Source organism: Pipra filicauda, unplaced genomic scaffold, assembly GCF_003945595.2.
Source record: "Pipra filicauda isolate LSUMZ 115617 unplaced genomic scaffold, ASM394559v2 scaffold369_size710782_pilon, whole genome shotgun sequence".
NCBI classification, from domain to species: Eukaryota; Metazoa; Chordata; class Aves; order Passeriformes; family Pipridae; genus Pipra; species Pipra filicauda.
In genome coordinates, this window is record NW_024104497.1 from 476,512 (window position 1) to 548,600 (window position 72,089).

Genomic DNA, 72,089 nt, shown 5'->3' on the forward strand with positions numbered 1-72,089 from the left:
ATAATGAAATAGAAACACCCTGCTTCTCACCCTGTTTTGAAACTTAGTTGGTCTAGGAAAAACTTCATGTTTGATCTGAAGGCTTGTGGATGTTGTCTCTTAGATAAGTTGATTGAACTGAAAGCTCATATACATGTGTGTGTCTGTACATGTACTTTATATATATGTGTATATGTATATATATACATATACATACATGTACATATACAGAATCAACCGTAATCAGCATGTCCATTTGCATTTCTTCTAGTATTTGTTCCTAAGTATAAATGCTCATTGCTAAGAAGAACAATGAATTTAGTTACAAGTTAGCCAATATGATGCCCATCTACAAGAAGGGACAGCAGAAGAATCTAGGAGCTGTAGGCCTGTCAATCTGATCTCAGTACTAGGGAAGGTCATGGAGCAGATAAATTTGAGTGCCATCACGTGGCATGTACAGGACAACCAGGTGATCAGGCCCAGCTGGCATTAGTCTGTGAAAGGCAGGTCCTGTTTGACCAACCAGATCTCCTTCTTTGACAAGGTGATCTGCTGAGTGATGAGGGAAAGGCTGTGGATGTTGTCTGTCTGAATTTTATTAAACCTTTGACACTATTTCCCACAGCATTCTCCTGGAGAGAAGAATGGCTTGCACTGTTCACTGGATAAAAAACTGGCTGGATTGCTGGGCCCAGAGAGTGGTGGTGAATGGAGTTACACCTAGCTAGTGGCTGTTTATTAGTGGTGTTCCCCAGGGCTCAGTATTGGGGCCAACCCTGTTTAATATCTTTATCAATGATCTGGACAAGGGGATCAATGCACTCTCAGTCAGTTGCAGATGACACTGTGTTGCCAGGAGTATTGATGTGCTGGAGGGCAGGAAGGCTCTGCAGAGGGATCTGGTCAGGCTGGATAGATGGGTTGAGGCCAGTGGTAGGAGGTTCAACAATGTGAAGTGCTGGGTCCTGCACTTGGATTAAAACAACCCCATGCAGTGTTACAGGTTGGAGGAAAAATGGCTGGAAACCTGCCCAGAGGAAAAGGACTTGGGGGTGCTGGCTGACAGCCACTGAACAACAGCCAGCAGTGTGCCCAGGTGTCCAAGAAGGCCAATGGCATCCTGGTGATGCCTAAAGAAAATTCAGGGAGAAAAAAACTCCGAGGCAAATTAGTTTTGGAGGTGAGATAAGGAAAGGATTTTAATTTGTGCCTCTGAGGCATAAGATTACAGGACGCGTGCTTCCCCCTCTGTACAGATGTTACAATTTATAATATTGCCTGTCCAATCTTAGATGTTTCCACTCTCTGACTTTTGCCCTGATCCATCCCCATCCCACTCCCTGGGAATTGGGGCTGGGAGTTTTTTGGGACCACTTCTTCATCATCTTCATCTTCTTCAGGGCATATATTCACCCGGTTCTTGACTGTACTTTTGCGGTTCAGGCTAAGATACAAGTGTTCTCTAAACAAAATGGGCCTACTTTGACAAGAGACTAAACATTTTCTAATGGAATTTAGGGGATATTGATATGGGGTAATAGGGGTTGAGGAATGTGTAAACTGTGCTACAGGGTGAGGGATACAGCTACTTCTAAAATCTACTTCTACTATATAACTACTTATAAAGCTTATAAAAATTAGAAAAATCAAAAAAATCAGATGGACTTTAAGGCATCACTGGCCTGTATCAAAAATAGTGTAGCCAGCAGAATAAGCACAGTGATTGTACCTCTGTACTCAACACTCGTGACACTGTACCTGGAATCCTGTGTTTGGTTTTGGGCCCATCAAGAAAGACGTTGAGGTGCTGGAGCATGTCCAGAGAAGGGTAACAAATTTGGTAAAGGGTCTGGAACACAAGTCTGATGAGGAGCAGCTGAGGGAGCTGGAGTTGTTTAGCCTGGAGAAATTGAGGCTGAGAGAGCACCTACAACTCTACAACTACCTAACGGGATGCTGTGGCAAGGTGGTGTTGGTCTCTTCTCCTAAAATAACAGGCAATGAGATGAGAGGAAATGGCCTCAAGTTATACCAGGAGAGGTCTAGATATTAGTAAAAAATTCTCCACTGAAAGGGTTGTCATGCATTGGAACAGGCTGCCCAGAGAAGTCGTTGAGTAACCCATCCCTGGAGTTATTTAAAAGATGTGTGGATGTGGTGCTTAGGGACATGGCATACTGGTTGACTTGGCAGTGCTGCATTAGTGGTTGAACTCAGACAATTTAGAGGTCTTTTCCAACCTAAAAAGTTCTATGATTTCGTTTTAAAAAAAGAGCTCCTATAACTGATGATGTGCTGGATTATCTTTTAATATTAAAATGTGGCATACCGCTCATTCACAGAAATAGATAATTGGATTTATTAAGATGGTTTTATTTTCTTAAATACACATTAAAAAATAATAGTCCTTTCACTGAACTGAGGGATGTTTATGGTAAAGTGTACCTTGCTGTCACTCTTTTTTTGTGTACTCTTTGATTGCAAACTTTCCATTTTTCCTCAAAAATTATGAAAATAAAAGTAACAAAGAGCTTTACTGAACCTGGCAAATAAGAAGAAAGAGTACAGTATTACTTCTTTGATCTCAGCCATAGTTTGCCAGTTTAACCATGTAAATGATATGCTCTACACATGGGATTCAGGACTAGAAATTAGGCAGGAGTTATTATCAAAATAACTAGCACTGATAGTCATTATAGTGGTATATTTCTGGAAAAAACAAGTCAATGTGCAATGTTCACTTCTTTCCTGTAACAACCAAGGGGTGCTTTCTTCTACTTCATCATTCTTGTTCTTTTCCTTAAGTGAGCTCTAGTATTTGTGTGGTCAGCCAGAAAAGTCAACTGATCCAGCTGAAAATTATCCCTACGAAACATATCTGTCCACCTATGTGTGGTGTGAAATTTGTCATTGGATCAGATCCCTGTTCAGCTAACAGTGTAGGTTAGCAGCAGTGGAAGAAATGAAGTGCGAAGGCATAGCCAAGGGCAGGAAGGTGAGACTACTTGCTCTTAAGCTGACTTAAATCAACTGTGAAATTGCATCCCCCTTATAGACCTGCACTGACTGAATGAAGTTTAGCGTGAGACATGAAATTAGATTTCATAAATGTACCCAAAACTCAGGTACTACTTACAAACGAGACATATTTATATTTTCATCCTCATTCATACATATTTTGAGGAAATTTTTTGAGAAAAACTCATTTCACTATCAAGAATATAAATATGGAACAGTTACTTTCAATAACTACTTACCTCAAAGTGACATTAGACAGGAAGTCAATTTAATTTCTTGCAATCTGTACTTGACAATTCATAACGATAGTGAAAATTAACTGACCTATGTTAAAATTATATTCACATAATACCCACAGGTATAGTGCAGATGGGGAATTATTTGCATTTTTAAAAGTATGTCATAGTTTATTCTAGAGAGCACGTCACAGAGACCTGGAAATCTTTCTTCCATAAAAAAGCAACCAGGGAAATCACTGCATTTTTGTTAGTTGAAGCTGTAGTCAAGATCACTGGAAAATCATGTACAGTATAAAATAGTGGATTCTGCGCATTTCACATAATTTCTCAATTTTCTGCTACCTGACAATAATACTACCCATTTGGCAGCTTCTATGGAGGTCACCAGTTTGTAAAAGACTTGAGTCAGATGAAAACTGAAAGCATAGGAGAAAGAAGTATAAAGGATGATCCGTACAAAGAGCAAAGAAAGGAAGGTGGTGAAATTGGAAGGACGTTGCTTTAAGAAATGCAAAGGAAGAAGGAAGAGAGATGAAAAGTGGAAGTGATACAAGTACTTAAAATTGGAAGATTAAGATGGGAATATCCCTCATGATATATAATAGCTGTATCTGAAGTTCCATATTCACACGTGCCTGTAAAACCCTTTGTGCAATGTATATGAATATGAAATATTTTGTGAACATTCTTTTCTCCAACAACATCCATGTGACCTGTATGTGACAAAGGTAGGAAAGAAGCTTTAGCACACACTGAAACTGTACCTCCATGTGTACTGCAAAGCACATCAGTCCCTTTTCCTATTTCCTGAGCAGAAAAGATGACTTTTAAAAAAGCCTTCACGTTGATGACCCTCTCCACATTCAGAAATTACATTCAAGAACTATGCAAAGTGCTCATGTGAAAAGCTTATGGCTTGACACATCTATAAAACAGAAATACAAATACCACAAGAACTGAATTCTAAATAGATTGTGAAAATGCTCTTTGTCATAGTTAGACTGAAAATTCAATGTATATTTTCATTGTGCCTATATTTCTGGATTTAAACTTTTGCTTTAAATTAGATGTTCACAGACTGGAATGAGCTCAGCCTGCAAGAAATCCTTAAAACCAAAAAATGATGAGATGGTGAGTGTTTTCTTGTTTTTATAAATTTTATGTACTTAATAAAATTTACTATTAAAATGTAAATTTTACTGGCTCAGGGCCAATCCAAAGAATTTAATTTTCTTGGGCATGTCTCATCTCTCTGGATTCTAGTATTCCAAGAGCAAGGCTTCCAAGCTGAGATGTACTGGCTTTCTCTCTAGCTAGTGCAGGGAAATTCCAGAAAACAATTAATACTGCTTTATTTAGAATCAAATTATTGTGTTCTTGGAGTGGCTTCCCTACTTTTCACAGCTGACTGTGGAAACTAAAAATGTCAACAATTTAGCCAGCCAGTGTTAGTTGCAGTGAATTTAAGCTTTAAACTCTGACTCAGTCAAAGAACTAACACATCAAAATCCAGACTGGAGATCCTGCAAAATCTATCTCAGCCTCTGACTAATTTACATTAAAATACTTAAGGCAGCTATATGACACTATCTACATGTCTGCATTTTTAACTCCTGCCTAAAACAGGAATTAAGAAACAAGATACCGTTCTGTCTGAGTGCCCTGTGAGGCTTTTCTTGGAAAGACTGCTGTACAGCCTATGAGATCGAGTTCTACACAGAATCTGTTTGTAGTTGCCACAGCTTTTTAAAACATCACCAGAAAAGGTTGATTTATCCTCAGTTTAAGTACCAAGAGGTTACAGTAGTCCCGTGGGAATAGGGAAAGAGATGGTCTCAAGCCTGACGCCTTCATGCTTCAGGAAACTGCCTCTGCAGTCAGGCTGCAGGCTAATGCAGGCAGAGGGAGGAGGAAACATCCACACACTAAGAAAGATGTGTGTCTACATAGCAAGAAAAGCAAGATGGTATTTGGTTTGTTTGTTTTTTTTTTTCTTACCTCCTCCCTAATCTTTCCTGATTCCGCGTTAGCTATACAAAGAATTCATTCATTAACAGTAGCTAGAATATTTTGTAGATGGTGACAAAGTGATGATCTGAAAAATTTCCCTTGAACATATTAATCTTATTTTTAGAAATAATTCCAAAATCAGATGTGAGACAATTGGTGTACAGCTTGTTGTTTAATAGACAACTGCACACTGCAGAGTAAATATGTGTGTCTAGGATCTCTTGATACCAAACAAACAAGTCTGTTTGGTCTCTTATTATATAGGAATGATGAAGTATTCTCTAGTCTTTTTTATTCCCCACTTACCAAAATATTGACATATTGAGTCAATCAATTCTTATTCAAACAACATTTCCTGTACAAAAGCTCTGTTATACGCTTCCTCTTTCTGTATGGTAGTCAACACACTCTGTTTTATTTTATGATAAAAACAGAGAAACCAAAGAACCCCAAAAGGTACACTTCACAAAGATAAATTGAAATAGAAGTAAAACAAGCCCCCTGCTTTTAGTCTACTAAAAAGAAACTACAATCCAACTCATCAAATGTAAATGCAAAAGTTGCTAGCAATAGAGGACAACTGAGTCCAGTCCAATCTAGCAATCTAAAGACCACCAATCCTGCTGCCTTCAAGTCTTAGCAACCTGAACTTGTAAAAACATTCCTATTCCAAATCATTAGCAGTGGAGATAATTGTAGGGACATGAGTCTGAATTCCTTGTGGCGTTGAATGGCAGTCAGAATTGCTGGTCTGTTTACTTTCTTGGCTGCAGAGTTAATGATATGGACAGCTGAACAATTGGAAAGGAATTGAACTGTATATTGCAAGGTACTTCTCAAGTGCCAGAAGGATAGATGACCCTGCTGTGCTTTCATTTTCTACCCACCCAAAATTATTTTTTCTGAAAACCTCCTACCAATCTTATACATGCAATAACTTAAAACTGTACAGTTTCCTTTCCTTCTGGGGGTGTCCTTTGAGGTGCCATTTCCCATCCAATTTATGATACAGAACTAACTTGCTGTTGTGAAGTCTGGTGTTCCAACCTCTCTCAAAATATTGAAAAAATTTATAACACAGAAAGACATTTGAAATTTAGGAGAAGACAAAAATAATTTAAGCTTATTGTCATGTAAGGTATTTTTTTCTTTTTCTCTCTTAATACCAAAACAGACCCAAAATATAAGAAGTCTGGGCTGAAAAGCAGAAAACCTGAGAACACACCTAAGGGTACACAGAAACCCTCCTCCTGAACAGTCTTCCTAATTCTCTGTTACATTTCATGGATCAAAGAACATGATATGCCAAAAAAGAAGCAAAATGCACTTTGCACAGCCATTCCAAGGCAGAAATTTTGTGCATATGGGTCCCTTCAGGGAAAAAATATGTACAGTGAGATTTTTCCTTTATTTCTTATTTGTGTACTATTAGATCAGAAGCTTCTCAGACTGTTGAAAAAATCCTCCATAGTCCTCTAAAAGGATATGAAAACTCTCAGATATAAATTTAAAAGCTTTTATCCAGTTCTTGTAAGAGTCAGGGATTAAATACCTCTCTCTGACCCTGAATCTATGAGTCTATCAGGCAGACTATACAAGTTGCTTGGCAACCTAACCCAAACAAGGGTCAAAGATAAATAAGAGCAGATAATAAATGTCTGGGAGACCAGGAATGTGTATTTCTATATTGTAATAATAATAAAAAAGTAATGACCACTAACTTTTTTCATGGAAGCCAGTATGAGATCTCACATGATTACAACTTGAACTAATTTAAATTTAAAAATGCATATTATTTAACTTGAATTTATGTTGGAGAGAGTGTAAAATAGGAGAGACATTGATTTACACCTTTTGGTTGTGCCTTACAGTTACACTTTCAGAAAAGTAAGCTGTCACTATAGAGATAAAACATTCAACTTTCAGATTTTGTCACCAGTACTAGAATCCTGCTGCACAAAATATGCACAATTTTAAATTTTCTACTTTTTTCTCATTCCACTTTCAGTTACGAGACAAGCTGCAGTCAAAGAAATATATTGGCTGTAACAACCTAAAGACTGGAGTAAAGACATCTTGTTGAACATGTAATTCTAACATTTCAGAGTAAATATGTGTTTTTCAAGAAAGTACATTCTCTTCCAGTGCAGAATTAAATTTTTTAATCATAGCTTATGACAATTAACTTTTTTTTCCTAGGAGTGAATTTTCCCTAACCAGCCAACCATAATGAGGCAGAAATTTCATTTGAATGAGGAGATTGAGAGGATAATCATTAAATAATATGGTATTAACTATTGTTAGACATCATTGAAGCTCTCAATATTTTAGATTTAATTTTAAGGACGCAAGATTGATTACACTAACTGGGACCTGAGACTGGGAAGCCCAGCATCTTGTCTCCAGCGATGGCCAGTAGTAGATATTTGGGGAAAATTTGCAAGAAAACAGGAAATATTTTACCTTTGTGTATTTTTATACTTTCCAGATAAAACAAGAGACTAAGTCAGAAATTCAGTTTTGATCACTGTTTTGGCTCCTCCCCCAGTGTACTCAATCTTATTTGGTAAGCTCTTACAGAACTTCCACTACCTTCCCCAGCTTAATTGTCCCCTCTCTGAAAGGTTGTTTCTCCTTTTTGATATCTGCATGATATCAATATGTGCTCTTCAGTTCTGTGTGATAAGGAACAGTGAATAGTCATTTCTTAGTAGCTTTTCCTTGCTGTGCATGATTTAACCTTAAGACTGTATTGATTTTTTTCTAAGCAGAAGACACCTATTCTTCCTAAACTCTGCCAATGTCCTGTCTCCATTATCTACATATTTTCTAATTTCTCCCTAAGTTTCTTCCTAAGAGAGAGCAACAAGAATTTCATGCACTGCTCATAGATGGGGACTTATAATAGATTTATACAATAATATAATGACAGTAAAACTTCTACTTTGTTTCCAATTCCTTCCTTCGTAATTCTTTATGTTCTGTCATTTTGCCTCACTTCTCCTGACTACCAAGTTGATATTTTTGGGAATGATATACTGTGACAATGCTATGCTTTTCTGAGTAAGTAATATCAAATTTAGAGCTTGCCATTACACAGATGTTTTTATAGCTACACTTTTCCACATGAGGCACTTTCTGCTCCCTGATGCTGAGTTTCGGGTATTATTTTGCTACCTGCTTCACCATATATTATGAAATGTTCTTGGACTTCTCACTTCAAATTTTATAACCAAGTTTTAAGATTATTCTTTGTCATCTGCAACTCTTACATTCAGTTATTTTTTTCCCTAGTATATTTAAGATTACTTCAGGTTGTAGAAATGCTAGGCCAGTTTTGGAGTAACGCTGCTTATACATGCCATTGTTCTGGATATTGAACGTACATTCCTCTCCTTTGTATCCTATTTATAGATGACTTGCCAGTCTGTAAGAGCACTTCTTATCATAGAAGAAAAAAATTAGGATTTTTCTAAGAGCCTTTGATGAAGATTCCTCTAGAAAGTTAACAACAATATAGTAGACCATTTATGATGCTTGCCTGTTGAGTGTTTTTTTTTTTAACCTTATTAGTTGTATGTAATCTTTTATTATTGTGACCATGCTCACTTCTTTTGTATTACAAAAGTTATTTAAGCAATTGATATTTAACTCCAAACCTGTGTTTTCTGACAGTTTTCAATTAGAAGGCCAAGATTTAAAAAATCCAGCTGATGACTTTGGAAGTTTAACTGCATGATTGCAAATATAGGACAATTTAGGAAGGTAACTGTTCAACAAATAGTTGCAACTTATCCCATCCTAAGGTACAAGTCTTGAACAAGTCAGATGAGTTAATAATTAAAAATGCCTGTTTTTTTCCCCCCCACTAACTAAAAAAAGAGCTTAGATGATGACCTCAGATATAAAAGTCTACAAATATAAGGGGATACAAATATATCCCACCTTACTTGTCTAGACACGGTTTGCATGAGGAGATAACATGTTTAGGACATATCTTATGTCAAAGGTATCAGCTCTCTTTTTCTTGCTTAGAATGAATAAACAGATAGGAAAATTTAAAAGCACATGAAATTTGTATGGGGTCAACTAAAGTAATCTGGAAGTTTACAGTCCTCTTGGTTTTGTGGGAGGGAGAAAACAGTGGGAGAACAAAAATTGAGGCACATCTGAAAATAGTCTGCTTGTAAACCTGTCAGGAATCCATGTATGACATTAAAGTATACTAAAAGGTGTGGGGGAGCTGTTTTTATCAGGTTTTTGTTTGTTTGTTTGGGGGGGTGTATATTTGACTAAAAAAACAGGTACTTTTTTAAGTTTCTAAAGGCTATCATGAGTATGGAAGAGCAGATACATCATCTCACATGGACTGCTTAATGCAGGCAATATTGTAAACAGCACTCTAGGGAAAGGTTTCAGAAGTGCATTTAATTGCATTTTCCACTCCTTGTAGCAGCAAGGGATTAAACTGGGACAAAATGTAATGGAACCAACTCTTTCCTATCTGCTTAAAGAAAGTCAGGAAGCTAACTGCAAACTGTGTTTATTAACTTGCTAGGGAAAAAAAAAGCCTATCCAAAATTAATGAATTTATAAGCCTTTTACTTCTCATGAATAACAGAGAATTCTTCATCTGGAATCTAAATAAGTTTTATGAGGGGTTAAGAAATGAGTATTGGAATCTACTGCATTTATTTACAAGTGCTTAATTCTCACAACCTGATGAATTTAAGGACATTCCAGCATGCATGTGAAATGAGAAATAATGTTCAATTAGATGTTATACATTATTAAAGGATGTAACAGGTAGTATGCGTTAGTCAATATCTGTAACTGTTGACAAGAAATACTTATCTTCTGTTGTTCTAATGCTTGCCCATTATTTTTATACTTTCCAGAAAGCAAATTCCAGAGGTTCTTTCTGGAAGTTTTCTTCTACAAAATATAATACTGTAAAATTTGTATTTTACATCTTTCTTTTTCTGGAAGAATTGGTGTTGTCAGCAAGCTGGCTGAGGGTGCACTCAATCCCTCTCTCCGTACCAACAGCAAAGTTGTTAAAATGTGCTGGTCCCAATACTCAACCACACTCATCACTGCTTTCCACTTGGACATTGAGACATTAGCTGCAACTCTTTGAACATAACCATCCAGCCAATTTTTTGTCTAGCAACTGGTCCATCCATCAAATCCATTTCTTTCCTGATTAGAGACAAGGATGTTGTATGGTACAATATCCAATACTTTGCACAAGTGCAGGTAGAGGCCCCTTCCCTCGTACACCATTGTTGTAAACCCATTGTAGAAGGGTACCAATTTTTTCAGGCATGATTTTCCCTTAATGAAGTCATAGTGCTTACCACCAATCACTTCACTATTTTCCATGTGCTTTAGCATAATTTCCAGGAGGATTTGCTCAATAATCTTGTCAGGCACTGAGGTAAGACTGACTGGCCTGTAGTTCCCTGGGTCTTCCTTATTTCCCTATTTAAATATGGGAGTTATGTTTCATGTTTCCCATTTTCCAGAAGTCATGGAATACCTCATCCTTCTCCGCGTCCTGGGAACAGAGGTTTTCCATATCCTTCCAGAGAGGACACACATTTTCCCTATTCTTTCTTTTATTCATTGTGTACCTAAACAAGCATTTTATTTGCCTTGATGTCCTTGGCCAGTTTTACTTCTATCAGTGATTTAGCTTTCCTAACCAAATCCCTGACTGTTTGGACAATTTCTCTGTATTCCTCCCAGGAATTATCTTTCTAGTTTTCCAGGAATACTGTTTTTAAATTCTGTATTCCCATGCACAATATCTCTAGAGTTGGAACACTTGACTGCTTCATTCAACCAGAGTAATTAAGAAGCACAATATTAAGACAGTAGTACAGACACCTCTGAAGTTATTGGAAATATTCCAAGGCTTAAAATGTCATATTATCTTGAGACTTGAGCTATCATATAAATATACAAGGATAGACATCTTGAATCAGACCAAAATTTCACCATGGTCAGAACTGAGTCTCTGGCTGTTGCCAACAGCAGAAAAGAACAAGGTAATTACGAGGTGATGTTCCCTTCGTATGTCTTGTCCATTTCCAGTAATTTGTTGCTAAAGGCATTTTCAAGACAGATGGAGAATTGGACCTGACATCTCTTCCAGAAATCAATGTCACTGCCTTGCTTTTTGAGCTCATTTTGTAGCATGGGTCAAAGTCACTTGCAGCTGCTTGATCTCAGAAAAGTAGACACAGCACTAGAGGAAGTTAGGATGTAATGAGAACTTTCCTTGTGTAACAGCAGTGAAAATGTTAGGTGCATGGTAAGTTAGCAAAAGAAAAACATCCCTTCCTAAACATTTGTGGTTCCAGTAATTTACCACATCATTTCCTTCTTGTCATCCTATTCCATCCAAGAAATCTTTGTGCCCTAGGGTTTGGCTTAAGGAGCCTTTGTTACAACATTGACTAACACGTACCTTTGCTTGCTTCATACCTCTGTTATGTGACCAAGTACATTTCTATTAGGCATTACACTTCCATAAGGAGTTCACCAGTCCCAGTTTTAAACTGTCAGGCTCCTTATATGTGCAGAGGCTTCAATCCCTCTTCCTGAAAGCCTCTTGGCTCAGAGCTTGGAAGATAGGTTTGGCTGATTTAACAGTTTAAGAAGGAGGCTAAGTTTGATGGTCAGGCAGCTGGTCTTCACTACTCTTCGTGCTCTGATATCATCTACTTTCATTTATCTGGTCATGAAGACCTGTCTATGAATCAGGCACCAAAACAAACATATGGTGAGTACTGGCTGGTGTCTTTACACAGGTCTGCTATCTCTGCCTATACATTGGTGCTTGAATGGGCATGGTCTTATCCTTATTATGTTAGATTGTCCATTTTCTTTGCCTGCTAGTTGAAAAAATGATATTTGGAGAGTTGCATTTGACCTTTGAACTTTTTTTGTTATTGTAGGGTCCATAAAAACCTGTGGTTCAAATCCTGAAATCAATCGCTACAAACATTAAAAAAGATTTTGAAGAATCTTTTACTCTGATTTTTAATGTTGAAAGAGTTTTGTTAGACACTAACTTGCTCAGTCCAATACATTTGCAAGGTGTCTTTTGTTTTCTTTTTATAGGGAAGAAGTCCCTTCTTGTTTTACCATCACGTTTTTTCCGTTCTGAATTCTCTTTCTGATGGGTCTGTCTTCTTCACATACGTAAAGCCTTATTTCTCTCACCCTGCCATCTTGTCAGTTTTATTTTACCTTGACAAATACAAATGAGAGCTACTTAATGTCTGAAGTGGAAGAATGAAAAAAATAAAGGCAGCTTTTAAACTTCTACATTCTGCCTGCCCTATACTCTCTCCCACAGCTCTTTAGCGGTTTTTTTTCATTTTGCATTGAAAAATACAATCAAATAAACAAAAGCAGCACCCAACTGGATTTTTTTTTCTTCACTGCTAAATTAAATTACCCAGCTGATCAGATGAAGGGAGGAAGGCTCTGGAGATTCAAGGGACTCATAAAAAAAAAAAAAAAAAAAAAAGATACAAACTCTTTTTGTTTAAAACATAAGAGCACTAAAGCAAGCTTTTCTCCTAACTCCATCTCCAATTACTGTGTTATTCTGGTTATATTGTTTACTGCAATACGCCTCATTACATTGTTTAATACAAATGCACTAGGCAGTAGAAAAGAGGGTTTCTTGAGAGGTCTTGCAGCAGTAGAGGTAATCTGGACCAAAGAAGCTGATCAACTGGAACAGCTATGGGTAAATTAGAAACTGAGAGGAGTGGAAGACTCTTGAGTTAAAAGAGAATCTTTGAAACAAGGAGAGACAGCAGCTTTATCAGAAGTGTTTAGCATATTCATCTTGCTCTTGTTCACAGTTTTGACAGGATGTACTCGCAGAGGAGTTTTAAACTGTGGAGTAGCCTGCTAATTAAACAAATGCACACATGAACTCTTGAATTGCCTAATCACAACTAATCTCCAAAGAAATTTGAAATCTTGAGTAAATTTCTGTTTGGCTTTCTTGGTGAGGTGATCCGTAAGACTTGTTTTAGTCATCTTTAAGACGTAAGACTAGATCCACTAGGAAAACTTAGTAGTTGCATTATTCTCAGTTGGAACACCTGACTTTTACTTGCCTGACTAGTAAAAATGCCTGACTGGTAAAAACACCTGACTAGCAGAATTTTGTCACTCATGTTTGGTATCCAAATTACTTGTTCAATACTAGAGCTAGGTCACAGTGGCCTGACTGAAGGAGCTGATGAACGCAAGATGTATCATTTGTAGGAGAACAGAGGGTTTTTTCAGTGTGTTTTCCATTGGATAATCCCTGTGATGTTTGGATCTTTAGTCTGGATGAGTGAGAAAGTAGGACCAAGGCATCCTAGACCACCTCTAGTTGATCTGTATCCTTATATGCATTGCAATGGGATTCACTTATGGCTTCTTTAGTAGGACCCTGTATAAGCCTCCCAGATGTGATCTCTAGTGTATCTTAAAATCTTACCCTCTCTGAATTTATGCTCTTATTTTGACAGAGTGAAATATCTCTCTGCAATAGATTTACAGTAGCCTTACAGGGGAGTAACTAGGGCACAAAGTAAAGTGAGGAATTACTGAGAAGATTTTGAATAACAAAAACAAAAAAATGCATTTTTCTGCTTTATTATTCTGCCTTTCTAATGTGAATTACTAAATGAAAAAAATCATTAAAAGCTATATTTTCCCATATAAAAATGATAGATGAATAGCATAAAACAAAAACATTGGGTAAGGAAAAGCATAAATGACAAATATCTCATAATCACTCCAAATTCAGCTTTCCAGTTTCAAGATCTTTGATGGCCTTGCATCTACTTACCGTACATCTTTGTATGGAATCCTTCTTTTTCTGTTGGATTATGTAAGAAAGACCATTTGACCTAGATACAGACCTGATCTAACCAGACGCCTCCCTTTTTTTTTTTTTTGTTTGCAGTGTGCTTGCATGTGGCTTTCTGTACTGTGAGTCCTTGGAGTGATGAATGTCCATTATTTTACATTTTCTATGTTGTTATTTTCTTAAAAACAGAATTATAATAATGCATACTTGAGCTCTTGCTACCTCTTTCTTTGTATCTTTTTCTCTCTCCATCCTAGCTCACAAGATTGTTGTAGACATATCATTAATTATAGTCTCTATGGTCCCTTTACAACTTAAGAGAGGTATAGGTTATTTTAAAAGTCTTTCTGTGTGAAAAGAAATTAAAATTTTGGATGTCTATTTTTCAGTGTATTAGCTTACTGAGAATAAACAAAATGTGAGATCAGTGTGTGTACTGAAATGAATTACATCTAGCTATATCTACTTGCCTTAACTTTCAAATATAGATTTGTGGTATATGCGTACAGAACACAGAGAGTTAGAAAACTCCATAAGAAACTTCAGATGACTATGTCAGCCCACAACCTTAAAGATACTGGAGTAAGATCCTCCATAATGATCAGTCATAAATCTGCCATTGTCACTTCCATTTCATAATTTGCTTTCTTCAGAGTTGCATGTGTAAAGATCTCCATGTATATCCTTCTGAGATATAGAAAGGATGTGTGAGCTGTCTCTGAATTATATAGCAATGTCAACATTCATCTAATAATTACTTAAGAGTAATTGCTAATGTGGAGAATAGATATTATCTGTCTGGATGTTACAGATGAATGAAGGTATATATTCATGCAGAATCGCTATCACTTCTTCTGGAAGATGTTTTCTATCTGAAGACTGGCAAAATGTCAGCAGAATTGTGTCTGAGTTCAGATAAAGTGAATACACTCAAAGGATTTTATTTCAAATGATTTTCTGAGGCATTAATGCAAAGAAGAGAAAAGAATGGTTATGGTATCTTCAGTTTGTTTGCTTTTCTCTTTTGGCCTGAATTTATGACAGCTGTCAGAGAACCTTCTACTGGGAAATGAACATTTAATAACATTTCAAATGTTCCACCAAAACATGTCAAATTATTCTAATTTCCCAACTGGATCCAGGAAGGTTTCTTAGGAAAAATCTGTTTCATTAGCAGCTGGCTTTCTGCTTCCCTGACACTCCCCATGGCAAGCTCCTGCAGTGCTGGTAACCTGGGAAGGCCAAGGAACACTCCCTCCAGTAAAGTCTTTGAGGTTCCCAGCTGTGCACCCAGTCACCATCAGCCCTGAGTACTTCAGCTGGCCTTGCAGCTCCTGGAGCTTCCAGACTACTGGCCAGATAGCAGAAATCCTGGCAGCAGTCCAGCTTAGATTTGAGGAAGATCGGAAAGTTGTACTAGGAAAAAAAAAGAAATCTTTATCCTTCTTAAAAGAAAGACACCCAGGCATTGCCTTTCAAGAAGAAATATCTATATGGTGCTCAGAGGGCCTTCTGCAATGCAGAAGTTGGAGCAGTCAACTATTTAGCAGTATGATTCAGGACAGTAAACTGCTTTTTGAACAACCTTCTGTTGGTTACAGTGAGGAAAAGCTGAGTCCTGGCACCTGCATTTTGCACTTTTGTGAGATAGCTCTTTTCAAGTTTATGATCCCAGTCTGATTAGGGAAAAGTCGCATGCTTAATGGTTTATTTGGTTCAAACTGATGAGCAATTCATTGCAGATTTGGCTCATTTTGAATGGAACATTTTAGAATTGAAGAAGCTGACTTTCAGATGGAGCAGAGAGGTAGACAGGTAGAGATGTTTGCTAAGACCTGAGTAAGGATCTGCTGTAGGCAGTATCAATTACTCAGCCTTGCTGCAGCTGGAAAAAGATGTACATCTACAATTAGCAGGAGATCTTCTACAGTGGTAGAATTGTATCAACAATGCAGAGGGTGGTATTGCAGTCATTTAGTCAAACTGGTATAGTTAAAGTGGTACAAGCGAATGTGTTTGTGGGTACTCGAAGTGATACATTCCTGTTCTTAATTTCAGGCAAGTCCTGGGAAGACTCAGAAATTTGAAAAAAGTAACACACCTGCAGAGTCAGTGCAGCAGTCAGGATTGAGTATAGCTGAAGAATCTCAGGGAGATGCACCAGACAGATTGTGGAAGATCAACTAAATAAAATGCTAAGCTAAAGATGACATGTCTTTTCTGGAAAGGTCAGGAAGCTAAGAATAAACTAGGGTTTTTGTGAAGAGGAAAACAGAGCTTGGAAAATTGATGTGAAGACAAGAGGATGAAGAGCTAAGAAAATACACACTATTCCTCAGCTTCTTCTGAGACGGGATTTTGTACTGTACATGTATTATAGCTCTACTTGAAATAGTTCCCTGGAGGCTGGGTTGAAAATGAAGATATATGTTTCAAGGCGAAATGAATATGAAATATTATTGCTTTGTAAATGTAAGCAAACATCTTAATTAGATTGCAAACAATCTAAAAAAAAGAAGATTAATTAAACAGCCTCTTTTTCGGTGACATATGTGTAAAATATGGGCACAGAATAATCTAGTTACAAGCACTTTCAAATTATTTGTTTGAGCTGTTAGTGAAAAAGGATGCATAATTTTCATACTATAAAGGAGTGTTGTCACTATGGTCTTCATCCTTTTATTTTAATATCTCCTGTGTAATGATAAACAAAGATCCAAAGATGATACCAGCACTGCTGAAACGTACAATATGGGTGTCTAATATAATTGTAATTAACAGTTTCCATTCATTTGCAAGATATACCCTGATGGCATTGCTCAAGAGAGGGGGAGCATTAGTGGTAATTATGCTTTGACTTTGTAATGTTGGATTGAAGTGATGGTTTCTGACTAAACCAGAAATGAGTGGTTGTTCTGAATGGTGTAACAACACTGCCATCTAACTGCTCCTACAGAGAATCACAAGTTATCAAGAGTGAAAAATACCTCAAATTCACGAATCTAAAGCATCCTGGTATTTTTTATGGTGACTGCATAAAGACAATTGCTCTCTCTCTCTCTCTTTTTAAAATAATTAATTACCTGATCTTGCTTTTTTAAGTAGTGATATTAAACCTTTGTACTTCTTCTGAATTTGTCTGTAAGAAGGGAAATTTAGCTTATCTTTGGATGACAGAGGAGAATTTAAACCTGTAATGTAAATGTATTTGACTTTGGAAATTTGGCTTTGTCCAGGGACAAGACACAAAACAGTGTGTGTGTTGGGAGGCAGTAAAAAGCCCAAGAAAACAACAGACTTCATGGTCACAGGAATTTCTACACCAAATCACACAGCTGGACTACCAGTTTCTTACCTTGTACCTAACAAAACTTCAAAAGGATATTGAAGAACACTTAATATAAAAAAATGGTAAATATCTAACTCAAAGTGTCATTCTATAAGGTTCTGTCTTATCTTTATGTTACCTCATGTTGATTGAGATGATCTCATTATTACTGTTTTTTCACATCCTGTTAACACCGCTGTTTCTGAAAGTGACTTTCATCAGCAAACAGGGCTCTGAGTACAAAAGTCTCTTATTTCTGTTCTCTGAATCTAATGTCCTTCAAGCCTATTGGAGGGTGGATTATTTTTGCTGTAACTGATATCAGGGCTTCCAACAGTTCTTAGTCTACTCTCTCTCTTTTTTTTTTCCATGTGACTTTTCTTATTATTTCTAATTATTTAACTTTTGTTTTGGAGAGATTCTTATTATGTCTTTAGTTATTTTCATAATATTTTTTATATTTTTTTTTACTTTTGCCATTTTCTTTTTTTAAGACAAAAAAAGTGTAACATAATCAGAACACGATTCCCTTCAAATTATGTAAAATAAATGTATTCTTTACATCTCTGTTTTGTTGTCTTGTTCTCCAGTTAGCTGTAACACAACTAAGTATAAGACAGTTTCACGTGAATACAAAGGGATGGGAACTAAGACTGAAAGATCTACAGGTAAAGATTGAGATGTAATAGACCTGGAAGAAAAACAAAATTAAATATAAATTAGGGAAGTTTTTCTTTTGGTCCAAGCAACTTCTCCTTCTAAAAGTCAGTGCGGTTTAAGATCTTAAAACACTTTTGAAAAAAAAAGTGCTGATGTCTAGTGACACCTCAATAGAAACATTCAAAATGAAACAAACATACAGACCAGAGCTTTCCATCTTTATTTTTCAGTGTGATGATGAAGTTGAAAGTCAAGCTGCTGTTATGGGGCTCTTAGCTCTTTAAAATCCAAATGACATAAGAGGGAAGGGGTGGAATCTCTTTCTCTGCTTGCCATAGCTTTGCAATATCTTCCTCAAAGCCCTGAGAAAAAAGAGAGAAAAACAAGTACCTTAGGTTGAATTTTTATTAAATCAGATATTTTACTTGAGTAGGAAAGGCAATTTAAAAATCCATACACATTTTTTGCAGGAATGTTGACTATGGTCACTGTCTATAAGGCTGAAAATACCACATGAATAATAAGCTATCTACAGGCTCTTTGAGAGACAAAGTACATCTATCAGTAGAACACATTTTTTTCAAGGTTAGCTGCTCAGGACCTAATGAGATGAAATATGTATTTAGAAGCATGAAATGGTTTCATCTGTTTTCAGCCATGGCAAACAACGTAGTATAATAGTCACCACAGAGATACCTTTTTCTGCTTTCTGCTTGTAGCACATTTTCTGTCTGCAGCAGCTGCTTCTGGAGAGTTGATGGAGCAGGCTAAGTTTATGAAAGTTTATGATTGCCACCTGGTGGTTAGTAAAGAAAATCAATTAGTTTTTGGAAGCTCCAGGATTATTAAGAAATAGTGTTGAAACCACTTGAAGCAAGTAATACCTTGAGGAAAAGACAGCTGAAATTATGCAGAGAAATGTATAAAAAATTTTCATTCATTCTTTTCCTCACATTTTATTGTTTTAAAGAATATTTAGATGTGAAAAGAGAAACCAATATATTGAACACAGGAACTTAGATTCAGTCAGTATGTTACTCATGAGATGCTCCCTGAACTACCTTCCATCAACATACATGGACAGATTTTTCTTAAAAGCTGGAGTTTGCATGTAGTGAAATTTATAAACAGTAACACTGTTTACAAACAATCAAAACCAACAATAAGCCTTGGTAAAGTTCTTTTCCTGCATTTATTGTGCATTTACATTCACAATTTGATTCTATAGGAATTTCTGTTACGGAAATAACAATCAGAGCAAGAAAAGAGCATATGTGGTAAAGTTTTAAAATGCTGGATTACAAATCTCCCTTCTAGTTTTTGATGAACTTGGTATAATTCAGGCTTACTGTAGTGAAAAAGTAAAGGAAATTGCATTATTAAGTCACCAGCAAACACCCAACTTTTTGAAATAACAAGCTAATGGTACTTTAACTAAAAGAAAATTAAATTTATGACTCTGAGATCACTAAGCCATTTGAAAGTAGATAGAACTGTCTAGAATTTTTTTTTCCAGTGATTAAAAAAATAAAAACCATTCAGGTTTAAAGAAAAGTTTTGAATGCAAAGTAAAATGTTGAGATTTGGAAATCCTGTGCTTCATGGTAGATGGAATATCTGACTCTACCTTCCTTTTCTCTGGGTTATGAGCAGGCACATCCCTGGAGGGTCACCTCTTGGAAAAATGAGGTAATGAGTCATGAAGTCCCTGGATGTGATGAATAATGTGAAATATGTTACAGAAAGATCCTGAGACTTGGAGAAGAAAAAGGATATGAAGGAAGCAAATTTATCTGCCCTCTTGACTATTTAATTCCTGTTCCCAGTCTCTTCTTTTCTGTCCCCATTAATTTGGGACTGCGGACATGTCACACACAGTTCCAAAAGAAGGAAAACGTCAGGAGGACGGTGTCCACTAGCCTGAAAACGAGGGCACTTGCATGAAGGATGCACATCTCAGCCACAGGAAAAAAATTAAACCACCATCACCTATGTGCTGCATGCCTTTAAACAACTTTATTCAAAAAAATTATGAGAGTGTGCAGTAATACAAGGAGGACAAGAAGAAAGAAGATGAGACAGAGAATTAACTCACCACCGCTACCCCCAGTATCAGAGAGATGGTTAAATCTCCTCTCCCTCATTTCAGTTCAATACTTGGGCATCCTCATATAAAAAGAGGAATTATGTTTGATATTTTCGCATATATTTTCCCTTCAGTGTTGAATATAGTATCCAAATCCTGGGGATTGAATTATTGCAAAAATATGGAATTATTATGCATATTGAGAAGAGGGAATATTTGTGTTTCTTCTGAGTAGTTTAAACAGTTTTCTGAGTATATTTATATTGAATGAAGAACTTTATTTTCCCATATGTTATAGATCCTGTTTATCTGACTCAGAGCAGTAGTTTTGCTGTAGAGCTGGTAGTAGATGTCAGCTAGGAACTGCAAGCCTCAATTTGCATTATAGATCTATTTATTTAATTTATTATGCTTATAATGGATAGATTAATGCATTTTACTTAGAGTAGAAATTTATTTATTCTGTTTTAAAATTTGGCACTTCAGGGACATCTCTTAAGAAGTGAAATGAGATCTGAATTATAAATGAGACAACACCAACCCTAAGTGAGAACTTCAATTTCTGGAAGATAAGAGAAGAGGTTGTTCAGCTCTAGATCTTTGATTCAATTGCATATAAAACGGGACCTGGCAGAGAAACTCATTTTCAAGTTTCTAAATGTTAAGCTTTACTAGGAAAGAGACTGTGCATACCATATAGAACATTTGTTTCCTATCCATCTTTGCTTTAACAAAATATTGTGTCAGTTCAAAGGCAGGATAGATTGGTGGTATGCTGAACTTAGTGCTCTAGCTGAAAATGAAGTAAAAAATTCTTAATTGCTTTCCTATGGGTATTTTTTCCCCAAAATTCTGTGCTTCTGGAAGGTATCAGCATCCATGACAACTCATGTAATAGTGATACAGAAAAAAACCATCCCAAACCCCCATGAAACTAATACTATCTAGAGAGCCTCCATAGAGCACCACTTCCTGACTGCAGTAGGATTCCTCCTACTCATGAAACCAGCCCCTTGAATAACCAAAAATTGCCTACACCTGCAAGTAGACATTCCCAATAATAATGAAGCCAAGAACCACATACTGGTACTATAAGGACAAAAAGTTTCAGAATTACTTATTTCAGACAAATCAGAGTCACTTTGATCCTATTGTGTTCCATCCAATGGGGTGGGAATAAGTTTGTGACTAGATTTAGGACCTAGAGGATTTGAGCTCTATGGATGACTCAGTACCAAACAAGCCATCATGCCAGTTTCCTTCTATTCCCCTAAAACCTCCAGGTTTTTTTAATTCACATTAGTCTAAACCGACTTTGACACGCTTTCCATGTATCCTTTGATATTTCAAAACACTCGGATTTTGGATTCAACTCCTAATACACATTCTGGTTTTGTTGCAAGGTTGATTTTTACAGCTCTGTGTGGAAGACCTGGATTTTTATAATGCTGTCATAACCCCAAGACACTAAGAAGTAAATATATAATTATATATCACTTTGACAAAGTAGTAATACATTGTGTTCCTACCATATATTCAGTAACTGATAGAAAAAAAAAATGATTTGATTTGAAGCTGATACTGATTTTTCCCTATGTGAATATAATGGTATGCATAATAAAGTTAATATTGACAAAAGAGGTGTACTTTTTATACCATACAATTTGGATCATTTAAAGTAAGTTTACTGAGTTCTTATTGTAGCACTAAAATAGTTTTGCTGTATCCTTCAATCTTTAATTAAAGGTTGTTTATTTTCTACCAAATGGGAAATTCTTATTGCCTCAGAAAAAAGGGTTAGTAGACTCATTTGTGAATTATATTTTTAAAGTTAATAAGTGTCTTTTTAATTTTTTTTTCTTTTTTTAAATTGGGAGCTTAATCTCAGAGCAGTGTGTTATCAAGGAGAAGAGGACTGGTCAACTTATAAAGCAAAGCAATTTTCCAGAGCAGCCTGAAAAATTAGTTTCAGTAGTAGTAGAGGAGGCCTTTAAAGTGACGAAAACCCCCTTGAAAACAACTCTGAAAAAACAAACCCCTCAAAATTACAAATAATTTTTATAATTACAAAAAAATACTAAATTTGTATTTGTTTGGGATTTGTTTGGGAAATTTGGCTGTCATTTTAAATTTTGTTCTTACATTCTAGATTTTCATTTGCTAATATGCTAAACACAGGCTTCCACTTATCTTTTTTTGTTACCTACTCTGTATTATTAAATTTTATACAGGATTGTATGCCTATGTATAGTAGTTCTCTTAGTTTCATACTACTTATCCCTTTACTATTTTCAGCTGTATCCTCAGTTTTAGGTGTTTCTGAAACTTGTATGCTATTCTGAATTTAAGTTTTCTTTAATTCAAACTTCTATCCTGGTAGCTTTCTAAAATATTCCATGGAAGCCATGGCTTCTCTGAAGTACCTGAGGAGTAGCATAAGTAGAGTAAAATGCTTAATTGTCCTTGTGAAAAAAAATTTAGCTGATAATCTTTACTAAATCCCTGTTAGATGAAAAAAATGTTAAGGTGAAGAAGTTAATGCATTTGACAAGGAGATGTATTCCTGTTCTGGAACGAAAAAGATTTCTAGGAGTGCAAATCTGTCAAACTACTGAACCTCAAGGCAGGGACTGGAGGAGCAAAGCCCCACCCATCACAAGTGAAGATCAGATTCAAGACCACGTGAGGAACGTGAACATGTATAGGTCCATGGGACCAACCAGATGCATCCCAGGCCTCTGAGGGAATTGACTGATGTAGTTACCACTCTCCATGATATTTGAAAAGTCATGGCAGTCAGGTAAGGTCCCAGTATCTGGAAAAAGGGAAATGTCACACCCATTTTTAAAAAGGGTAAAAGAACCCTAGGAACCACTAACCAGTCAGCTTCACCTCTGTGCCTCGTAAAATGATGGAAAAGATCCTCTTGGAAGTTATGTCAAAACATATGGAAGACAGGGAGGTGATTTGAGACAGCCAATATGTCTTCACTAAGGGCAAATCATGCCTGATTAATCTAGTGGCTTTTTGTGGTAGAGTGACTACATCGGTGGACAAAGCAAGAGCTACAAATATCATTTACTTGGACTTTGTAAGGCCTTTGAAATGGTCCCACACAACATCCTTGCTGTTACATAGGAGAGATGCGTGTTTGAAGAATGTACTGTTAAATGGATAAGGAATTAGCTGGATGGCCATGTACAAGGTCTTGCAGTCAGTAACCAAGTATCCAAGTGGAAAACAGTAACAAATGGTGTCCCTCTGTGGTCTGTACTGGGACCTAATCTATTTAGACACAGAGGGATTGAGTCCAACCTCAGCAAGTTTGTGTCTGACACCAAGTTGAGGGGTAAAATACGCTTGAGGGAAGAGATTAAATCGAGGGGCCTGATGGCCTTGAGTGGTGGGCCCCTGTGAATAGTTAAACAGGGCCAAGTGCAAGATCCTACACCTGGGTTGAGGCATTCCCCAATATCAACACAGACTGGCAGATATATGAATTGAGAGCAGTCATATAGAGAAATGCTTAGGGACATCAGTGCATGAAAAATTATACATGAACCAGCAATGTGCTCTTGCAGCCCCAAAAGCCAATTCTTTCCTGGGCTGCATCGAAAGAAGCATGATGAGCATGATGAGCATGCTTCTACTATCATGAGATGCCACATGCATCTGGGGTCCCCAGTACTAGATGGAGTGTATCCAAAGGAGGACTACAAAAATGATCAGAGGGCTGGAACACCTCTCCTACGAAGTTAGGATGAGAGCATCAGGGCTGTTCAACCTAAACGAGAGATGACTCCTTAGAGACCTTATTGTAGCCTTACAAAATATAAACAGGGCTCAGCAAGACCGAGAGACTGTGTACCATGCCTGCAGTAACATCACAAAAGGGGAATGGTTTTAAAGTGAAGGAAGGTAGGTATAGATTAGAAACAAGAAAGTTTTTTTTTTTTTACAATAAGAGTGGTAAGAATCTGGAACAGATTGCCCAACGAAGTTGTGGATACTCCATCCCTGGAAGTACTCAAGGCTGGATGGAACTCTTAGCAACTTGGTCTAGTGGAAGGTGTCTCTGCCCATGTCAGGAGAGGTTGGAACTAGATGATCTTTGAAGGTCTCTTCCAACCCAAACTATTCTACAGAATATTAAACAGGAGGCTATAGTAAGAAAGTGGGCATGGCCGAGGACTGGATAAGCTAAATGGGCAGAATTGACGAACACATGCTTGAAAAAAATTTTGCTTGCTTGGTCTGGTAAATGCATTTACTTTTGAAGAACATGGTCCATTACTTTCAGTTTAGAACATAGACTAGTATAATCCTGTGAAGTTTTATTCAGAAAAGTGGAATAATCCAACCTTAAGCTAAAAAAAGATGGAAAATATGTTATAAAGGAAAAAAAAAGAACTACAGGGTTCTAGAAATAACCTTAAATATATACCAAAACCTTAGTGAGTTTTACTTTGGTTTACACGTGCTCTGTTTCCTTTTTCTCATCCCCGTGTAAAAAAGTCCAGCCAGAAAAAATATTTTATCATGTACTCCAAATGGTTTTCTTAGAATAGGAATCACATTTAACTGGTATTCGCTTCATACCTGATGGGGTTGTATACATAAATTGAAACCTTGATTTCAAAGCAGTGGGGGAGACCTTGACCATAGGTTTGAAACAAAGTGGATTCCTCACATCTCCTCCTAAGAAGCCAGCGACCTAATGAATAACTGGCATCACTGGTCATCAGATTTTAATTTACCGAGTCAGTGAAATTGGTCTCATTCGCAGTGTTGGATGTTATTCATGGCAAGGAAAAATCTGGATTCAAGACAGACATTATGACATGAAAAAGGAGTTTGTAATAAACCTGTATGTTTAAATAGAGCAGTTTATTTACCCATTGCATATACCTACCTGTGTCAGAAGCTGGGTAGGTCAAAAAAGCAGGTGTCTGTGAAGGTGTGAGGAGCAATCTCAGGTTACACATCTGTGAGTAAACTGTGAGGCTTCTGGTTTATTTTCTCACCATATTTACAGCTTAGATTGTTACAAAATACTTTTTATTTTCATCTGTTATTTGCTGCAGTACGTTATGCCATCTTCACTGTATTTTGATTCATGTTATCAAAGGGGTCAGGATTGACTTCCACAGATGCACTGCTATCATTTACTGTCACCCAAAATAGTTCCTAAAGCATTTGAAACCTGACTTGCAAACGTCTCTGGACTCACCTCTTTGAACTGTTGTTTTGTTGTATATCCCTTTTGAGAAAAACCAATCCTTGTGCGACTAGACAGAGAAGTATCTAATACCATTTATACATTCAGATCCTCACTGTAAACTGCTGAATATCCCATAGCTAATAAATGAACATGTATTTTTGTAGATGTTGCACCATCGAACTTTGACATACACATGTTCTAAAAATTAAATGTTTTTCTTTCATGGGTATTATTTTTCATTTCTCCTAATTGTATTCCCTTCATAAGAGATCTGAGTTGAACATCTATAAAGTACTGATGCTGTGTTATACAGCACAGTCTGGAAAAAACAGTTGAATATGAGGAAATTACTTCAATTTTTATATTTTTGTTAAGGACATTTTATGAAATAGGTAATTGCAGTCCAGGCTGGAACATAAGAGTTTGGAATTTTTTTCCATTTTCTTTTTCCTTTGAGAAGAAATTTTTTTTACATTTAAGCATTATTTAAAATCATTATTCCCCCCAACACCTTGGATTTAATTTCATTCACAAATCCCTGACCCAAAAAGTCAGACTCACTGTTTGCATCTTTAAATTTATTCTTAATATAGCATTATTTTTAGTATTTTTTTCACAATCTTCAACAGTTTCTCCTGTCATTTTGAAAACAAGTTTTTCTGTGAGTCATTGTAATAAATTATTTCATCAAAGTTCTCAGTAAAAAATTAAAGATAGTTTTAGTTGCTTAACTAAAGTAGCTATAATAATACAATATTTAATATATTATTACAATTTACAGCTTTTTTTTTTTTTTCTGACAGGACCATATAGCCCTCTTTTCAATGCTAAGAATCATAGGACATTCCATATAGTTAAAAAACACGGATGCCAGTTTAGCTCATTTCAAATAAAATCCAGTCCTTAACTCTGAAGAAAGAAAAAAAAAACAAATAACAAGGGAAAAGGAAACGAGATTAAACACAGTTAAATAAATATGCTTTTAACATGAGTTTTCTGTCATACAATTTGGGAATAACAGAAGAGTGGAATAATTTTAATTGCAAATCTCTTAACATAAACACGTAATTTGTAGCTGCATAGTTCAATCTGAATCTTTAAAAGGCCAAAAATCTGGTTTTGAACAAAACAAAAGAAAACAAATGAAACCAAGCAGCTTCTGAAGAACTACATAAATAAATTGTCATTAAGGGTTAATAATAAAAAATGGAGTTATGAGAATTTTTTAATTTAATTTTCACTTGTAGGAGTGAAAATATTGTAAATTTTTTCAGTCTTTTTTCTTATATTTATAATCCTGTGTAAGTTTTTGCATATTCAAACCCTGAATGAAACTTCTTAGAGTTCAGAAAAATAAAGGTCTATCAAATCAAAGCTCAAGGCTTTGGCTCAACATGACTTTTGCATAGAGCTGCAGCTAATTATTTGACCAAACCCTTGGACAAACCTTAGGAACATTTCAGTCTTTCAGCTGATCACATGTTTATTTATCTTATCAATGTGAGTTTATCTTTGCTCATAGGGATCTTGGGCTTTCCAAATCCTCCCTGAAGTCAGTGAAAGGACTTGCTCTGAAACTGGTAGGTTTTGACCCATAGCATTAATCCTAGTTCCATCTAAATGAAAAGCATGAATCCCATTGAATTCAGTGGACCTGTGGAGTAATGATGAATAGGAAATAATGTGAGAACATCTCTCTGTGGATGAAAAAATAAATACTTTTGATTTATTAGTTGTTTTGGGGTTTTTAAAAATTATTTGGTTTGTTTTGGTTTTTTTATCCTGCAAGTGTAGGAAATAGGAAATAGGAAAACTCTACATTTTGTCAAATGTATTTAATTACTAGAGAGCTACTAAGACAAAAATATGTTCTTATTCAGACTGGTGATTCTGTTACAGAAAGGGAAAGGTGGACGGAGGGAAGGAACGGAAGAAAGGCAGACAATTTTTTTTATTCTGCCTTTGTTTTTACTGATCTTCTCCAAAACCAACAAAATATAGTGACTATTTTTCTCATTGATCACAGGCCTGATATCTTTCAACTGATGTAGCTGCTCTGCTTTCTTTTCAGAGTTTTCCTAGAAAACCAATTAGTAGCTGATGATTGTCAAGTACCACTACTACACAGAAACTTGGTCTTGTAAAGTGCCAGGTGCTCTTCATCATCAGATGAAATAACTAGAACTGAGCACACTTGATTGAAATCCTGTATTCCCTTTGGAATTTGCAATAAAGGCTGTCAAAATTAGGTAATGCTACCAGGTTATTGACTCCTTGATATATAATTTATTGACATTCCTCGGAGGAGGAAAAGAGTGTCTGTCTCTTGTATGTGTGTAGTAACCAGACCTTGTATATTTTTACTAGACCAATTATTAGTTCATTTATTTCTGTCTACTGGAGCAACACCATAAAAGAAACTAATAAAAATAGTTTTTCCTTCACATTCGATAAGAGTAGACGGCTAATAGAGAGGACTGCTATGCATTTAAAGGAAACTCTTTAACTGCATTTTAGCTGGTATCATGTTACCACTTCATCCTACATCTGCAATTTATGCAAAAAAGCTGGTGGAGGAGCCTCAGTCTAATAAAAAGCCTTTAGAAACATGAATCCTAGGTAGACATAGGAACTTACTGGGTGCTTAGAGAATGACCCCAAGATAGAAGGACTAAAATAAGACTATCCCATTCAGTGTATAACATTGGCTTAGGTGGTACATTCCTCAGTATATTCTTGGTTTGTATCACTGATTCCTATCATGATCATGCTTCATCCAGCTTAATCCAGAGCTGTATATTCACCACTTATAAGATACATAAAAGTTTGGTGCTGCAATGCTCAGTGTTGTCCTAACTAAAGACACATTCTTTAGTAGTCTGTGAAGATATATCCCTCTGCTGCCTGTTTATCCCTTTAGTGGAAAGTACTCTTCTTCTTTCTTCAATTTCCCTCACTGCCAAAGACTTGATGGAAAGATTTGTATGTTTGTGTTAACGATGTCCTAGCTGGCAATCTAGTCTTCACCCAGATGTCCTTCAGTTTCCACTGGAGTAGAACATCACATCTTTTCTGCTTATCCTACCCTGAACAATAAATCCTGGCAAAATCATAGAGGAGGGCAGCTGGGAGCAGTAGTGTCAGAAGGTCTGTAAAGAGATTTCATGAAGACTCATTGATAAACCTCTTGCCCCTTCTGCTGAGATAGTTCTCGGTGTGAGAATAGCAAAAGGGTTTAGATGCATACACAGTTGGCAAAATCTTCACTCTTCCTCAGAGGGTTGGTTCCAAAACATGTTAATCCTGTTTCAGCTGTTTGGAGTGTCCACTGCACATATCGCATCTAAAGCACACTCGTGTTTCCTCTGATCTGTGTAATGGAGCCTGACTGAGACTGAAGGTGTAAACAGGGCAAACACATGCCCCTCTGAAGAAGAAACTGAGTCACTTCATGTGTGTCCAAGAGACAAACACGGTGTTAGGAGAATGAGAAGCCTAGAGATTGGACTGAAGTGCTGAAGCAGAGTCAGCACTTTGAAAATAGGCTCTCCCCTAGGACCCATGACTGAGACCTCCTGTACCACTGACACCCGCTGGAACTGCTGGGATGAGGTCTGTGTTGGGATCTTCCTGCATAAATCAACGATTTCAAGGAAAAGTTCAGAAGACTAATAATTAAAATCATAGGAGACAGTATGGTGGAAAGAATAACAAAATATGCCCCTTTCTCCCAAATTGTTTACTTTTTTATAATATCTATTTCTACTGCTGAAATTCTGCTTGGAAATTTACACTCCATAGTAAGTAATACAAATACAGTAATTTTGCCCTATTTATTTTCTCCTTTGGCTTTTTTTCCCTACAGTACACTGTATTTTAAGAATTGTAGAGAACATACATTTATGTCTCTCTCTTTTAAAATAGTACTATTTCTATATAGATATAAACCTACACATGCCTTTTTTTTTTTCATCCCTGTTGTATTTTGAAGAATTATAGCTGGTTTCTCAGATGGGTTTTCCAAGTTGGCCAAAACATTTTTCCCCCAAAATCACTCACAGTAAATCTTTCTTCTTTCTTCTCCCTTCAGGGAAAGATCAAGCTTGTTAATGTGTGAAAAAATGTTGGAAAATACTGGACACCTAGAGGTCTTCAGTAAACGTACTTGCTCAGAGTTACTGTAGAAGATGTCGACAAATTAAATCCCTCAGTTGAGATGATATGTGCTCCAGTCCTAACTCCCATCTAAAAATCTAGCTTTACTGAGAACTATCATATTCAGAACTGGACATATTATTTTCCCAAACTTTTCTAAAATACTACTGTTTCCTGACAGCTACTAACAGATGACAAACCCTCTTTTTACCCCAGAAAGGCTATTTAATTTCATCTCCACAATGACAAAGTTTCTGGTAGTTAGTCCTCTGTGCTCCTAGTTCAATTTTGAAACCACTCCGCCAAATTAATATGAGTAGACAATAATAAAAAAACCAGAACCATTCAGCAGTAATATGCTTTTGCCAGTCTCTTATTAAGACTCAGTTGGCTAGGGCTGAACCCAGTGATCCTCTGTTTATGCACTATGTCCATGAGCAATTCCTGAGTAAATATTATGGGACAAAAAATGGAGACCTACGTGCTACCATGAATTTTTTGTAGGAGTGTGCCTTTACCTGTATCAAGGCCCACTGAAGTCACCATGACTCTGAGCCCAGCTTGAAGCCTGTCTGTGCTGGTCTTATCACTGACAGGATATACAGTGAAAGCTGCAGTAAGGATCAGGCACCTTCACAGATCAGGCACCTTCACAGATTCCTTATTTTGTTGATTCTTTACATGTATCTTGAAATTTCCTAACACGAACTTTTTTTCACTTTCCTTAAAGCTAGCTCTATTCTGCAAATGAGTTTTGCTTGTGCTTTGGATAGTCACCTAATACAGATTTCACTGTGTAAATTTGTGTGCATGTACATAAGCTGTCTTCAGCTCTCACATAAGCATGTATCTTCTGTGCAGAGAGGCAATGCTTACCAAAAGGGCATTCATTATCATAACAAATACAGAGAGAGCAAAAGACAATGTCCTTGTCCCTCACTTTTTAATAGAAGAATATAACTACATAAACTGAGAGCCACAATATGTACCAAATGAAACCTACCATCTCTGCTGTTTGAAATACAGCTCTCATTCTTTCTTCTTTAATCATGTAGAATAGCATTAAACTCTCAAGAAGAAATTTCTTTGTTTGGTTTGTAACTATTGTTCCACAAATTCTTTGGCAGCTGATGACTTGGTTTCATCATTTATAGAGCTAAAACTTCATTCTAGAATTTTGTTGGTTTTTGTCTTTGAATTATGGTGTGCAGAAGGACAGCCTTCACCTGCTATATTAAAATAAATAAAAAAAAAGAAAAAAGATACTGTCTCTTTAATGAAAGGAATGCATTAATATACTGTATTACTGAATGCAAATGCAATAAAGAATAACATATAGCTCTGGTTATGTTGTATGACATTTGGCTTAGCAGTATTAACGTATTGTACAAAATCTGGATTTTCCCTATTGCAGAAAATAAGATGATAAAAGACATGGGAAATATCTTTCTTCCATATGATCATAAAATAAATATTATTTTTTTCTTTTTCTTCTCATCAGTCATTTGCAGAAATATTTTAGTATTACTTCTTTGTTAAGCCAGCTCTTTATCATGTATGTGTTAGGCATACAGTACAAGGAGAAATGGAACAAGATGGCAGTTATAGCAGTGGCAAGATGCAAATTTATTCTGGAAAAAAGTAATATGTGCACAATATCAAGCATGCTTAAGTTTGTGCCAGGAAAACTATTACGAATGAAGAATGGATGGAATGGAATTTTGCATCATACATGATTACATGTTGCTTAACTTCATAGAAGAGTCTTTGTCTACTCCTGATGTCCCCAGGTGCCACCAAGAGAAGCTGCTTACCACACTGCTAGGGTGAAAATGGCAACAGATACCCCAGCAGTAGTCACCCCTGCAACATGACTCTTTGTTTCAGAAATTAAAGAAGTAGACCTCAAAAAGATGACAGAAAATTCACAGACCATTGAACTGCAGGCACTAACTCCAGGTGGGAAGAGTGGGACAAATTTATTACATGTTGTACTTGAGTAATAATTGAAAGTCTGTAGTTGTTTTCTACTTCATTTTCCCCAAGTTTAATTAGGCTACTTTATGCATGTGACGTCATTGTCACTGTTTTTCCTCCTGTCTCTCTCATATTGTATGACACATGACAGAGTGTAACCAAGCAGTGGAGGAGTCGTATTTTTCACTGACACCACTTAAAAACCATTTTATAGAAAAATAAGGGATGAAAGATGAAGAAGAGCATGACAGAAGAAATAAAATATCTTAAAGATAGATCTCTACATTAACTCACCATGAGGCAAAAGAGAAATAATAACTTTTCTTCATGTGCCAATTCAATCGGGATGAACCAGACTTGCTACTGTATTGTTACAGTGTAAAAATAGATGACAGTGAGTAATGGTGTGAACAAAAAAAACCATGAGGAACATCACAGAAATGTATGTTGGATGGCCTTTGCACAGCAGAGGTAGATAAAGGTTATAACAAACTGTTTACTGACCATGTACACTTACTAGAATTAAGAGGTCAGTTGAACAAGAGCTCACCTAGTAAGAGCTTTCTCAGTAGTGTGACTCATCAGCTGTAGTACAGTACCAGAGCACTGCCCAGTTATTGCTCCATCACTTTTCAGTAACATCTCTGTCCTTTCAAAAGTCTACATTCTACCATTAGTTAAGGCTTTTTCTTTTGCATTTCTACATTTTTCCCCAGTTTTTCATCAGTTCACTACAATTAATACATGTGCCTCTAAAAGAAAAGAAAATAAATAAAAAGCACCATGTTTTATTGAACAAAATATAGCATGTGCAAGAAAGGGAAGGGAAGAATTATAGAAACAAACCAGTGCTGAAGAGTTTTGCATTAGCTGGTGCTTTTTGTTGTTGTCATATTTGCACAGATCATTTTAGGCTCCTCAGTCCGGGTTGTAGCAAAAGACTATCAAAACAAATGCTCTTGCAAAGTATTTGAGCTTTCGCAGCTTAACATGTGCATCTTGAACCGCTTAAGCAGCATGGTTTTCTTCTTGTTTTTCTCCAGAATTTAACAGACCATAAAGTGTATACAAAAATGCATTATGCACCAGTGATTAAATGTTCTTACAACATTAATATTTATGAAGGGGTATTTCATAGCTAGAAAGTAGGTAACTATATTTTATTTCCTAAGAGAACATTTTCTATAGGTTTCCTTCATTTCCCAGCTACACAGCAAATATCTCTAAAGTGCACTTCCCAAGTGTAGTTAGAGAATAGGAAGGAATGTAAAGTTTTTAAAAACAGCCCTTATTAACTTTTCCTTCCATTGATTCTACTGTAAACTCTAAAAAGCCTTTTAAGAAAGCAAATTCTCATACACTCAGCAGGTGAAATGTTCCCACAAAAATAAAAGTAAACAAATTAAAAGCCACCCCAAAAAATGAAAAATCAGCAATCGTATTACAATCTTTTCTCTTGACTACTCGTATCCTAGTATATCTTTACTGGTTTTATTGCACATTTATGAAAATGGTTGTCCTATATATTAAAAAAAAATAGTTTCTTTATCTGTGCTAACACGTTCTTGTGCATCCTTAATAAACTAGAGTAACTTTCAATAACATGTAGATATTAGAAAAACAATGGAATCAAAACCAAAGAGATACTTTGTATTGCAGATGCTCAAAGACTTCTAGTGTAGTTTTGTTGAGACAAAAAAGAGTTGGATTTTGGAAGTTCTTAGCTCCCGTTCCATATGGAAAGCTGCTGGTTATGTGACAGCAGGAGAACTCAAAACATGATTCACAATGAATGTCAATCCTTCACCTCCAATATGAAGGTTTCCCAACTACTCAACTTGCTGAGCATAACTGGTTTTACGTAGCATATCTATTAAAGGCTGCTCCTGTTCAACTGACCAGTGAGAAAGGACTGGACTTCTTCAAACGGGTATTGGAGCAACAGTTTGTTATATATTTCTTTACGTTTTTTAACTGTCCGATCCCACCTTTTAAGGAGAGCACTTGTTTGTTCAGCTAAAAGGAACCACCTTCATGCTCCTTTTGGGTTTGCTCAGTCAACTGTTTTGTGCAACAGTGGCAGAGGCACACTAGAATTGTGTACCCATTCATTGTGATTACACAGACAGAAGCAAATGTGTGTTGTCTGTGACAGGAGATGGGAAAGGGAAAGGAGATGAATGGTTCCCATGGGTAAGAGGACAGTAAGGTTTATTTGGGGTTTTTTTTGTGGTTGCCTTTTTTATTTTTTATTTATTTTCTATTTTTTGGTTAAATTTGTTTTGTTCTTTTTGTGGTTTTTTGTTGAGGTTTTTTTTGTGGGTTTTTTGTTGATTTTTCTTTTTTTTTTTTTTTTTTTTTTTTTTTTTTCTTTCCTTTTTTTTTTTTTTTTTTCTGCTATGTCACGGAATCATAGCAGTCATTCCTCTAATAGAAACTGACAGGACATAAAAGACAGAACTATCAGATGAACACACACAATGACTAGAAAGATATTGACAGGGAAAAGACTTAATTTAGCTTTGATAAACCGTCCCAAAAATAAAATCCTGTATTAACAAGTGCAAAAAAACAAACAAAAAAAGAAACTCCAAACATTAAAACACAGTGTATAAAATGGTGTGAGAAATTTAAGTCACCAAACAGCCTTTTAGTCAATAAAAAGCTGTGTTCATGTGTCCTTGTTTGGGTAGTGGCCCATCCTTTTCATTTTATCCAAAAGGTCATTCAAGAAGAGATCTGAGGGTAAAGCACTCAGTCTTTGCTGTTTTTGACTGTAGTCATTTGGGCCTGTTGTGTTTCTCTCATGTAAAATGAATCCTTTCTTTTATTCCTCATTGGTTGAATTATCTTCCAAAGTTGTTATGCCTCCAAAGCCCAGTCCTGTTGAGTTCTGTGCTGCTGAGACTGTAAGTACTGTATGTAAGAGAATTAATACAAGAACACACAGTTTAAGTCTGCTGTTACACAGTCTTGATGCTGATGAAACTGTGAGCGATGTCCTGTGACACATTGTTGAGCCACTTGTTTTTATAGTCCCTTTGGATTGATGATCTGATAATAGTCCCCATCTGACATCACAGCATTCTGGTTCTGCATTGGTTGGATAGTTTTCATAGAGCCCTGTAGGGTAAACATAAAAGAAAAATAAACACTAGGCACAAAGATTGGCTGAAGTGGTAGCTTGAAGGAACAGTTGATGGTTTAGTCTAAACTATTGAATCCACATCTTTGGGTGAGACTGAGGCCCTCAAAAGATCTGCCATTTTGTATAACTAGAGATGTTGAAGGAACATGCATCATCTAACAAGAAGCAGCATTAAAAGATAATTCAGAAGGAGTATGATGATGAGCATGGTTTGTAAAGTAACAGCATTAAAAAGTAATTCTTTATATTTGAATGATAAGAGTATTTGAATTCTTCCTTTTTGGGAAGTAGCAATGAGTGATGAAGTAAGAAATAATCAATCAGGACGTTTCCATGAAATTTGAAAGGACCTTGAAATTCTTCTTTCAGTATATATATAAGCACATACCAGTAATATTTTGATTCATGAAAAGACAGGCATTAAATAACAAATTGACGTACTGATGATATTGATAATATTGATTGTTTAACCAATGTAAATCAAACTGTATCACAGGAACAGCTTCCAAACAGAGCTGTTTTGGGTCTACTTTTTTGCCTTGGATGTTGTCTTCAACACACCCCAGAGCTGAGAACAGTCTTTTCTTGCCATACAATAATTGGATTGCCTGGTATTTCTGACTATACATCTAGACCATTTTTGCCTATGGAACTCTACTGAGTTACTCAGCCTGATCTGATTATGACTTTTTGAACACTAAGAGGAATTCTGTCTTATTGCAAATTGTCAATGCTGTCTGCATTACTATATAGGAGATCAACCAGAGTGTTCTATTTGCTTCTCACATACCTTTTTTTCTTACAAATAAAAATAACCTAATTAGGATACTTAACTAATGTTCAAATGCAAGAATGCCTAACATAATGGACAAACAACTTTTCTGCATTTAAACTGATCTTGGACTAAATTGTTCAGTAAATAATATACTCTGTTGTAGAACTAGGTTTTACTAGGAAAAAGATCTATCTGTTCTGAAATATTAGGATAAAAATTTTGAAAGCAGCTTTACTTCAAACAAGAATTCATTTTCTCTGAAGACTACAGCAACAATATTATTTTCAAAAAGCAATTTAGTTATAACATTCTTAGGTCCAAGCACCAGACTGCTTACATTCTGTAAATAATCTGTAAAGAAAAACAGCACAGCTTAAAATATGATAAAATGGAATTCTTTGGTTCCTACTTCCATAATATTGATCTACAACTAAACAAAAAGCTAGTTAGGTATGCTGAGCATGTTAAGATGCAAATTAAACCTAGACTAGCACATTTTTACATAGCTGACACAACAGTCTCCTATGCTATATATGAATCCAAGTGAAGTTGCATTTAGTTTTGTATTCAACAACATTTTTAAAGATACAGGAGCGAGAGGAACTTGTTTCATGTTCTGTAAATTCAGAGTTCACTCTATGGCAAACCTGACCATTTTTGCACCTTTGAAGTCAGAATCTTAATGCAGCATTCCAGTGCTTGAAAATTATTTATTCTCTCTCAGATCATAGCTGAAAGCATTGCATGTTTTTTAAGAAATTCGGCTGCATTTTGGAACTTGTGGATAGCTGTTTATTGCAAGAATAATAAAGCAGTCTTATTGCTAACATCATATTTTCTGAGATGTATCTTTTGGCATTTGTGTGCATAAGTCTGTTTTTAAACATTGCAACATACAGGCAGTGCCTCCCAAAGCAGGGAATTATACAACTTGTTCTGTGACTGCAGTAGCTCAAATGATTAGTAGTAATTAAAGAAACATAGAGAATGGTTAATGCTTTGATCTCACTGAGACTTGTTTGGTATTCAAACTATATTTTCTGCCTTTCTTGTTACAGGAAAATCCTGACTTTCTTTGAAATCAAAGCTATGTATGAAAGTTGGCAATCAAAATGTATTTAAATAGTTCATATGCACTTACTGAATTAAAAATAAATTGACAGCAGCTCCACATTCAAAGCTGAATTGAATTTGTTCCTTAATGCAAAATTCCATTTCCTCTTTGTTTCAATTCAGTAATTGAATTTAAGTTTTCAATTTGTATTTACATATTTAATAAACAATTAACTACAGAACTACTATTCATGTGACAGTGTAGAACATTTGGATAAATTCAGTTAGACCTTTTGCAGTGAAATAATAGTTCACAACACACGTTCTTCACCACAAACTTGTTTGTAGCCACAAATATAAGTTTTTTCCCCTTGGATCTAATTAAGCAGTTTATTCAGTCAGAGGGTTACAAACCAGTTATTTACCAGAAACCCAGGGAAGCTGTCTACATCAGTCATGGAAAACAAAGGAGAAAAAAACCTAAAATTTGCCAAGTTCCTTATTCTACCTTAATGTTCTAAAGTTTGCGAGTTAAAGTTTGTTAGTGAACTTCCTGAGAATTTTGTTTTTTCTCCTGTGCACCACCCAGTCAAACAACCTTCATCTAAACCTGCTAAGTGAACTGGGGTGTAAACACTGGCCAAGCTGCTTTTGATGCAGTCCAGGGCACAACTGGCTTTCTGGGCTGCAAGTGCACGTTGTTGGCTCATGCCCAGCCTCTCATCCACCAGCACCCCCAAGTCCTTCTTGGCAGGGTTGATCTCAATCTATTCATCCCTCAGCCTGTATTCATCCAGGGGTTGCCCTGACCTAGGTGCAAGACCCTGTACTTGGTTTTGTTTAATCCACATGAAATTCCTATGAGCCAACTTCTTGAGTTTGTCCAAGTTTCTTTGGATAGCATCTCGTCCTTCAGATGTGTCAACCACACTGCTCAGCTTGGTGTCATCTGCAAATTTGCTAAAGGAAACACTTAATCCCTTTGTCTATGTCATTAATGGAGATATTTAGTAACATTGTTGCAGAAGGCCACTAGGCTGGTTAGGCAGGACTTGCCCTTGGTGAAACTACGTTGGCTGTCTCAAATCAGCTCCTTGTTCTCCATGTGCCTTAGCATAGCTTCTAGAAGGATCTCATGATGGGTTGGTAGTTCCCAGCATCCTCCTTTTTAAAGATGGGTTAAATGTCCCCCTTTTTCCAGCCACCTGGGACTTGAACAGACTGCCATGACTTCTCAAATATCATGGAGTAGATTGGCAACTACATTAGCAAATTCCCTCAGGACTGTGGGATGCATCTCATTGGGTACCACACACTTATATACATTCAGGTTCCTTGGGTGGTCATGAACCTGATCTTTACTTACAGTGGGACGGACTTTGCTCCCCTGGTCCCCATCCTGCTGCACATCCACTTGAGAGGTGTGGGAAGAGAGGCTGCCATTGAAGACTGAGGCAAAAAGTTGTTGAGTACCTCAGCCTTCTCCTCATCTCTTGTTACCGGTTTTCCGGCACTGATTATCATGGAGGTACACCTTCTTTGGCCTTCCTTTTCTGGTCGACATACCTGTAGAAGCCCTTCTTGTTATTCTTTGCATCTCTTGCCAAGTTCAGTTCCAGCTTTGACTTGGCCTTCCTCAGCCCATACTTAGACTACCCAGTTTCATGCTCTTCCAAGGTTACCTGTCCTTGTTTCCATTGCTTTTGCTTCTTTCGCCTTAGTTGGACTTTTATTTTGTTTGAGTATTATATATAGGGATACAAAGTCTGGGATAAGAAATAGAAAGGATATCTGTATCCACCAAACCACCAAGGTTTCCCTATTCCGCTTCTGTCTTCATAGTTCAATTTGTAGACATCATTACTTTGTATTACTTGGATATTTGATAATTACATTTCTGAGACTGACTTACCAGCTGTTACCGGCTCAAAATGTACTTTGCTTTTCACTTTTTACTTACAATTCTCAGTTCTATGTCTTCATTTCCCAACTCTTCCCAGCACTCAGCTATATTTCATCAGCAGAAATCTTACACCATATGGAGGTTCTTGGACCTTTAGTATAATTGAGGATCTAGAATTTGCCAGGAGACTGGTTTCAAACCATTCTCTGTACAGATATACTATGACTTACAAAGATCATATAAAAGCTAACTCTTTGTTTTGTTACAGGATAGGTTTTTTTCCACATACAGTTAACTTTTTGATGATCAGCACAGAAGTTATATCTGTAGGGACTGTGTGTTACTAATGCTGGGGTAAGAATTAAGGCTACTCATTTGACTGAGATTATGTTAATAGAGACATGAAGAGAGAAATCCTGTGTGTCCCAGTCAGCTGAATTATACTGAAAGAAAAAGGAGCAACATAACGAATATAGTATTCACTTTGTGCAGGAACAGCTTTGGGGGAAAAGCAGCAAACCGCAAGTAAGTTCTTACACAAGAATTGAAATCACAAAGGTTGCCTATGCATGCATGGTCTGCTGATCAGCTAGATCATCAGCTAACTCAGAGAATGATGTGGTTTCTGCCTGAGTTCTTGCAGGAACCAGCCTGCAAAGGTGGTGGTTGAATTTCCACATCTCTCAGCACTGTCAGGATGTGTCACACATGTAGCTGGATTTGTATCTGAAGCAGTTGGTCTGACTTGGCCCACTTCTTGGTTTTTTTGCTACAGAAAGAGTTATGGAGACAGTATTCTGCATCATGGGGAACTGGTCTGGTTGATGTAGATATTGTCATTGCTGAATAAGAATTTTGTGAAGCCACAGAAATAAAACAGATTTTACGATACGTAATGTTTTTTCCCCATTTTCTTTCTGTGGAACTCTAAACTGTGTTCATTTTTAACATAGATTTCTGATTATTTTTGAGAGGTGTATGAAGCTTCCTGTGCTTGAAGAAAAGCATGAACTAGAAGAAACCTGATAAGTGGATGTAGTATACCAGAATTTTTGAATACTCCATTTTATTATGAAGCCCAAAGTAAATGAAGTCTGCCAAGAGTGATCCATCCAGCAGGGACAACATTGTATCAGTTAATGCCAGAACTCTCCATGACATTTCTGTTTCTGAGGAATTATTTCTGAGATTTCAATATTAACATTTTCCAAGTAGAGGAAAATGAGTCCTCTGCTCAAGAGGAAGAGAACAGAGTAGATATATGACTAGATTTCACTGCTTGCTTACTTCTGATGTGGAAGCCAGCACTCTGCAATCTTACCCAGATAGTCTTCTCTATTTCTAAATTGCTGTGTCTATGACACATTATGATGCTTAGAAATATATTTTATACCTTTCATATTATAAAAAGTAATAAAATGAAATGTAGAAGAACATTGGAGATAAATAAATTACTCTTTAGTTAAACAGATTATTCTTAAACTGGTGAATAAAACTTCAACTCTTTTGAAAAGATTACTTTCCACTATAGACTCCATTCCAATTATTGGAGGAGATCTGGGTTACTGTGTTGCCGTGTTTTAAGGGTTTTTTATCACTATAGGTTGGTTAGTACTTCTTGAACTTTTTCCTGTGTATTTGTGTCCACATTCAAGAAAAATTTGTTGTGTTTCTTCACCATGCATGTATTTTTCCCTAATATATGCATAGGGCCAATTTCCTCCTCCAATTTTACCCCTGTAAAACTGACTGAGCTGCTGTAAGTCAGAAAAATAAGTAAACAGCTGACTCTAAAAGCTATACAATGAAGCTTTTTATCTCTGTTTTTTTTGAGATACAGAGTAACATGCTTCTAGAAAGCTTTTGGCTTTTCCCACTCTCTCTGTAGTTTTGCTTCTATATGTACAATCCTTAATCAAAAGGATGTAGTATTGTGATATGATAGGAAAGGGTCATATCTAAGTACTGTGTCACCATAGAAAGTTCAGAATATCAATAGGTTAATTGCCTGGGTCATTTTTACAGGAGAACAATTGCAGCTAATAAACCTATTATTATATGGGACTTCATTTATGTGAAAGCTCCAATATTCAAGACTAGAAGAACACTAGATTCAAAAAGATGAGCTATTTAGTTACAGACTTTGCTGCAAAACCATGTCAAATTTTCCTTGTAAGCAGATCCATAGCTAGTAATAATTTAAACCATGCTTGTCAAACATAAAGGGATTATTCCTGCTGCCTGTGTTAGAGGTGCAGACAGGAGGCAAATGATACATTATTTTGAGGTATTTTTGGAGGAACAATTTGGATCAAATACATGGGGTTTTTTGAGTTTGCCAAGAACAACATAAAGCAGATTGAATTCAGAGATTTTTCTCTACTTGAGTTGTTCTACAAAGGAAAGAAAGACTGTAATGCATTCTATATATCATATTTTCTCAAGGGAATTGCTTTTCAAATTGCACGGAAATCAGGGCATCTGTTTTGAAACAGACACACTATAGCCAAACCTGCTGGTAAAACCCAGACACACATCTACCCCTTCAGAAGAAGCTGTCGTTTAAAGAATTTCTCCTAATATCTGTGCTGAGTTTTGTTAGTCATCAAACTCTTTCTACAGATTGATGAGAATTCTCAGTAATTATTCTCACTATGTCCTTAGAAACATTAGTATGTAGCATGACTGACAGTTTCATTTCCAGTGAAATTTTATTCTAAAGGAGAAGGAGTTTCTGAGGAAATGTTACTCTGCATTGATCACGTAAGTATTTGTTACTGCTATTTGACAAACACTGATTCTCACACTGTGTTCCAAGCAACTGAGAGGTTAGTCAGAATACATGAAATTAGGGATCTAAATTAATGTGAACTGAAAGGAAAGATACCGGTGATTTAAAACACCTGAATGACCTGTTCACTCACATTTTCTCTCCCTTTATTTTCTCCTTCTAATTGAAAAATATCAGATGTCTGTTCAGCACAGGAAAGCAGACAAATTTGATTCTCTTCCTGATGTCAGAAGACACATTCTGACAACAGAAATTTAATCACAGAATATTCTGAGTTGGAAAGGATGTACAAGGATCATCAAGTCCGTCTCTTAAGTGTATAGCCCATACAGGGATTGAACACACAACCGTGGTGTTAATAGCACCATGCTCTAACTGACTGAACTAATCTCAGTGTTACACTGCTCTTAGGAAGAACCAGTGGGTGACATGCTGGTTTTGGAAGAAGTTAATGCAACATAACTTTGCCTTGTTGCTGCTCAGTACATTGTCTTCCTTTCCTTCAAAGAGGAACTTTCCTTCTCCATTGAATTCCATGACATCTATTGTACAGGTAAAGAGTGTGAGCAAGTTATTTGGATTTCCTACCTGATACTTGATACTGGGTAATGGCCCTGCTATGCCACAGGGCACAAAGACACCATAGGTCATGGTCAGTACAAAGAAAGCCATTAGAAACACAATTAGCCCTAAATCTGCACTCTAGGGTGGTCCAGACTTGGCACACAGACAGCAGCCATAATAGGCTATGTCTGTATTAACAAGTAATTTTGGTAAGAGAAGAAGGTCTGTCCAGTGAAAGAGCTGGTACTGAGTATTTATCTTGTGTCAACCCTAAATGTCTCTGAAGGGATTTTACCTCACTCTAGCTCTAATCTAATTCTGTAGACCAAATGTGCATTGGTGGTCGGGGCATGCTAGTGTTGGTGCTGTAGCCCATCTCCTTATTTAGTTTAATCCAAAGGAGCTCAGTTCAAATCCTCCAAGACCTTTCTCCAGTGTAAGTCAAACAGCAAGAAGTATAAGCAAGGGATTTGCTTCAAATGTATGCTCCTGAACTGGATTGCTAACGCAGATGCAACTGGACCCTCAGTATTGGTGGCATATCCTAGCTGCTTGGAGAAGGGCCATGTGTGCAGATAAGAAGTAATGTTCTCTCCTCTCTCTTTGGGCATCTCTGTTGCTCATTTGGTTACTATATTTTCTCATGTTTTCTGGGTTGAGCAAACTGCAGGCCTGAAGGGATAGTTTTGGCTGTGAAGAAAGCATTTATGACCTCTGCCTCCTCCTTCAATCTCCATTGGGAGATGGTAGCAAGGCAAACAAAAAGAGTTCATGGGCTGGACCAGTCCCAAGGCCACATTACTTTGGAAGGCACAGGAAAAGCAGGAGTTGTGAATTATTATCAGTCTTTTCCCAGTGCTTTGTACTTAGAATCTGTATTGGGTTTGCATGGCCTGGTTTTGGTGGGGAGCGGGGCAGGGGGGACAGGTACAGTGGTGGCTTCTGTGAGAAGCTGCTAGAAGCAGGGGGGTTGGAACTAGATGATTTTTTATGGTCCCTTCCAACCCAGGCCACTCTATGATTCTATGATGACTTTATGTCCAATAGAGCCAATTGCAGCCAGCTCTAAGATGGACCCCCCACTGGCTGAGGCCAAGTCAATCAGTGATAGCAGTAACACTTCTGGGATAACACAGTTAAGAAGAAAAAAGGTTATTATACAGAAATAATTGTGTCCAGAGGAAAGAGGAGAGAGAATATGTGAGAGCAATGGCTCTACAGACACCAAGGTCAATGAAGAAGAAGGAGAAGGAGGTGGTCCAGGCGCCAGAGCAGAGATTCCCCTGCAGTCTGTGGTGAAGACCACGGTGAGGCAGCTGTGCCTCTGCAGCCCACGGAGATCCACAGGGGAACAGAGACCTTCAGCCTGTGGAGTAGCCCCACACCAGAGCAGGTGGATGCCTGAAAGAAGCTGTGACCCCACAGGAAAGCCTGTGCTGGAGTAGGCTCCTGGCAGGGACCTGCAGACACATGGAGAAAGGTCGCCAAACTAGGGCAGGTTTACTGGTAAGACCTACGATCCTGTGATGGAGGAGGTAGAAAATCAGCCATAAAATTAAACCTAGGAAGGAGAGAGGAGTGGGGGGAAGGTATTTTTAATGTATGCTTTACTTCTCTTCCTCCTATTCTGATTTTGATTAGTAATAAATTCAACTAATTTCACTAAGTCAAGCCTGTTTTGCTCATAATGGTCACTGGTGAGTGATCTCTCCCCATCCTTATCTCAACCCATAAGCCTTTCTTTTTTCCTCTCCCCTATCCAGTTGTAGAGGGGAGTGAAAGAGTGGCTTTGGTGGGTATTGAAGAATATATCTGGTGCAGGTAGTTCGGTTTGCAAGGTGCAGTTCGGGATGCAGACTGAGATCTGGGTGGGAACTCAGAGAGAAAAGAGGCTGTGAACTGCCAGCCCTTTGGTCAACAAAAGGCACAAACTGGTGGTGCTAGCCAGGGTGGACACTGAGAGACACAGCAGGAATGGAAGACTCATGAGGAAGAGCCAGCCTTGTGCATGGGTAGACTGTGAGGGTATAAAAGCCCAGGGGTTCCTTTGCTGGGGGTCCTCCTCAGAGGCAACAGCTTGGGCTGTTTCTGTGTTACTGCACTTTATGGAGCTAGACATCTGAGACTCTACAATGGGAAGCCTGGGGTCAAATCAATAAGGAAACCTGGTCTGACTGCATGTGAGTGGGGTGTGTGGGGAGTCAAGTAAAACACCTATCAGCTCACTGGAGCTGCCTGCTGAGAAGGGGCTTCGAACACAGCAGTTAAAGTCTCTGGCCTTGGGAGTTTGACTGCCAGAGAGTCTCGTGAATGGTCAGACTGGAAAGTTTCCTTAACAGTGGGCACCTGATGTCCAGCCAGAGTCAGCCCACCACAGCCTTTCAACTCTCTTTTCTCACTGAAAGACCATGTGTTAAAGAAATCTGCCACATCTTCCATTGAAGCTGGGAAAAAAAATAAAGGAAGAGATGACTACATCTACGACTGAAAAGAATCCCACTGGTATGCACATTTTTCTCTTAGAAGTTACAATCAAAAACCCTGACCTGGAACTTTGCATGGGGCTAATTCATTGTAATCTGCCATATGTGTTTGTGTGTTTCTCTGTGTGTGTGTGTGTGTATGTGTGTGTGTGTGTGTGTGTACGTGTGCCTAAACTCTAGTTATTTCCATTAAATAACACTCTGGTTTGCATGGGCAATTCTAGACAGCTGAGATGTAGAAAGAGACATCTTTCAGTTTCATCTAAACCACTGTAAACTTTAATCATATGGATATGAACGCCAAAGGTCTAAACTGAAAGCAATCACTCAATTCTAATGAATATGAAAACCAGTAGGTTCCAGAATAGTGCTTGATGGAAGGATCAATTTCTTTCCTTCCTTCTCCTGGAAGCAAGGGTGCAAGAGTGGAACACAAAATTCTTTCTAATGAATTGCATATTTCCATAATCAGAACCACACTGTGATTCTGTTTGTTTTCATTAATCTCCCAAATACTTTCTTTTGCACTGCAGTTATTCCACACCCTCACATGCATTTCTACAAAAGACAAGTTCTGGTGATATGTAACTAGTGCAGCACACTTTCTTCCTTTCCCACTATTTGCTTTCATTGGAGATGATCAACTAAGACATTCTCAGGCTAGAATACTTGCCACTTATTATATGAGTTCTTCAGGAATTTCCAAGTATTCAATATTAATCCATATTATAAACTAAATTTTTTTCTTTTTAATTTAATGGTGACGAAGATAACAATGACTGCAATATTTCTTGTGGGAAAATAGACAGTCCTATGATGTTTTGTCATCATGTGGATCTTCCAAGGAAAGATAAAACCTTTGTTATTATTTCTTTTTACAACCTCCAATACTTTTTTTTTTTCAGACTCCAACTTCACAGAAATCCTGCCCTGAAAGAAAAAAAAAATAATACATGTGTTCCTCGTCCACCAGTGCTGCCATACGCTCACCTCCAGCGGGTCTCTGTGCTCTGGCACACTGCTGCAGCAGGACAGGCATGGCAAGGGGAGGTGGCAGCTCGGTGCAGCCAGGGCACCTCCCAGCATTGCTGCTGATGCCAGCCTCTATCTAACTGCAACTGGAAAATGGCATGTAATATTTATATGTATGTCCCACCCTCTGTGCTGTAGTCAATATCAAAAAAAACCAGATATCCTTTGAATACCTTTTCCTGTTACTTGACACCTAAATATTAGATAGAAATACTTTTTGACCTTACTCTTTTGGGTTTTGCTAATGAAAAGCCAGATCAGTAACTAAAAATCCCAGAATATGTCAGCCAGTCGGGAGCTCACAGAAAGTGCAGCAGGAGAATAGGTCCCCCAAGACATAGGTGACCTGCTTCCAGCTGCTTTTCGGCAGAAGGATTTCAAGTTATCTGTCAAACCACAAGCTATGCTGAGGTAGACTATTTTATCTGCTGTTGAACTCACTGTACTTTGCATGAAATAAATCTGTTTTCACTAAGCTGCAGAGAAGTGTAATTCCTTAGTCCCACAGCAGATAATAGTTTCATTTATCATTGTTTAGTGGCAAGAAGTACTCATACAGTGAGCTACTGCTTAGTAAGAGGGTGAAAATGGGCCTGTGTTCCAGACAAAGTTTGAACTGTAGCCTTGTACCTGTCCTCAGCATCTTCTCTTGTACACAACTGCCTAGGGTCAGCATACTAACTCCCACGGGTCTGCGAATACAAGCTCTGCTCTGCTGCTGCAGAATCTGAATTTGAGAGGACAAAAAGCTCAACCAAATATTAGTTAGTGGACTGCTAAGCTGAGCTTCAGGTCATCCTGGTTTTAAATGTCTGCAAAAAACCCCTGGTGACTGACAGCAAATACAGCAAATAGAGAGCAGCCAGCACTGTGAATGAGTCCTCTCATCAGGTGCAGGTGCCTACTTCGGCTGATTTAAATACCTCTCAGCCCTACTGACTACACCAGATCTTTAGTGACTCTAGTGAGAGCTTAGCAACAGAGTTTATGTGTAGATACTCATGTTACTACTACCTGCAATAAAGTGAGTTTAATCCCCTCCCAAAATTGCTTTTTCATTTCAGACTGAGATGTCAGTAATCTTTTCAAAATCATATATTTTTTGTGTTTTAGGAAGGAATTTGGATTTTGAGTTATAGTAGGAAAATGGATATGTATTTCCTAAGAGATTTTCTGAAATATATGCCAAGATGATTTTGTTGATTCTTTGATTTTTTGCTATTGTGTATGTATGTAAGTGGGTACACATGAATATACATGAAAACACACACACCTATATATTGTATACTTGTGGTAAATAACATATAAATAAGTCTCTTACTTCAGCTTTTACTATACTATCTTAAACTGGAAAATAATAGTAATTTGTTTACTGCCTATGCATATCGGAAGGTTATTAATATTTATGAAATGCATTAAAGTGCTAAGCACCATTGCCTTATTTGATGACTCGAAATTGTAACTGAGCTCACATTTTATTATATTGTCTTTTGCATATGGATGGATATTATTCAACTGTGTGCAAAAGGCTTAAGCTTCAAAAAGAAATACGGGAAATACAGTAAATACCTTGCTACCAGAATCACCCTAAATCCAAATACAGAGTATAAGATGAAGTGAGTTGCCACAATCATTATACTTGCATTTGATATGGTACATAGCCTCTATGGGATTTTATAACTGCCTCTGTTTTTAAGTAGCTTACCTTGGGCAACTCATTTAGTATCAAGATTTCCAGTGCAGCCCTAATTTAGAGGTGAAGGCTGTCTAACTTCCGATGTTTGGACCAGGGATGTCAAATGATCTAAGTGTTGAAATGCCTTTTTACTTATTTAGTAGGAATAAGTTGCCTGAATATCTTCAAGGTTCTCAGATGATACTCCAGGCACCAGAAATCTGAAGATAACATTGATATAAGCTGCAATTTTGTTTAGATGACTCCCAACCAGTCCTGAAAAAAGTTTTTGTGATATCTGAGATATATATTAGCAATACCTTTTAAAACTGAAATACAGAGGAGACAAAAAAGATCAGTTCTTCACAGTTGAAAAATTGATTCTTAAATTTCTTCACTAGTGAAAGATCTTTCCTTAGACATGCATGTTCTGAGAGCTGCTGCAGTTTTGAACTATATACTTCAGATTCTCCATTTATCTGACATAAGAATGCAGGTGTACGAAGGTGAATATACTAGAAACTGCACCTGCCTTTCTCTATCTTCTGAATATTGCATGACATGAAGCCTCTTTACTCTGAGTACTGCATGACATAGAGTAACAGAAATCCTTTCACCAAATTATTAAGTGTACAAAGTAACCAGAGCAAATTTTTTCTAGCAATTTTGTTTTGTAAGCCTGGTGATGGGCAAGGTGTAGTGTAAATGTGCATTTCTAAAGCTGGGCTCAAATCCTAGCACCTCTGACAAATCTTTCTAATGAGGAACACCTTCGGGCTCTCGTAGTTATAGCTAAGTCCATCAAATTTAGACTTATGAAAACAAGTGAAATTACTTTTTTTATACTGTACCTGTACAGATGAAACTTGATAGTCCTCCGTAGATGACATCATCGTTGTCTGGTAATATAAAGGGACACCTCGTTTGAACCTCCAAACAGTATTGCTTGCAAGGAATTCTGTTGTTGCAGTGAAACTGTGTGACTTCAAAATACTGGGAACACAGCCAGGCTTTGTAGACAATCTGGAAAAAAGAGAAGAATGAGAAGTATAGATGGATAACAATAGCACTGTCATTATTAGAAGAACATACTGTACTGCACACCTACATTAATGCTGCTTCTGAAAGAAAATTTTGAGAGAATATCACCTGGCTAAAATAAACTCTTAACTTTTGACTGTCCTCCCATTTCAGAAATAAAAACTCCAGTCAAGCTATTTAAAAGCAGCAGTTAGTCAGGACTAGGCTTATGCTATTATATTATCTTAGTTCATAAACAGGTATCTCTTAGATGTGACTTTTTATTGAACATATGCATACATGGAACACAGCCCTGTCCCTGCACCTTATCATAAACAAACTGAGATAATAACCTCATTTGAAGCCAGTCAAAGACAAATTTATGAAAGTGCACGCAAGAAAGAGTTGAAAACTGGGCTCAGGCCATCTTTGTTCTTTCTATCATCGAGTTAAGCTACCAGGTTGCAATAGATGGTGCTGCTTCCCTTCAAATAAAACCTTATCCAATCTCCAGCACTAGTTTCCTGAACATTAGGATTTTTGAACACTAAGAGCTGTAGATCAGGGGGTGAATCTGCCAGAGTGAGAATCAATGTCTACATTTCGGAGCTAAAAGGAAGACTTTAAAGATGTTCTCATCTGATGCTGTGTAACCATGGCTGCAATAATTAAATTATTATAATAATTTAAACAGAAAAGTAAAATAAACATGCTGATTTTAATTTTTAATGCCTTTTGTCTTCTGAGTAATGATGTTTGTCATTAAAATTGCACTAACCTTTTGGGCACAGAAAAGTTTCCTGAGAAGATAGATTGGAAACCAGGCTATAAAGGTGATAAAAACCCTATGTGACAGAGTACAGAGAGGTTTACTTGTTCCCATTTTATTTTCCACTTATCTGTTTTGAAGTACATTATTTACTGTCTAGATACTTGCTATCTAGGTTGTTACATAACAAAAATTTCCTTTTTGTATTCATTCAGAATATCTGAAAATCTTAGTAACTACCTTTCCTTTATCACAGGCTGAAAAGCAATATAGTCAGCTGATCATTTCTCTTCTCTCTAGACCTGTTTCTAATAAAGAAGGAAATGTAGATTAAATTTTGAAGCAGTGAAAATTAAAAAACCCTGACACCTGAAATGAGTAATCTAGATGAGAGTTTGATTTGAATTCAGTATGTTTCATCTCATTGGTTATAATTTGATGAGTGTCAATAATAGCAGCTTAAATTATATAATTAATTCCAATGTAGTAGTCCCAGAATCACAAAACTTTTATTTTAGATTGTTTGCAATAGTGGCAGGTATGGGTAAGGCTGTGAGGTGATAAAGTGAAGCCTTTGTCAGTAATCTATGGTTTGTGATTATCTCTTTATAGCAGTTTTTGCCTACTGCATTCTGTAGAACACGATTTTTTTTTCATTACAAATTCAATTTTAATTGCTTACAAAGTTTTCTTATCCACAGATTAATGACAAGGAAGACTAGACGATGTGTGTACTTTTTGTTCTCATATAAACTTCTAGAGAGAAAGTGTTTTTCCTGTTGTTGACTATATCACCCACCACATTTTTGATGCTTTAGTTGCTATATTGACACTTGCAATAATAAATGAAATAAAGCAATTGTTTTTCTATTTTTAATTAGTCAGTGAGCATAGCCTGTTTGTTGGAAACAGGAACACTGGATCTGATAGATACATATTCACAGATGTTCTTTCTTGATCACTAACAGTGTAGAGAATCCTCTTGTTCTCCTCATGAAATGGATCTAATAGTAGTATGTTGGGTTATGAATCATATTTGAAATTGTACATCAGTTTTTAGGGAGTGTATTGAACAGTAACAAGAAAATGAGCAAACCCATGTGTCTACTTAAGCAAGATAAGAAATAAATTTTTATTCAAGAGCAGAAGTAAATAATGCAGTTGTGGGCTTCTGTGAAGATTTTTATGTCCCTAAGCTCAGTTCGTACATATCATCTTCCTACTCTGATTCACAAGTTCTAGGCTTTGGCTCAAAATTACATTTGAATTCTTATCTGTATTTTTAAAGAATGCATGTGCATGAGTGTACCTGCTCTTGATATCTGTTTCTTAGATAAATGCCTCTCACCTTGTTTTATTTTTCTCGCAGCTGATTTCAAACTTTTCTGTAGTCTATATGGATATTTTTAATATTCCCATATTGCTCTGTTTTGTCCAGGAAGGCTACATGGAGCACCAGAGAAGGCTCACCCATGGTCCCTAGCTGTCAGTCCACTGCGGGCACAGCTGTGGCCTGTGCTAATTCCTACCTTTCCAGACAGTGCCCAGCCGTTGTCTGGGGAAGGGTGTATGCCAACGACTACACCAGTAAGCAGATTTTCCTTTTTTTGGAGAAAAAGGAAAAATAACCTCTCCTATCCTTCCTGATCTTTCTAGGCACCAAAGGTTTTACACAGACATCTTACTTGCATGCTTAAATATATACTACCCAAGAGGGAATACAATAGTGGGTGGATTTATCTCATATTTGTACATATGACTCTGCCCAAGCACATTTGCATGAGTCCCATGGCTGACCCAACTGAGTAAGAAGATCCAGAGCAGTTTAAAGTCTTTCCTCTGTTTTAATGGTAGAGAAAGGTGACTTTTTAGCTTAAGTATTAGAAATTCATGATTTGTAACTGAAATGTATTGAAATGTCTTGAAATTTTCCTAATAGTAAAACAGATATTAGGGCCTTTGGTCAGCCAGTATTCCTTCTTATACCTAGGAAAATATAGGTTTTGATTGTGTGGCAATTCTTCTAGCAAATCCAAAATGCTGATTTCCAGAGTCTAAAAACATGTGTTACATAACAAGGCCTGAAACTATCAGTGAAAATACACATTGGCCTGGAGTGGTATTCACTTTACAAACTATGTTTTGATATGAGAGTCCTTTTCCTTCTTAAAGTACATCAGTAGCTAAACCCAATGATTTATAATCACAATAAATATTCCTTTTTAAAATATTTCATATAGAACACTTCAAAGTACTAGTTAAATTCTATTAATATTTTCCTATGTAATTTTCAGCATGTCAATGCAAAAGATGGAATGTGGATGTGAGGAGACCATGTGTTAAATAGCCAGAAGCAAGAAAAATTCTCTAGCTTTTTCATTTAGTAAAATCATCTAGAACAAAATTCTTACTCTTTCAAAGCAGGCACCTTCTCAAGATTCATGTCAGTAAAACAAATGTATTGGATTACATTTCAAGGAAAGGAAAGAGGGGCTGTGGTAGCAGTAGACATCTCTCTCACTGTATTATATCCTCATTCAAAGGAAGTAAAGCTAAAACTAATTTCCAACATAAACTAAACTGAGTTATAAGATGGAAAAGATATATGCATTATAGAGAAAATATAAGAATAAACAATTATCAACAGTTTTTTTAAAAAACAGGAGGAAATCTAGTGATTTAAAAAAAAAATAAAAATTCAAAACTTTAGAAGACAAAACAGTCATTTTTATTAACAGACTTTTTACTCATGTAAGTCAGGCTGCCAAAACCAAACAAAAACACAAAGAAGATTTGAGATTTCTTAGAATTTCAATTTCTGCTACATATTATGATCTTTTTTGTATGTTGCATACCTATAATGTAGAAAACAAATAGAATGATCTTATGTTTTTGGGTGGCTTGGGAGATGATTGAAACCTTTGAAAAGTCATAGTTGCTATGAGAAAGCTGGCAGACCAATCTCAAAGAACAGAAAAAAACGCCATATTTTTCTGTTAGTTTTGTTATTACTCTTTTTTTAACATGGGACAGAACTAAGATAAACTGGATTACTGATGCATCATGGCAACAACATACATAGAATAAATACTTGAATACATCTAAATATCTCATCTCTTTACCATGATGGCAAGACAGTATCACATAAGAATAAAATCATCTTTCATGTACAGAAGCATAACTACAAAATCTGAAAAGGATTTAGTGGCAATTTTACTCACCTAAATAAATTAAATCTACCTTACCTTGTCCCTTTATGAAAAAAAAAGTTAAAATTACACTTTCGAAAAACTGCATCAATCAATGCTGGCTTTATATGCCTGTATTCATCATCATGAATGCCTACCCAGATCGATCATAATCAAAATCTTCTTGGTAATTGTGAATTATTAATGATATGATAAAACATATTAATTGGGCAGATTAATTTATTATTTCTACTGTGCTGTCATTCATTTTATTTCTACTGTACAAGTTTCAAGCCCATATCTGGAAGCAGAAAAAACATTTTATTACTTCAGTGACCAGTCACCCAACACAAAAAACTGGTTTCATCAATTCAAGGAACAAAAGTTTCACAAACAAACCAGACACTAAACTGCATTCGCTTGTCAAACATTACATATTATAAACGGGTTGAGAGTTACCACGAAGAAAGTGAGGGGTTTGTAGAGAATTTGGAGAATTTTGAGAAACTAAAAGGCCATGTCATATGCTTTTTCTCTCAGGACATTATGAAGAACACTTATTTTTGTCTCTTTGAGGGGACTAGCAATCCAGGTTTTGCCTCTTTTTAGGATATTCTGTGTCTCATATCACACATGAGGTTAGACCCTGTCTGAAGTATTCTTTCTGGCCTTGAAAGGCAACCAGACAGAGTTACTAGTTAATATGATTACATTAACTAGAGAGAGGCCAAGAGCTGCTGCCCCCAGTGTGTACAGCATGTCCAGGTAGAACACTGCATTGACTGACCATTACCCTGGTCATTACACTAGCAGAATTATAACTGTCTGTGCAACTGTACAAAACTAATTTTAACTAGATGATCACTAAGGTCCCTTCCAACCCAGACCATTTTATGATTTTATGTACTAAGATTGCAAAAACAGTTGGAAGAAAAGTTGTATTTACAATCCATACAGTCCCACAGTCTCCCTCCCTCCCCCTCTCATTCTCACTCACTCATACAGGCACAATACATGTGATTCTGGATAACCTGATATCTGCAAAAACAGACTAAGTCACACTGCATGATAGGTATCAGTAGAGCATAATGAAAAAGCTCAATCAGTTTAATTCTCTGTGGATGCCAATTCTTCATACTTTTCAAGAGATTAATTCAGCTTGCCTCTGCTCCTTCCCCTGTTGTTCCTGACTGACATTGTCATCACAGTTCTTAATGAACACTGTGAAATTTCCAGGAAGTACTTCAACCATTTTCCATGAAAATTACTTTTTTTTCCTCACTGAAGGAAAATTTCATGTTACTGACTGGGCTGCCAAAATTATTATACAAAAAGGAACGTAGAAATCATCAAAAAGCTCTTATGGTGTGTAGATGTGGAGGATGGTGGGAGGGAAAGAAAGTAGGAAGTAAAAAGTCACAACAGAAACTTTCTCAAAATGGTAAATTTTCTGAATCAAAATAGATTTTAAATGCTTTGCACTGATGCTACGCAACCATATTCATGGTTGAAAATGATGTCTTCAAACAGAGAACAACTTCATAATTTCATCTGCCAGTTGGAAAGGAAGAGGCCCCTCATGAACTTGAGAGGCTTTCTGACCATTGACACTTTCAACGACATCAGGAAATTGTACTTTATTGGAATAAAGGAATTAAGAGTATTGCCTCGAGACAGTGTGATGATTCCAGCTTAACTTCTCCCAAAGTTTGTGAGTATTTAGAGATAAATTCTGCACTCACCATGTATACTGAGAGGTACCTCAGGCTGTGACTAACTAATTAATTGATTTTTCCAAGAATATTCATGGAATAACCTATTATGTAAGCTGAGGTTTTTCAGCAGAACTTGATGGAAAAACAGCATTCATTTGAAAATAAATAGTGATGTGCCTTTCAAGTTTTGCTGTGTTCTACCCTAGTGATCCCCAGCCCATGTTTACTCATTGACAACAACAGTGAATAAGGTGTGTATAGAGAGTGAAATGTGTTCCCTGTGAGCCTCAGTTTAGTGTGTGATTTTCTGTAACCAAAAGTAAGCCTAAATATTCTAGTATACAAGATTTGCATTATTTGTTCATTAAAAGTTAGACTATATGCTTAAATATCATGGGGTTTTGTTTGGTTGGTTGGTTGGTTTTGTGTTTGTTTGGTTTTGTATTTGTTTTTAATTTTTGTTGTCGTTGTTTAGAATCTAGGTGAATTGTTGCCTCTGTGGTATTCTGTGACATTACCACAACCAATAACGTTGTGTCTTGTAGGGTTCCCATTTCAACCTTCCTATGAAATATTTTAAAGCAGCCTAACTTCCTTTGCTTCATGTTAGCTTTTTTACTATTTCACAATCTTAAAGAGTAGAAATTAAAAACAATAGTAATTCTTCATGAACTGAGATGTTATAAACAACAGTTTTGGAGAAGAGCTACTGATAAAGCTGGAAAATCTTCTAAGCCCTTGCTTACACAAATAAAGATACTCATTGATTCAGAACTCTGCCCGAACACTGACCAGGCAAAAGATGAATACATGAAACACTATATAGGAAATAAGGGCATGAGCTCCGAATGTAATTATGTGTTTTAAGCAGCAATGAGGAACCTCAAAAGAGTACTCTTATTTCTTCCTATGATAAAAATTTTGTTGTAAAAGTCACTTTAAATCTTATGAATGCTATACAACAGCAAAATAATGCTATGTCTGTGAAGTACAGTCTCTAAAAAAAAAATTATATTCAGATCACAAAGTATTATGTATTGGTTTGTGTGACAGTACATCTTCTTTAAGAAACATTTGGATCAATCTTAGTTTCTGCTTTGTGCATCAGGACCCGAGATATCATTTTGTACAAGTAGAGATGTCTGATAGATTGCTTACAAGTGTATTTTATATAGACTACACAACCAAAATATAGATGGCTAACTGGTACAAGATCTAATTAAATCTGACAAGGGTAGTGTTAGAAATGTGAACTCCCCCAGGAACTTTGTCAGTTTTGAGCACTGGGACAGTCTGATTTCAGGAAGACTGCTGTTTGTAAGTATACTGAGAATAAAAATCAGCTTTTACAGAGAGCCTTCTGCTCACGAGAGTTGTGGGACTGCTGTTGGCATTTCTCTTGCTGGTCTTTGTTCCTAGTACCATTCTAAGACTTTGGGCAGCCTCACGATAGGGCTGACTAAGCACACATATATATAGTGCAGTAACAGTGACCAGATAGGAGGGAACAATATCCTGCATAAGGTATCTTTGCCAATGAATATCAGTGGTAGCATCAGTGATTAAATGTTCTTCATTACATGCAGTAGAAATCATATAACAAGTAGGTTGCTGAAAATAAGATATTTCATAGAAACAGTCTTAAAATAGAGATTTTTTTTTTTATAGATAAAAAAAATCTTTTTCTCTTTGTTTCAGCACTACCAAAATGAAACAATTCTGACTGGGGAATTATTTTTCAGTAAGGTTCAAATATTTCTTTCCAAAAAAGCTATTATCATTCTGTTTATACAGCCAAATATTGCTCATAAAGCATTCATTTAAATACACATCACACTATTGAGTTTTATTACATTAGTATTGACTCATAGCTGTTCTGTTTTTTGAGAAGTTGTTTTGTACATGCATTCGCACTGACACCTACACCCACCATTTTTTTGTCCGGGGAACTTAAATTTTACTTTTTTTTTGCCTTTTTCTTTTTAAATCTGATCCAGAATGAACACAAATTATCAATCTGAGCTTCCTGTAAAATAGACATTATATTTTCCAGTTATTTCACTCTATGTACATTTTTTAAAATTCCTTGTGTTATAAGACTGTACCAGGAAATGAGAGTGTCTGTTTCATATTATAGAAATTTATGCCTGAAATTTACGGTAATTTGGGAACTAATATGTCTGTTTTGTGGTTATTTCAACCTCTGATTTTGTTTCTATTTTATTATAATGAATACTTTCTGTCTCTTCATGGATGGAATATCATAAGATAAATATTTTACTAAATATCCAGATCTTAATGCCACCAGACGCAAACTACTGTATTAAGAGACAAAAGCTACTAGTGTTTCCTAAATTTAATAGATAATCTTGTTTCTTTCCCTATTTTACCCAGTTATGAATAATTTTATTTGAAAGACACACACACACTATTTTATTTGAAGATAGAGGAAAGGTAAACCAAGGCTGAAATTTATTTGCCAGCTTCAATTTATTTGCTATGTAACAAGATTTCTTTTAACCAGATACAAATGAGTGGAATGATAAGCTGCTCTGTTCACATCTATATTGGAAAAGATTAACAGAAAGATGCAAATATGCAGGCTCCTAATACAAATATGTCTCTGATTATGAAGACATTACTGCAGAGGACATGGTATCAGTGTCTCATTGTCACTTCGGTAATCTTTAGGAGAAATTATATACAGATATAGGAGAAATCTATAATGTTTCTCTCTGCCAAAATAAACCAAGCTTCTGCAAGGGAAAGATATGCAAAAACCTGATCCACCAGTCCTGTCTTTCTGGTGATTAGCCATCCAATCAACTGGGGTGTCCTAGTTAGGACAACTGAGACCAGTTCATCAGGGTATGGGTGTAACCCAAAACTGTGTATTCTATAGCCTTCCATGCCATTTCCCAGAAACTGTTATCAATGAACCATTTACACCATCTGCCCATAGAGCCTGACTCCTCAGGCTATAAACTGGGTGTTAAGAGGCCTGTGAGATAGGAGGATGCTCCTGTCCTCACACCCTTTGTGGAACTCCCCGCCCTGAGGGAAGTGCTGAGCATTCCTGCCTGAACTGCAGGATATATAATCTTGGAGTCTTGGAACATTTTTACCCACTCTGTGGGATCCAGAGAAGGACTGCGGCTCATCGCTCTCAAACAGACTTGGCTCACCACCCTATACTGGACTCCAATCACCACTTTGACCAGACTGCAACAGCTCTCCCACCAGCATCTCACTGCAATCACCACTTTTGACTAGACTGCAACAGCTCTCCCACCAGCAGGTTCTTCCCCTCTCCCTTTACTTTGGACTCAAGCGGGGCCCAAGGAACACCACGTTGTTCATGCCCCAGGGTACTGGGTTATACATTTGGGTTTTGTGGGTTAAGACCAATTGTTTGTTTGTATGATTGTACTTACTGTATTATTTTAGTAAATTGTTATTCTGACTTATAATCTCTCCTTTGAGTTGAGTTCATTTCCCCTGCTGGTTAACTCTTAAACCAGCACATTTTTGGCGCCCAACGTGGGGCAGAGAGAGAGAAGTCAGAATCACAATTTCACTTTAAGCATTTGTCTATTTGGATATAGAAACTCCCTGATCACCATGTTGTTTGATGCATTCACATGGATGTTGTATTTGAGCCTGTTCATATTTCCACAGATGGGGTATTATTTGCCTGTTTTGATGCTCTCTTTAAGACCAGGGAGAGGGATCCAAATTGCTTTATTAGTATATTATGTTTATGTCATTCTAACATCAGAAGCAATGAGTCATTGTAAATGTGTATTCAGTCCTGTTTGCCTGTCCTGGTTTGGGTTGCTACCTCTGGGGCCTCATTAAAAATCGTACCCAGCCCTTTGGGGGAACGGGGGGGATGGTTGTTTCCAGCCTCTCACCTCCTTCTTCCCCTTCAGACCTGCTACAACAGTTTTTGAAAATATTGAGTTCCCTTTTGATGTTAAGGACAGTATAATGTTATTGTTAGTGTTGCTCTGTCTGCTCTGTACTGTGTACACCATGTTTAGGGTCAGAACAGGGCCTTCTAGGGAGGTTGTCTGGACACCTGCCCTGGGAGCAGATAATGCTGAGTGGCACGGGAAGTGGGAGGACATCAGCCAGTATTTGGAGAAGTTTTCTCCTCCAATGATCTGGAAATTCACCCCTGAACAACTGCAGGATCCTGTTAGCATGATAAGACTGGTGAAGGAAAAATGCTCTGGCAGCTCCAGAGATGGCCAGCTCACAGCAACCTGCTGGGCCCTGGCCACTGCCTACCGGACACTACTTGACATGGTACAGCACTGTCAGGGGGAGGAGAGAAGGACCAAATCCGCAGGCACCACGTCCACCCAAACCACAGCTGAGTCAGAGGGAGAAAGAAATAAACCAACCGGCACCGTGTCCACACAAACCATCGAGGAGCCAGAAGAACAACCAAAACCAATAGCAGTCGCCCCTGTCCAGAAAAGGAAATCAAAGACTAAATCAGTCCGTATAGCAAATGATGACGAAGAGGCAGGACCTTCACATCCACTGGAGGAGACAGAGCCAGAAATAATCACTCGGTCCCTATCCCTGGGTGAGCTACGCGAGCTCCGGAGAGAGTTCACACGACAGGCGAACGAGTCCATTCTGACCTGGCTGCTCCGAATCTGGGATGCTGCAGCTAACGATACAATCCTAGATGGGAGTGAAGCCAGACAGCTGGGGTCCCTGTCTCGAGATGTAGTCATTGATCAGGGGATTGGAAGGAGGCAGGAAACTCTCAGCCTCTGGCGGCGACTGTTGTGCAGTGTGAGGGAGAGATACCTTTGCAAGGAGGACCTCCACGTACAGCAAGGACAGTGGAACACGATGGAACAAGGTATCCGGTGCTTAAGGGAGTTAGCTGTACTGGAGATAATCTTTTCAGACGATGAAAGATTCCCTAAAAGTCCAGATGGCGTACAGTGCACCTCCCAGATGTGGTTAAAGTTTGCACGACTCGGGCCAGAAATGTATTCCCGCTACTTAGCAACGCTGCAATGGAGGGAGGGAGAGGACAAGGTGGGAGCATTGGTTAGTAAACTCAGGATGTATGAAGACACTGTCACCGCCCCATTACGAGCCCACGTCTCATCTGTGGAAACCAAACTGGCTGAACACGTCAGAAGCCTGGAAGAGAAAATTGAAGAGGGACACCAGAAGCTAAGAGAGGAAATTAAGGAAGGGATCTTCCATATCTCACCAGGACAAACAAGAGTCTCTGCTATTAGGAGCCAGCGTCCCCCAGCTAAGGAGAGAAGGTACACTCCACGTGGCGATCTATGGTTTTACCTCCGTGAGCACGGAGAAGATATGAGGAAGTGGGATGGGAAACCCACCCCTTCCTTAGCAGCCCGGGTACGTGAACTGAAAAGAGGAACAAGTACCACAAGGAACTCTTCAAGGGTAAACGCTGCTCCAGTCTCTCGTGGGCAAGACTCCAGACGGTACAGGAATGATGATACGTCTGATCCTCTTGAAGGGACCTCCAGGTCATACCCACAAGAAGAGCACAATGAGTACCATGACCAGGACTAGGGGTGCCCTGCCTCTAGCCAGGTAGAGGAGAGGGACAATCGAGTCTATTGGACAGTGTGGATTCGGTGGCCTGGCACATCAGAGCCACAAAGGTATAAGGCCTTAGTGGACACCGGCGCACAATGTACTTTAATGCCATCAAGATACGTAGGGGCAGAATCCATCTCCATTTCTGGGGTGACAGGGGGATCCCAACAGCTGACTGTACTGGAAGCTGAAGTGAGCCTGACTGGGAAGGAATGGCACAGACACCCCATCGTGACTGGCCCAGAGGCCCCGTGCATCCTTGGCATAGATTACCTGAGGAGTGGGTATTTCAAAGACCCAAAAGGACTTCGTTGGGCTTTTGGCATAGCTGCTGTGGAGACGGAGGAAATTAGACAGTTGAACACCTTGCCTGGTCTCTCAGAGGACCCCTCTGCTGTGGGACTGCTGAAGGTTGAAGAACAATTGGTACCGATAGCCACAGCAACAGTGCACCGTCGGCAATACCGCACCGACCGAGACTCTGTGACCCCTATACATAAGATGATCCGTGAACTGGAGACCCAGGGGGTGGTCAGCAAGACTCGCTCACCCTTTAATAGCCCTATATGGCCAGTGCGTAAGTCCAGCGGGGAGTGGAGGCTGACGGTGGATTACCGTGGACTCAATGAAGTCACACCACCCCTGAGTGCTGCTGTGCCGGACATGCTGGAGCTCCAGTACGAGCTGGAGTCCAAGGAAGCCAAGTGGTATGCCACCATTGACATTGCCAATGCCTTTTTCTCCATTCCTTTGGCAGCTGAGTGCAGGCCACAATTTGCTTTCACTTGGAGAGGTGTGCAGTACACCTGGAATCGACTGCCTCAGGGGTGGAAACACAGTCCCAGCATTTGCCATGGACTGATCCAGACTGCACTGGAAAAGGGTGAGGCTCCAGAGCACCTACAGTACATTGACGACATCATTGTATGGGGGAACACGGCGGGCGAAGTCTTCGAGAAAGGAGAGAAGATAATCCAGATTCTCCTAAGAGCCGGTTTTGCCATTAAACGGAGTAAGGTCAAGGGACCTGCTCAGGAAATTCAGTTCCTAGGAGTGAAGTGGCAAGATGGACGCCGCCTAATTCCCATGGAGGTGATTAACAAAATAGCAGCCATGTCCCCACCAACCAGCAAGAAGGAAACACAGGCTTTCCTAGGCGCTGTGGGCTTTTGGAGGATGCATATCCCCGAGTATAGTCAGATTGTAAGCCCTCTCTACCTTGTGACACGGAAGAAAAATGATTTCCAGTGGGGCCCCGAACAACAACAAGCCTTTGAACAAATTAAACAGGAGATTGCCCATGCGGTAGCCCTTGGGCCAGTAAGGACAGGACAGGACGTGAAGAACGTGCTCTACACCGCAGCCGGGGAGAATGGCCCTTCTTGGAGCCTCTGGCAGAAAGTGCCTGGGGAGACCCGAGGACGACCGCTGGGATTCTGGAGTCGGGGATACAAAGGATCTGAAGCCAGCTATACACCAACTGAGAAAGAGATCCTGGCTGCCTATGAAGGAGTTCGAGCTGCCTCAGAAGTAATCGGCACCGAAGCGCAGCTCCTCCTGGCACCCCGACTACCAGTGCTGGGCTGGATGTTCAAGGGAAGAGTTCCTTCCACACATCACGCCACCGATGCCACGTGGAGTAAGTGGATCGCTCTGATCACGCAGCGAACCCGGATAGGGAACCCTAATCGCCCTGGGATTCTGGAAATTATCACCAATTGGCCCGAAGGTGAGAGTTTCGGACTATCCTCTGAAGAAGAGGAGGAGAAGGTGACACGGGCTGAGGAGGCCCCACCATATGACAAGCTACCAGCAGATGAAAGGCGATATGTGCTCTTCACGGATGGCTCCTGCCGCATTGTAGGGACAAACCGAAAATGGAAGGCAGCTGTATGGAGTCCCACACGGCGAGTTGCAGAAGCGACCGAAGGACAAGGTGGGTCAAGTCAGTTTGCAGAGCTTAAAGCCGTTCAGTTGGCTTTGGATATAGCTGAACGAGAGAAGTGGCCAAGACTCTATCTCTACACCGACTCATGGATGGTGGCCAATGCTCTGTGGGGATGGCTGGAGCGATGGAAAAAGGCCAACTGGCAGCGCCAAGGGAAACCCATCTGGGCGGCGGAGATGTGGCAGGACATCGCTGGCCGGGTAGAGAAGCTGAGTGTGAAGGTCCGTCACGTAGACGCTCATGTAGGCAAGAAACGGGCTAATGAGGAGCATCGTAACAACGAGCAGGCGGACCGAGCTGCCAGGATTAAAGTCTCTCAGGTAGATCTGGATTGGCAGCACAAAGGAGAATTATTTCTGGCTCGATGGGCCCATGACGCCTCTGGTCACCAGGGGAGAGATGCAACATACAGATGGGCTCGTGACCGAGGGGTGGACTTAACCAAGGACATTGTCTCACAGGTCATCCATGACTGCGAGACGTGTGCTGCCATCAAGCAGGCCAAGCGGGTGAAGCCTCTATGGTATGGTGGACGGTGGTCAAAGTACAGGTATGGGGAAGCCTGGCAAGTTGACTACATCACGCTCCCCAAAACCCGCCAAGGCAAGCACTACGTACTGACCATGGTAGAAGGAAGTACTGGATGGTTGGAGACATACCCCGTGCCTCATGCCACTGCCCGGAATACCATCCTGGGCCTTGAAAAACAAGTCCTGTGGCGACACGGCACCCCGGAGAGAATTGAGTCTGATAATGGGACCCATTTCAAGAATGGCCTCGTAGACACCTGGGCCAAAGAGCACGGCATTGAGTGGGTGTATCATATCCCCTACCATGCACCAGCTGCTGGAAAAGTTGAGCGGTGCAACGGACTGCTGAAAACCACCCTGAAGGCACTGTGTGGGGAGACTCTCAAACACTGGGAGCTGCATTTAGCAAAGGCCACCTGGTTGGTCAACACCCGAGGCTCCATCAATCGAGCTGGCCCTGCCCAATCAGAACTTTTGCATACTGTAGATGGAGATAAAGTCCCCGTGGTACATATGAGAGGAATGTTAGGGAAGACTGTTTGGATTAGTCCCACCTCAAGCAAAGGCAAACCCATCCGAGGGATTGTTTTTGCTCAAGGACCTGGTTCCACCTGGTGGGTAATGCAAAAAGATGGGGAGACACGTTGTGTACCACAAGGGGACCTAATTTTGAGTGAGAATGGTCTGTAATGTTTCATTGTATATATATATATATATAGATGTATATAGTTTTAAAGGGATATAGTTTTTTTAAAGGGGGTTAATTTGGGCATGACATGGATGGCATAGAATAAGGGGTGGATAATGTCCTAGTTAGGACAACTGAGACCAGTTCATCAGGGTATGGGTGTAACCCAAAACTGTGTATTCTATAGCCTTCCATGCCATTTCCCAGAAACTGTTATCAATGAACCATTTACACCATCTGCCCATAGAGCCTGACTCCTCAGGCTATAAACTAGGTGTTAAGAGGCCTGTGAGATAGGAGGATGCTCCTGTCCTCACACCCTTTGTGGAACTCCCCGCCCTGAGGGAAGTGCTGAGCATTCCTGCCTGAACTGCAGGATATATAATCTTGGAGTCTTGGAACATTTTTACCACTCTGTGGGATCCAGAGAAGGACTGCGGCTCATCGCTCTCAAACAGACTTGGCTCACCACCCTATACTGGACTCCAATCACCACTTTGACCAGACTGCAACAGCTCTCCCACCAGCATCTCACTGCAATCACCACTTTTGACCAGACTGCAACAGCTCTCCCACCAGCAGGTTCTTCCCCTCTCCCTTTACTTTGGACTCAAGTGGGGCCCAAGGAACACCACGTTGTTCATGCCCCAGGGTACTGGGTTATACATTTGGGTTTTGTGGGTTATGACCAATTGTTTGTTTGTATGATTGTACTTTCTGTATTATTTTAGTAAATTGTTATTCTGACTTATAATCTCTCCTTTGAGTTGAGTTCATTTCCCCTGCTGGTTAACTCTTAAACCAGCACATGGGGTCATCATGATGATTAACTTCACTATTGTTTTGTAGTACCCTAAAACCTGAACTCGTCCTCTGTATCAAAATTCAGAGTTAGATGTTACTTAATATAGGAAAGAAACTTTCTTTTGAAGATCATAAACATCCCTTTGGGTGAGCTTAAAGGAAAATGAAGATTAATAGCTTATTACAGAAATAAGTAGTCTGTTAGAAAAATAAAAAGGAGGCACTAACTTTTGATTTTGTGAGCTTAATATTATTCAATCTAATCAGATACTATATTAAAATGTTCCAATTATAAAAATAAAACAAGTGAATAATCTTCAAAGTGTCTGATCAATTTCCCTGGAAAATCTTAGGTCCACCAACTTCAAGTCAGCTCACAATGGTCAGGGCCTGTTTTAAAGTTTTACAGTCTTCTAAAATCACATCTGGATTCACGAACCAGGTGATCTGTCAAGTCTGGAAAGTATTTGTGTTCAGCTCTGCTCTCCATCATTTCTGAAGTGATGGTAGTCTGTGTAAATCAGCTCAACATGACAGTATTCAGAAGATTGATACTGCTGATTACCAGTGTATGAAGGAGATGAGAAGAGTCTCTCTCTTTATATCCTCTGCTTCCTCAAATTAAGGACCTGATTTTTTTTCTGCCTGCAAAACTCCAGTGTTGCTCAGAAGAAAGAATCTCTTTTGAGATCTGGGGGCTTCCAATCAGCTTGCAAGAGCTGCTGCAGATTCTTGGCAGATAAGGGGACTTGTCACAGGCTGATATAAACATAGAGATAAAAAAAGTGTCCTGTGCCTTGAAGTTCTCTTTCCGTTTGGAATTATAACTTCTTTAATCATAAGACTTATTCAAGTTTGATGTTGAATTTTCATCTTGGTAATGCAGGAAATTGAGGGGTAGGTAGCAATCTCTTTACTCTTGTGACCAGTGACAAGGCTTGAAGAAACACAAAAAGCTGAGTCAGGGGAGGTTTAGGTTAGATATCAGGAAAAGGTTTTTCGCCCAGAGGCTGTTTGAGCACTGGAACAGGCTCTCTAGGGAAGTGGTCACAGCACGAAGCCTGACAGACTTCAAGAAGTGTTTGGACAATGCTCTCAGGCACATGGTGTGATTCTTGGGGTGTCCTGTGCAGGACCAGGAGGTGGACTCGATGATCCTGCTGGGTCCCTTCCAACTCAGCATATTCTGTCATTCTACGAAGGTTCAGTAAATAAGATAACAAAAGCTAAAGACAAGGAGCTGATGAATACAGAAGAAATAAGAAAATTTCTTAGGCACCAGTGATAAGACAAATATTTTAGAACCTGAAATCTATTCAAAAAGAAAAAAACCCACAAGAACGCATAACTGTGGAAGGAGCCTGTTATAAGGTAGACTCTATTAATAATATCATTTGTATCACCAATGCAAATTTATTCTAATCATGGTGAATTGAATTTATTTGAAGAACTTTATTGTGTTTTAAACTATCTAGAGGCAAAGCAGATTGACCTTACTCTTTTCTCTAGACATTTCTGAGTGCAGGAACAGAGCCAGGGACTCCACTGCACCATTCTACATTGCTACACTCAGTGTCTTCAAGTTGTACCGCTTCTCCCCCTTACATTTAACCTCTAGAATGTTAGACCTCAGAGTTGTGTTGTTATGACATTGAAGTGAGACATCCAGACATCTGAAGAGGGTGAGTGGTTGAACTTAAAAGCAGCTCCCAAGGAGAGATTTCCTCTCCTCTCACAGGTTTTTTCTCACACAGCTCTCGTTTGAAGCCACACAGTCCACCAAAAGCTGACTTGAACCCAGGTAACCAAACTTGGCCTGAATGGGAATATATATGACATTGCAGTCAGAGCCATGACAGCTTGTAATCACACATTTAATAAATCATATTTTCTGGGAGAGCACAATAAACTCTTTGAGGAGTTCATGAATAAGATTAGCAATAAGCTCACCCAAGAACAGGTGTCCCAAGTGAGGAGTTTCCCCAGTCTGGGGTAGCTCTGGAAGGGACTAGACATTTGCCACAGCAAAAAGACACTTGTTATCACAGGGAGTAACAGAGTAACAAGACAACTTTCATATACCTTTTGCTGTTTCACCTGCCTATCTAGTGATCACCAGCACAGAGAAAGCAACAAATTCTTCTCACCTCTGGTTTCCCAGAAGAGTTGGAAGCAGCATGTGTCCATTTAAGGATTTGTGCAAACTATCTGCAGCTTTGCCCACAGTGACAACTCCCATCTCTAAGTCAGCATTCAGAGCTCTAACATCATATAAAATAGTATTTATGAGACTTCAAATTTTTAACCACCTTAGGAAGCCCATATTACTTTTTAAAAATTTACTGCTTTCTCTGTGTAATCCAACCATAGTAGAGTTTGAGAATCCCTTGAAAGCTTGTGTATGTGTTGTTTACTAGCGTACAAAACCCATATGCCTCTGAAGTTTCTACTTCACAAGTAGTCTCATAGTTCATTGGTTGTTTTTTAACTTTTTTTTTTTTTACTGGGCTTACCTTAGAAATTTACCTTGGAGAGAATTTGAGGTGAATTTTTAATTTTTTCTACTACATTTACTTATACATAAAAGTAAGTAAAATAAATTTAAAATATTTAAGACGCTATCCAATTATTCAAGCACTACAGTCATATACTGTGACATATCTGTAGACAGAGATGACTGATGCTGTTAAACACAAATTTAAATCTCTGTCAGGTAAATTCTCCACCATTAAGAGCAATATTGAAAGCAGAGATTATTGCCAGATATTCTTGCTGGCATTCAGAGACTCAAGTGGAATTTCTGATAGATAAAAGCTTCTCTTTTGCTTAGGTAGAGCATGTTTGCTTCACGCAATTGTCAAGATACGAATGATACAGTTCTTTTCTCTTCCTACGTATTTTCATTCTTTTTTTCCTCCTTTCTTATCCTGCATTTCCAAAATGCAAATGTTTGTTTATTTTTCCCACTCCTTTTCTATGTTTGCAGTGGTCTGACCTGTTCTCATGTCTGGATGCCTGGCAGTTTTTGGAAGGAAAAAGTAGGTCTAATTCCTTCAAACCCTGTTGTGCTTCCAGAGTTTCCAGAGATGACCCAGGAGTGTCTCAGTGATTCCAGCCCAAGAGGGCCAGCTTTCAGCACTACTATACACTTCTGCAGAAGAAATAGCTGATTTTAACAATATATGCAATGCATATGACACTTCTCATCTTCAAAATACCTGATATGGGATCAGTTTTGCCTGCCTAGTCCAGGGAAAAAACTTGTTTTATGCTAGACCGAGGTGGAAATTTCAAAACCAGTCATTTTAGGTACCCTTTTCAGCTAACAAAAAAGAAGGCACCTTATCTAATTGCATCATGAGTGTGATACTGCTCTGTGAGTGGCTCTACTAGCAATTTTCTCCATGAAGAGAAATATCCTTATTTTTCCTCTGCCAGATTTCCAACATCTTTAATAGTATCAAATCTAAAATATAGGTTTTTATCTGAAATATGAAAATCCTTTCACTGCTTGATGAAGTATTTTTGTGGGAAACTGAATAAAACACTGTACCATAACATGCAGTGTTTGCTATAAATTCTTTCTTTTTGTTTCTGTTGTATTTTGTGATGCTATCTCAATTTCAGGCATTTTCTTCAAACATCTATATTCTTGTTATACATTAGACATCAATATCAATTTACTTACTGCTAAAATGTGCCTTTAGAGACACTCTGTTAAATATGCTGCAAACTTAGAGAGGATAAGGGTATGTGGGGCTCAGCGGTTTTCATAATTCATTTGTATTCCTTCGCTGATGGGTATGGAATAACAATATCCGAAAAGATGCTGTGTCTTCCACAGAGATATAATAGAAGAGTTACACATAAATGAAACAGTATAAGCTTGTAATAAATACATTACATCACTCCCACGTTATTTTTACGGAATTATATATGTTTGACCTTGCCATTACAGGAGCATATTTGTCCTTTCTTTTCATAAGAGATCGCCTGAGCTATACAAAACTGGTATTTATGCAAGCTGTCGTAAAGGGAACTTTTTCTCTCTGAACAAATGTGCTGTTTGCTCTCAGATTTTAAAATATTTACTTCACTGCAGTTTTTCTTAAATGATTTCATGTGGTACACTGGGTCAAGTCTGAATGTTACTATCTGCTGACACATCCAGCAATTTCCATAGGTCAGAAACATCAGAGAAAATATTTTCCCCTTCAAATTTACTTTCATTTGTTGTTGTTGCAGCCTGTTCAGAAAATAGAAGGCAATGGCGGAAGACTGTCAAAGATCCTGAGAGTAAAACACCAGACCTGCTACCAAAAATTGTACAATCTCTCATCAAGAAAAGTTAATAGCTTGATGGATTGAGAGTAGAAAATATTTTACTTTGTATTTCAAACTGATTCTCTGTCATCCAGAGACTCTCCGTCAAGTAAGCCACAGACATATTTGGAAGCTAATAAGTTGTTTAAAATAATATTTCAAAGTGGAATAATAAAACAAAATGTAGAGAGTGATATGAGAAAGGCTAGCCAGCCTCATCTCTGCAAAGGTGCGTTCTCTCTCTAATGAATTAAAATTCTTCTAAGGAATAAAAACACGATCCTGATGACAATTTATTTAGCTTTTCAAAAATCCATGAACCAGGTCTCTAAAGAAAGGTAATAAACCAAGTTATTATTGTTTAAGAGTACTATACTGTCACATATACAAAATGGGTAGGGGGAAACAAAGAAAAAACAAATCAATCAGATTTCACCAGTCAAAACAGTTAAAAGCAGAGTATCTTAGACTTTCATATATGCAATGTTTTGCTTATTAATGTATTAATGCATTAGAAAGAAAGCTAAAAAAAAGAAAACAAGTACACTGAAAAAAAATGTTAACAAAATCCAGAAAGAGAAATTAAAGTTGAGATGAACTGAAAACTTGCTGAAGTTCAGTGCTGAAGAACTGAAAGAAATGAAACTCTGTGAAGAAAATTTTAACTACTTGTATACCATAGGGGATTTTATGTTCACCATGTGAGCCTGGGAACATCATTTGGGTCTTGCTGTTCAGTGAACACCGTGCAGTTGCAGCTAGAAAAGACAGGTGAATTTACAAAAGCTGAGAAATGAGACAGAAAAAGTCTCCTGAACAGCCAGTGCTACATGCTTACCTGGAATACTCCACCCAGAAAGAGATAATCCCACATCAAAAAGAGGCACAGAATTAGAGAAGAGATGACAGCATTTCCGTCACTGGGTCCTCTGAAGAAAGACTTAAAGACTGAGTTATGAAATTTCAGAAAGGAGAGGGTGACAGGGAAGGATCTATAAAATTATGAGTATTGTAGAGAAGAGGACAATTTTCTGATCTTGTTGTTTTATATCCCAGAACCAAGGGGCAAAGAAGTAATGGAACTGAAAAATCTAACTTTTGAAATAACAGACAGAAATATTTTTCCATGTAATGCTTGGGATTGGCAGTCATACATTAACATCTCCTTGAGAACAAGAAAGTAAGATTCAGAAAATGATCTTTCCAGGATAAGGCCATATGTACAGTTAATAGAGGAAAAGATTTTTGAAGACCTTTGGAGTGTAAAACTATGTTCACCTTAGATGCTTTGTAGCAGTGTACTTGAGCTCTTTTTGGAAAACTTCTGGGCTTTTCTCTGCATATATAAAGGCATTTATACTTAGTTTAGGAGAGCTACTGCATTACATAATTAAAATGTGGGTGTACTCAAGGTGGCTTGGATACCTTATGGTGCCAGCTGAAAGAGTACTAGTATTTATACTAGTCTTTAAAAAATCTTTAAAAAGTCTTTAAAAGTCTTTAAAAAGTCTTTAAAAAAATCACTTTTGGATTTAATGATTAGGAAATATATATGGTGTTGCTTATCCTGAAATTTCTGACTCCTTCCTACTCCTTCCTATGCAAAGTCTATTGCTGAATACTGTGGAAACAAGATTGTAGATGGGATGGTTTATTGATAAAGCCTGCAAGTAAGAGTTGTCCTGTCTTCTAGGGAATTTTCCCTAATTTTAGTGGACAGCAACTGTGAATAAATCATTGATGCATATCCAAAACACACTACAGGTTCAGAAGACCTCACGAGCTTCTACTCCTTGTTGAAAAAGCACTGAACACTCATATTTGTCAACAAAGCCAATGGGAACCCTGCAAAAGCCACCAATGGAAATGCATGGTCTGATTTACCCATGTTGCTTAATAAAATGATATAAAGTAAAAAGATGTGTTTACTATACTAAATGGAGAACTTAAATGCTTAGTAAAAGAAAAAAAAAAAAGAAAAAAATCCTGAAGGATAAATTACAAAGGAAAACAGACTAACTCTTTTTATGCAAGTCCTTGCAAGACTAGGTCTTTTTTCATGACTTAATTCTCAGCTGAATTAGACCTGTGATCCAGCCCTTGGAATTGAAAGCATGGGAGAAAAGACTAATTGAGAATAAGGAGTAAGGAAGTCTTATGTCTTTTTGAGCACTGCTGTTAATTTATTGAGTTAAGGTGATGGTACAGTCTAAACCTGGCTTGTGACCAGTTTTAGATGGCTTGTGACCAGCTGGAACATCAGAAGAACACACCACATTTCCTGTGTGACATTCCCCCAGCAATAACTGAGAAGAAAAAAACGCAGAATACCAGTGAAAACATAATGAAAATGGTGTAACAACAACAAACAAGATTTATTTATTTATTTATTTCAACATTAACATCTCTTTATTTAAAATTAGGCCACAGGTTATTTTTGATCTTTAAATTTCTTTGGAATTTAAACATTTTAAAACTTTTGAATGTATAGGTATTTTTAAGTATTCCCTGTCATTTTGTGATGATTTTTCTTCCTTAATCAAACCCCATTATGTCTGGAAGTTTTACTGTAACTCCTCCAAAATGCTTCTTTCCTAATGTACCCAACACAATAACTGCAGATCTTTCTCTGCTAGCTGGTGACCTACCTAATTATCCCTTTCATAAAGCTGTATTTCTTCTCATATTGACAGGTTTTACTTTTTTATTTAAATTCAGATTCTGTCTTTATGAATATCAAAGACATCTTGGTAAGTCAGCACTGACAGCACAGTCTGTCATCCTGTACTATATGCAGTGGTATTTTGTGGAATATGGAATCAGAAAAAAACACAGAATTAAATACATTTTTTCTTCAATCAGCTGATTTACTTCACACTAAGAATCTCACTCTCGCTAATAATGATCTTTACAATGGCAAACCTGAATATTATCTTAAAAAGTTGATTAGGGATCAGCTGGCCCAGCCTTTCTTGGCAAAAGCATAGCCTAAAAAACATGGCTTAGCACCCTGTCTAGATGAATTTAAGTATCCAATGCTGGGGAAACCATCACTTCCCAGGGGAGATAATTCCAATGGTTGATTGTTCTCATTGTGAAAAATTTTACTCCTGTGCCTAACCAGAATCTCCTCAGCAGTAACTTGTACCCACTGCCCTTCATTTTTTCTATGTGACTACTTGTAAAAAGGAAGTGTCCTGGCTTCAAATAAGGTAGAGTTAATGTCTTCTCAGTAGCTATTGTAGTGCTGTGTTTTGGATTCAGAAATGAGAATGGTGTTGATAACACACTGATGTTTTGGTTTCTATCCTAAGTCCAGGACTTTTTTCTTGTCTCATGCTTTGCCAGTGAGGAGGTACAGAAAAGAAATTGGAAGAAAGCATAGCCAGGTGACCCAAACTGACCAAAGGGATATTCCAACCATAGACCATCATGCCCAATATATAAAGTGGGGGGAGTTACCCAGAAGGAGGAGCTGATCTGGGTTCGGAAACAGGGGTCTGGTATTAATCAGCGGGTAGTGAGCAAATGCATTGTGCATCACTTGTTTTTCCATTTTTATTATCATTGTTATCATTCACTATTATTATTGTATTTTATGTTATTTTCAATTATTAAACTGTTCTTATCTCAATCTACAAGTTTTACTTTGATTCTCCTCCCCATTCCACTGGGGTGGGGGGAGAAACGGAGGACTTGAGTGAGCATCTGTGTGATGCTTAATTTCCAGCTGGGTTTAAACCATCACAGGAAGTCTCCATGTTCTTTGTAACACTCTTTAAATACTGGAACATGGTGATGAGGTCTCCCCTAAGCCTTCTTTTCTCAAGACTGACTCTCAGCCTTTCCTCATATGACAGGTTTCCCAGTCCTTTGATCATCTTGGAGGCCCTTCTCGGGACCCTCTCCAGCCTTTCCACAGCTTTTTGTATAACAGACACCAAAACTGAACCCAGTATTTCAGGTGTGGCCTGACAACTGCTGAGTAGAGTGGCAAAAAGTTGTCCTCTTTAGTAGAATGAGAAAATAATACATTAAGCTCCTGTGCTCCTTTGCCTTTAAAGTTCTAAAAATTCTAAAGTTTTAAATTCCTTCAGAGTGGCTTAATCTCAGAAACCAGCCTCAGACATCTCTTTTTTTTGGGTGATTACAGTTTCACTGATTGACACACAGAATCCTTCATCTAGGCTATGAACTAGCTGTGTGTCATGATAATTCCTAAAGATCCACTCTCATGAATGCTAAAAGCTGCTTGGAAACTTAGCAAATCTCTCCTGTCTACTTTTTTCCTTCTTAGTGACTTATTTATACTAAATTAGTTCTCAATCATGCTGTGCTAGCTGATTTTTTTTCATTTCACTTGATATTTTACTTTCTTTTCCTTGTTCACTAGCACTAAATGCATTCATATATAATTACTCTTTGCTCACAACCTTGTGTAAGGGCCACAACTCCTGATCAGAATCAGGGCCCAGTTACACTGTTTAAAAATTTACTACAATAG

General features: G+C 37.9%; 1 protein-coding gene across 1 annotated transcript; it reads right to left on the reverse strand.

The window, feature by feature from the left end:
* Nucleotides 1-34,062: 34,062 nt before the first annotated feature.
* On the reverse strand, nt 34,063-53,222 carry LOC113993003 (transmembrane protein FAM155A-like). The gene is made up of 4 exons (XM_039384659.1): nt 53,134-53,222; nt 52,028-52,034; nt 47,845-48,097; nt 34,063-34,692 (listed from the first exon to the last, which is right to left on the reverse strand). The coding sequence occupies exons 1-4, from the start codon at nt 53,220-53,222 to the stop codon at nt 34,397-34,399; spliced, it is 645 nt and encodes a 214-aa protein (XP_039240593.1). The 3' UTR covers nt 34,063-34,396.
* Between the last annotated feature and the right edge of the window lie 18,867 nt (nt 53,223-72,089).

Bases quoted from the DNA above. Each gene is read 5' to 3' on its own strand.
- LOC113993003 (XM_039384659.1), bottom strand. From the start codon at position 53,222: ATGGTTGAAGTACTTCCTGGAAATTTCACAGTGTTCATTAAGAACTGT. The intron at 34,693-47,844 runs GTACAGTATAAA...TTTACCCTACAG, and splicing joins ATCAAGTTTCATCTGTACAG to GGCTCTATGAAAACTATCCA.